The sequence below is a fragment of the Mytilus galloprovincialis genome, chromosome 7 (genome assembly GCF_965363235.1).
Source record: "Mytilus galloprovincialis chromosome 7, xbMytGall1.hap1.1, whole genome shotgun sequence".
Taxonomy (NCBI): Eukaryota; Metazoa; Mollusca; class Bivalvia; order Mytilida; family Mytilidae; genus Mytilus; species Mytilus galloprovincialis.
In genome coordinates this window covers 20,005,940-20,078,028 of record NC_134844.1, presented here as the reverse complement: position 1 = coordinate 20,078,028, position 72,089 = coordinate 20,005,940, and the positions used below count along the sequence as shown (strand labels likewise).

At 32.3% G+C, this 72,089-nt stretch overlaps 3 protein-coding genes and 2 long non-coding RNA genes across 6 annotated transcripts in view; 1 reads left to right on the top strand and 4 right to left on the bottom strand.

The window, feature by feature from the left end:
• LOC143082495 (uncharacterized) overlaps nt 1-10,152 on the bottom strand; it is a 12,015-nt gene extending 1,863 nt beyond the window's left edge. The window contains exons 1-10 of the mRNA XM_076258189.1: nt 9,997-10,152; nt 6,173-6,288; nt 5,276-5,408; nt 4,469-4,595; nt 3,917-4,132; nt 2,916-3,034; nt 2,243-2,375; nt 1,955-2,010; nt 1,130-1,323; nt 72-221 (exon numbers count right to left, since the gene is read on the bottom strand). Of these exons, the coding sequence (XP_076114304.1) occupies nt 72-221; nt 1,130-1,323; nt 1,955-2,010; nt 2,243-2,375; nt 2,916-3,034; nt 3,917-4,132; nt 4,469-4,595; nt 5,276-5,408; nt 6,173-6,288; nt 9,997-10,073 (1,321 nt within the window). The 5' untranslated portion in view covers nt 10,074-10,152. The remainder of the gene's footprint in view (nt 1-71; nt 222-1,129; nt 1,324-1,954; nt 2,011-2,242; nt 2,376-2,915; nt 3,035-3,916; nt 4,133-4,468; nt 4,596-5,275; nt 5,409-6,172; nt 6,289-9,996) is intronic.
• Nucleotides 10,153-15,311: 5,159 nt separating this feature from the next.
• Nucleotides 15,312-16,404, bottom strand: LOC143082494 (alpha-crystallin B chain-like). Its single transcript, XM_076258187.1, has one exon. The coding sequence runs from the start codon at nt 16,226-16,228 to the stop codon at nt 15,683-15,685; it is 546 nt and encodes a 181-aa protein (XP_076114302.1). The 5' UTR covers nt 16,229-16,404; the 3' UTR covers nt 15,312-15,682.
• A 6,761-nt stretch (nt 16,405-23,165) lies between these two features.
• LOC143082493 (uncharacterized) lies at nt 23,166-26,848 on the bottom strand. The gene is made up of 3 exons (XR_012980409.1): nt 26,729-26,848; nt 24,715-24,845; nt 23,166-23,537 (listed from the first exon to the last, which is right to left on the bottom strand). It is a non-coding gene; the product is annotated as an uncharacterized LOC143082493 (long non-coding RNA).
• Nucleotides 26,849-27,042: 194 nt separating this feature from the next.
• Nucleotides 27,043-34,729, top strand: LOC143082492 (uncharacterized). Its single transcript, XR_012980408.1, has 4 exons — nt 27,043-27,188; nt 32,262-32,396; nt 33,716-33,786; nt 34,649-34,729. It is a non-coding gene; the product is annotated as an uncharacterized LOC143082492 (long non-coding RNA).
• Nucleotides 34,730-61,881: 27,152 nt separating this feature from the next.
• Nucleotides 61,882-72,089, bottom strand: part of LOC143082491 (uncharacterized) — a 19,734-nt gene continuing 9,526 nt past the window's right edge. For both annotated transcript variants that reach the window (XM_076258185.1, XM_076258186.1), the window contains 5 exons: nt 71,850-71,931; nt 71,323-71,447; nt 65,108-65,168; nt 63,216-63,494; nt 61,882-62,682 (listed from right to left, as the gene is read on the bottom strand). In XM_076258185.1, the coding sequence (XP_076114300.1) occupies nt 62,534-62,682; nt 63,216-63,494; nt 65,108-65,168; nt 71,323-71,447; nt 71,850-71,931 (696 nt within the window). In that variant the 3' untranslated portion in view covers nt 61,882-62,533. The remainder of the gene's footprint in view (nt 62,683-63,215; nt 63,495-65,107; nt 65,169-71,322; nt 71,448-71,849; nt 71,932-72,089) is intronic.

Genomic DNA, 72,089 nt, shown 5'->3' with positions numbered 1-72,089 from the left:
ACTTTTCGTCTTGATCATTTATTATAAGTACCTTGTAGTCATAACTACAAAATGTGTATTAACTTATTTACCGGCTTCATGTTGTTCCTCCATACAAGCGCTTGCCTCGTCACCAGAGCTTACACAGAACTCTTTTGTCGGAAATGGAGGTGGCATCTTACAATCACTATCAGGTTCATTTGGGATAACAATTGTCTCTATCTTTGATTCGAGCGACGAATCTGCAAGAATCAAGTTCAATAACCTTATTACTCAACCTTTGTACTCAAATCTGGTAAGGAAAAACTCTTACAGAAATATAAAGAACAGAATAGGTATGACAACTTTCTCCTTCTATCTGTCGGTCAATACTTTGTGTGATTTGAATACCCATATGAGCCTTAATCATACTTTAAACATTATTTAAGATTAAGTACAAATGTATTCAAAATCAAAATTTTGTTCAGCCATCAAAATTATTTATGATTATAAGATATTTGGATCGAAGGACATTACATACCAAAACATATTAAAACGGAAAGCAATTACATTGCTTAACTTTCTTCTACTTTTGTTAAGTATACTAAAATCGTCTTTTTCATTTTTTAGATCAAAATATTCAAAGTTGTAAAAATTTAATTGCAATTTAGAAACAGTCATCCACAAAGAATTTATATTTGGATTTAATGTTCGAAAATATGATATGGTCGTGGTGATAGAATGTGAGGACACTCCTTGCGAATATAATACAAAGTTATTACAAATGACACAAGTAAAACTAAATCCCTATAAACTTTTGGTGAAAGAGAAATATATCTAGACCATTTTGAGTCAATATTAACTTGTCTTTGATTTTGCATTAAAAATTGAGGATTTATTGCGCTCCATAGAATACTAATTTAAGATTTCCAGAAAACCAGGGGTTATTTTTGGAGTACCTCTGTTCGAAGGTCAGTTATTTTGTTAAAATGCTTTAAAGGTATGGTGAAAATTGGCATGTAAAAAGCAGTTACATGTAAAATTCAGGATATACCTGGTTTCTATGAAGTTAAACTTAAGGTAAAATATTTATTAGAAAGCTGTGAAAATTGCAAAATTTGTTTGAACAGATAAGGATTTTTAATTGGTGGTCTGACACCTAAAAGTTTACCGGAGTTTTCGGATCGTTGGCATCTAACCGGATTCATTCCTTTGGTTTTAATCGATTCTGAAGAAGAGGCACAGAAAGTTCCCACCAACAAATTATCACTTTCACTGCCCTCTAGAATCGTCTGCGTTTTCCCCATCATCGACTGTACTGCTTGTGAGTTGTTGATTTGTTCTTTCCTTGGAAGTGCACATGCGCTAAAAAAACATACTGAAAATTTCTTTTTGCATGCGCAATAAATAATTTAGATTTTTTTTATTAAAATTTGTTACAGAAAACGGTATAATGGTGATTCGTTTGTTTGAGTGTTATTCGTTTAATTTATTATGTAGCACAACTATTAGTAGTATCTTTCATTTTCAATCATCAACGGATCCAAAGATTAGACGGGACTACCGTTATCTGCATGGATAGAATAGAGAATGGAAACGGAAAATGTGTCAAAGAGACAACAACTCGACCATTGAAGAGCAGAACACAGCCCAAGGCCACCAATTTGTGTTCTACGCAGAGAGAAAATACCGCATCCGGAGTCGGGCTACAGCACAACACAAGACAAGATTAATTAAGGCTAGATTTTCCTGTTCGGAAAGTCTGTTTTTTTTATATCTCAATCCCCCCTATACCATATATGGGTATGCTTATGAAAAATGTATTCTACAGTTAGAAAAAAAATACCAAATTACAAACGTCTAGTGTCATCAAACTAGTTTTAAATGCTATTTCCTCATAGAAATGTCTATAATAAGTAAGGATTATGCAATAATTCTACCCTCGTTTCCATGGAATTTCACAGTATATAATTCACTTTCCACTACGGTACCTTACCTGAAAGTGGCGTCTTTTCTTGGCTCGATGTTGTGTTTCATGGGTGTAAACATTTCCTACAGAAAAAACCTTGGAGTTTAAAACAACGACGAAAAGATATATATGTAATATTGTTATAATTATATGCAGCATTGGTGTTTCTTTTGAATGATTTATGTATGACGAGGGTTGTTTGAAAAGGTAATATTAAATCTATTTTGAAATTTCTAAATTTTACATTTTTTTTAAAAATGACGTAGATAACAAAAGTTAAAAAGAATTTGGTTTTAATGAGCGATTTTAAAATACCTGCAACTCAAATATGTGACCTTTCTTTCTTGTGTTCGCTCTAGCCTCTATATCTTGTTTTGAACGTTCTATTATTTCCTCAATGCAGATGGACTCAAAGGAACCTATCATTTCACCGATCTCGGTCTTCCTCCTGCAAGGAAACAATAATCAATACTGAAGATCATTTTAACGATTTTGATTGCATCAACACCATTAGTGAATACCAAGGACAACGGTTGGTTTTACATTATAACTCCCCTAGCCACCACCTTACACATTTCAGACATTTTTGAGGTAAAATAACGTAAAGGTTATAACACTGTCATTGCTAAGCCCTTTGTGTGGGACGATTTCGCGATTCTCTTTACCTTTAACCCTTTTCATAAACTGACATTACTCATGCACGCATATATACAGACAAGACCATGTTTCTTTTGATGTATTGTGTTGTTGGGTTTCTGTCGCATTGAGATGTATTCAACGTCTTCGTTCTTCCAACAATCACAGACTCTAACAGATAGAACAATAATTTGCCTATCATTTCACAACTTCTTTCTGAAGTTTTATAACAGTTATGCATCAACTAGAGACATTGAATTTTTGGCTCAACAGATTATGATTTAGAAGCAAATAAGTTACGTTGAATGAGCTGATCTGAAGTGGAATACGTATTGTTTGTGTCAACACTTACTTTTTGTAACCATGATTAAACTCTTTGAACGCACAACCAAACTTTTTTAATTGAGAATAAATCAACTGCATTCTTTTTGTCTGGAGTTCTGTGAGTTCTATATATAACTTTTTCATATCCTGTAATAGAAGATAGGCGAAAAATACCAAAAGGACATACAAACTCATACGTCGAAAATAAACTGATAACGGCATTGCAAAAATATATGTAATCAAGAATGCGTCCCAAGTACACGGATTCACCATCCGCACTAACATTTTTCATGTTCAGTGGACCGTGAAAGTGGGATAAAATCTATAATTTGGCATTAAAATTAGAAATATCATATCATAGGGAACATGTTTACTAAGTTCCAAGTTGATTAGGGATCAACTTCACCAAAAACTACCTCGGCCAAAAACTTTAACCTGAAGCGGGAAAGATGGGCGAACGAACGGAAGCACATACCAGAACACATAATGCCCATAAATGGCGCATAAAAAAACAAACAACAGTATACACACACAACATAGAAAAACTAAAGACTGATCAACACAACGCAAACAAGTTTGTTGATAAATATTGCGCTATGATCTTTGGTTGTACTTTCAAACACGGGGGTTTATAAATCCATTCACTTGAAAAACCATAATTTATGACAAAGTCCCATGGGCCTCAAATAAAAAAAAAACTGTATACAGTATAAGCTTTGCAAGAGGTTCAAGAAAGAGTGTATAGTTTATAGAGAATAACATGTAAAAAATCTTTAAAGACTAGAGAAAAGTGGTCCAAAAAGTAAAGAAAAGACAATAATCATATGCTAATATATAAAGTGGAAAAAAGAATACGGTAGTTGAGACACCTGCACCCTTTAGATCTTTCTAGAAGATACCACATGTGATTGTGTCAACGTATTTCGACTCTTTATTTATTGGTAAGAGAACACTGTTTTCAAAAAGCCAAAACATAATGCTTTAAATATTTTCTCTTATCTTAAAGTTGTTCACTAGACGAGAAATTACCTTGTTTATGCTGGACATAAATTCGCTCAAAGCGTCTTGTTTTTTCTCCACTATAGATTTTTCACTTTCAATTTGTTTTCTGAGCATTGATAGTCTGTTAGTGAGATTATCCACCTTCCTGTGAGAGCGTGTAGACCGACGTACATGCGCAATTCGGCTTCGTTTGGATAACTGTTCTTCCAGCTCAATTATAGTTGATTTCATTTTTTCAGCACTCTGCAAATAAGCATACTTTTAACGATTTCTTGCAGTACAACTGTTATTACTGATTTCCCCTCAGCACATATATGAATCTTAAAAAGTTTGGAAAAGTTGTCGTATTTAATTCGTCTAATTGTCAAACCTTGTATTTCTATCAAATTCAAGTAAATCAATCATATGATCAAGTGATTTGAATACAAAAAAAAACAATAAATAAATGAATACATACACTTCCATAAATGACACCACTTCTTGTGCCAAAAACAAAACAACAAAAATAAGTAACTAAAACAATTGACCCCCCCCCCCCCCTCTTCAAAAAAAAAAAAACTAAAAGAAGAATTTCTTTACCACTTTCTTTTTCTGAATATCAGAGTCGTACTGTACTCTCTTTCTATTAAACATATAAAACTCCTTTTCTATATCAGACAGGAGCCTTTCTTCTGAACTTTTAGTTATCTTGTTTAGTCCAATTCCTCTGAAATAAAGATAAATATATGCAAAAATATTGAACAAAAATCCGTAAAGGTAAATAAAAATACAACTTCAGCTTCATAAATTGAATATAGTGATATAATAACTTCAGACCACGGTTTTTTGGTAGAGATTTGTGTTGCTCGGTCTTTAAAATTTAATTTTGTGTTTTGTGTATTTTCGTTTTGTTTATTTTGGTCGTTTCTCTGTGTTTATTTCTTTTGCCATCACATTGTCAGATGATCTCAGATTGTTTTTCGACATACTAGTTTGAATATCGCTTTGGCATCTTTCACAACTCTATCAAAAATATGAGACATACTCTTTTGTTACTAGAGTTAGGTAATCGATGTATAGCTCTTCGCACGCTTCTTTTTCTTTAACTGTACTTTTATCCTTGGAAATTGTCTAACATTTTATTTCGAACTAAAATCGATGGATATTGTCCTTTGAGGAATTTGAATACTAGCATGTATTTTTTCGCAACTTTATACTTAATAGAGTAGGGAAAATTATAATTTGCAAAAGTTGTGTATGGTCCACCAATGCATACTAGTGGAAATTATGCCTTTATAAAATTTTGTGTGGTCCATCAGTCTGAGACCTATACAACATAGGGTAAAGTTGAAACAATATCTTTGTATAGTTTTTCATTAGATCTATACATAATAGGGGACACTATACCTTTGTAAAGTGGAGTATGGTCCACCAGAACACATCAAAGCATTATGGACATTTTGATGGACCTCTGTCGTGCATAATGCTTCTTTCACTAAGTTTTTCAATACTATTTCATCAGTAAAATCTTTTGCCTTTTCTATAACAACAATAGTGTCAAGTATTTTAAGGCAGAAATTTGTTGATATTTAGAAAAAAATATATTAAAAAAAAGAACGCCAGATTTTACAATACATCCTATATATTGGATTGTCTGATAAAGTTTAATCATTCCGTTAATAGCAATGAACATTGATAAATACAACTTAATAAGTGCGTAAACAAACGCCGGTATTGCAAATGCCAACCCGTATTTTCTTGCCTATAATTTATCAGTTTATCATATCAGTCTTTAGTTTTCTATGTTGCGTCTTGTGTACTATTGTTTGTCTGTTTGTCTTTTTATTTTTTAGCCATGGCGTTGTCAGTTTATTTTCAATCTATGAATTTGACTGTCTCTCTGGTATCTTTCGCCCCTCTCTTATTTTAGAATGTAATTTCCTATAGTTTGACAAGTTTTTCACCAATATTTTTTGCGATCCATGTTTAGTCCTCCCTCTTTATTCCAATCCGTTATTTTTTTGTTTTCTGTTTTTCTGTATACCCGCATGAAAATCGGTATAAATCCGGTCGCGAGAATCTGGTTGTGTTGAAGACCATTGGTAGCCCTTGGCTGTTGTCTGCTCTTTAATCGGGTTGATGTCTCTTTAACAAAGTCCCAATTTCCATTCTCAATTTATTTAGAATACATTACCTGATAGTCAGGATAGGAATCTACATGTATGAAAAATCTATCAAAAATGTAGTAACAATATTTTAAAATATATCATCTCCAATTATATATTGTATAACATATAATAATACCTAAAATTGGGGTTAACTTGCTTCCTGTAGATACCATCCATTCTTTAAGATGTCTGATGTACACCAATTCTATTCTCGCTCTTTCCCATATACTCAAACTCAATTCTTCTTGGAACCTATCACGTTGTACAATATTAAAACTAGCATTACACGATATCAATATATGATTTGCGAATCTTTATATACTATTCGTATGGCAAGCCGTTTTACTATTTATTCTAACTTCAAGATATCTAATAAACTTTATAAGATATCTCATATTGTTTATAAGATATCTCATATAGTTTATAAGATATCTCATATAGTTTATAAGATATCTTATAAAGTTTATATCTCATATAATTTTCTTTATAAGATATCTTTTATACTTTATGAGATATCTTATATAATTTATAAGATATCTTATATAATCCGGTTTTTATAAGATATCTTATAAACTTTATAAGATATCTTATATACTTTATAAGATATCTTATATCCTTTATAAGATATCTTATATACTTTATAAGATATCTTCTATACTTTATAAGATATCTTAGATGTATATACTTTATAAGATATCTTATATAGTTTATAAGATATCTCATATAATTTTCTTTATAAGATATCTTATAAATAATATACAAATATAGCCTTTGTATGAGGTCGATACAAGGATATATTGACTGAGGACGAAGTCCGAGGTCGATATACTTCTTTGGGTCGATATATCCTGTATTGACCTCATAGAAAGGCTATATTTGTTATATTATTAATTTCAGACCATTATGCATATTTGTATCAAAATCGTCATTTGATTTTGTTTGAATTTTATAGATATCATATTGTCTCCTTGACAATAACAACATATAAGTTGTTATTTTATATACTTTTTTTGTTTGTTTGCCTTGACATCTTATGTATTTGAAGATTTTTTTTCGTCAAATAATCGATCACAAATATCATATTAACAATATCCTGAAATTCATTACATGACGTCACAAAGTAAATCGGGTTTTCGATATTCTAAAAATAACCGTGCGATATGCTCTGTGCAATATGCTTTTTGCTATCGGCCATTTTTCTCTACCTTCGAAAATATAGTTTAACATGTGACTATCCCTAAACGAATCAAATTTGTTAAAATATACGAATTAATAATATTATATGAGATATCTTGAAGTTAGAATAAATAGTAAAACGGCTTGCCATATATTCGATTTCGAAATAATGATGCAGTATTATGTCATTAATATCAATCAGTCATACATTCCACCCGGATGAGACAAAAAGTCGTAAATCATTTTTCTATGATTATATGGATATAATTTAATTTTGGATGTAACGCGTCTTCTGATTGGCTGACGTTATTTTGTTATGAGCCCATAGACATAATTTAGTCATGTGACCGTGATTATATGGATATATAAGATAAAGTTCTTGAACCAATTTCTCACAGTTTTTCCTTTTTTATTACATGTATATTCATTTTACAGTTTTAAATTAGGAAATTGTTAATAAGCTTCAATAAAGAATTAACAATTTATTAAAATGTTTTTTTTTTTAAATACGCTTGAACTTTTTAGCATAATACGGAGAAAGAAGGTAAAAATGCATGTGATTTGTATATGGCATCTTGATAGATAAATGTCAATTGTTTCAGAAAAGGTATCTCTCAATTTTAAGGGCATACGATACAGTTACAGGGGAGGTAATGACGTACATTATTATTTCCGCGACTTCAAACTGTGACTTACCGGGAAAAGATGCATTTTTCGACTGATTTTTATCATTCTAACTGAATTAATTTGAAAACGAGTGCATGAACGACTTTTGTTTCATTTTGCAGGGAGATTATGTGAAACAAATTTTATAAAACTGTAAAATAGTGCATTTTTTTAATGTTGATATTAAATATACAGCAAAAAATACGTTTTTTTTTTCTCAATTCATGACTATTTGATAAATATGAGTTATTTCTGAATAAAAAATGCATAAGTTTTTAGGATACTTATGAAATACAGAAATTACAAATTATTTAACAAAAAAACACTTTGTGTTTATCTTTTTAAAACAAAAAAGTTATGGCTTTCTTTCGAAAGAGAAAATAAGCCACAAATCCGAATTTTGAGCAAATATACAAAATTTCGACTTCATTTAACTCAAAAAGTAGCACATGAAGGTATATTTTTTATTACATACATGTATTTGATTTAATCAGGCAAAATATAGCCGGGATGGAAATTTTCATTAAACTGTAAATACGGGATCAAAACTGTATCGTATGCTACTTCCACCCACCCAGCCTTTTTTCCAATATCGTGTATTAAGTAAATGCAGTATTGTTGCAATGGTAACACCAACGATATTGTTTTCATACACATGCACATATATGACACAAACAGTAAGATAAAAATAAAAGAAAAACAAGGGGAAATTATAAAAAAGAAGAGGTGGTATGATTCCCAATGAGACAACTCTCCACTAGACCAAAATGACTCAGAAATAAACAATTATAGGTCACCATACGGCCTTCAACAATGAGCAAAGCCCGTACCATTGGCCAAGTTCGGATGGATATCTAGAGTAGATTGAATTGACATGGTCATATATAACACCTGTTATGATTGGATAAAGCTTTTCCGCCATTAACACTCGAGGAACCCTGGTTGTGGCAGGGTTCCTAGAGATCGACTCGATATCCCGGATGTTATGACGTCAATCCAATCAAATTTGAATGTAAACATATTCAGAGTAGGGGCCTTGTACTTCCGGTAATCTAGAGACCTTACTCTTCAAAATTATTTACCGTTCATATGGAACTCTAGTCAGAACTCTAGTTCCATCCGAACTTGGCCACATAGTCAGATAAAAAGGCCCCGAAAGGACAATGTAAAACAATTCAAACGAGAAAACTAACGGCAAACGACAACCACTGAATTACAGGCTCCTGACTTGGGACAGGCGCATACATACAGAATGTGGCGGGCTTAAACATGTTTGCGGTATGCCAACCCTCCCCTAACCTGGGACAGTGGTATGACAGTACAAACTTTAAAAATCAGTTGAAAAAAGGCTTAACTCATCAGATTGACAAAAATACTAGTGGACGTGACCGGAAAAGGTGGTTGAGAATTACGAGTGTCAATTTTATTTTTTTTCGTAACTGCGTATTGCTACCGGAGATATTTTTCCGATCAAAACTTTTGTTCTCTTTCCACAGCTAAACCCGGTATGTATTTATTATTAAAAGAACAATACCTCAGTTGATTGTTGCTCTTCATCTTCGTGATTAATCAATGAATGGTCGTTTATGGGCTGAACCCGCAAAAATGTGTTTTTTTGGGTTTTTTTTTTTTTAATCAAGCAAGTCAATAATGTAAAAACAGTCTTGACAATTTCTTGTAAAGCTTTGTTTTTTTTTCAAACAACTCTTGAATTCAATTTTGTTTCTAAAACAACTTAATCAAGATTTTTATTATATTTTTGTAAAAAAAAATTTTCAGTTCGATGCTGCGACAAATTATCTATTTTTATTCCCTTTAGAATCGAAAAATTCTTTCCTTCAAACAACCGCAAACCTTGATAGATTAAAATTATTTCATTAAAGAAAAACAATGTTAAAATTTTTAGCATAAACTTTACAATCTTCATGATTGTATTAAAATTACCGCCCTTAACCAATTCAAATAGGCACAAGCATAGCAAAGAAAGAAAAAAATATGCGTGTGAAAGTAAAAATGAGATACGTTGTATTACCCCTGTAAAAAAACTTTATAATGTAGAATCTATGTAGTACTATTTTTTTTTTCTTCAAAAAACATTAAAACGATATATTCAAATACCTTAATGTTTGTTTACTTCTTCTAATAGCCTCTTCTACTGTAAGGAACGGCAACGCCTCTGCTTTTTGCATTGCCATCACTGTACGTACGAGTCCATTTATCTAAACAATAATCGTAACGTAGACGGTTGATTTGGTGATGTCATGACGTCACAATAGTGGAAAATCGCTGATCAGTTTTTGTCGTGTTCTTTTTTTTAATGTCTTTGCATTTCAGAAATGTAGTTGTATAGATATAGATGGTATAATGCACGAAAACTGACAATTACTCGAAATTTTATGATTTTTTTTGGGGGGGGGGGGATTAGCGCCGATAAGAAACTGCTTTTTTTTATTTTAACGATCGTATACATGTATTACTGGTAAATCATAAAGCCCTGCACGATAACACGAATTACTTAAAAACTAACATAGATATAAAGATTTGGTTTTGAAGTTTGGTTGAATCTATGGAATAATTATAACGGGATAGCACATCTTCATTTTAAGATGTTGTTTACCGTGCCCAGAAATTTAGAAACGATCCTGGTAAACCTATCGAGCCTTCCAATAAACTTATTCTAAAAGTTTACCAATTCAACACTGTAATTATATCATTGAATACTGTTTTTCTATTGGTATTAATATTGATTTTCTTATCAGCAAATTAAAACCAAACTAAGAATTATTGTTATATACATTTACACATTAATGAATCTACAATCTGTCGATACCGGTATCTTGGCATTGCACAAGGTCATGTTTTTCTCTGACTGTTTATGACATCTTTATACACTAAATCCACTGGATGACGGATGTGTACTGATTGATAATTTATTCTCAGATGCATGCTTTTTTTTTATTAGTTGCGGCTTTGAACTAGCTGCCAGTACTCTCAGACCTGTACTAAATGTCTTTTTTTTAACGTTTGGATACACAAATACCCTGCCACGTTCACTCTGTGTTTTTGTTATTTTTGCGATATATTATTGTATTTGTATCTATCTGATGAATTAAGCCTTATCATCAACTAATTTTTGAAGTTCGTTCCTATGTTGAACTGTTACACCACTGTCCCAGGTTAGGGGAGGGCTTGGATCCAGCTAAAATGTTTAACCCATCACACTCTGTATGCATGTGCCTATCTCCAAGTCATGAGCCTGTATTTCAGTTGTTGTCGCTTGTTGACGTGTTACATATTTATTTTTCGTTCATTTGTTTTGTACATAAATTAGGCCTTTTGTTTTCTTGTTTGAATAAATAACATTTGTCATTCAGTTCGGGGTCTTTATAGCTGACTATGGGGTATGAGCTTTGCATTGTTGAAGGTCGTTCGGTGACCCATAGTTAGTGTTTTTCCGATGATCGGATTAAGTCGGAAATCAGTTGGTTGGGCCTGGCGATGTCGATAATCGATTGGGATTTTGTTTAATCGATTGTCGTTATAGTTTCCGGACTTTTAGCTGATCAACTTCCGGTCCGTTTGCGGTTTGCATTTTACAAGCGCCGCCAAACAAATAATAACAAAAAATATCAGGATCGACGACAATAACAATGTCAAACATTCTATAATTAAAGACATAACCAATTTCCTTCTTTATAAACGTGACAAAAGCATTGACTATTAATATATTCAGATTGATGGAATGTTATTTAAAATAAATAACTTTGTATGAAATAATTTCTTTCAATACCCGTACTTGTTACTTGAGCATGTTGAGAGCGTACATAAAATCATTCCGATTTTAGACAAAATAATTTTTTTGCTTCATTATAACGTGTTGCAAATTGCCTTTTATTAATGTTTTATCCATTTGTAGCATCAAAAACGTCATATTCCTTTCCAAATTGCTTGTCAAACATCCTTTATTTTTGTAAATTTTCCGAAATTTGTCCGCCATTTTAAAATATAAGAATCACGAATCGGATACGGTTCAACTATGTAATAATTCCGCATTCTTGCAATTATAAGTTCAGACGTACGAATGACACAATTGACAGAAAAATAATGATCACAAAAGTGAAAAAAAGCATTCTACACGGATTAACAGACATTGGCTTAATCCCCTTTGTTTACTGTATATAATTCAATGCAAACGCATTGTTTTATTTTTTTCTGTTAATTTTGAATTTCTTAAAGTTAAAAAGTTTATATAGATCTTTTCTTAACTAATGTTTAAACAGCTATGTTATTGAAATTTTAATGTGATTTTCACCATTGAAATTTAGAAATGTTATTGTGACTGTTGGTAATTAATGTTGTAATTATGAGATAAAATATGTGTAATCTGAATCTTGATTCTTATTAATTCATTGTTTTAACTGCTAAATAAATAGTTATCAAAGGTACCAGGATTATAATTTAGTTTGCCAGAATATGAAAAGGAAACAAAAGATCAAATATGAATATACAAACTCTGCAATGATATGGAATATACACATTAGACATGTACAAATTACAATGAGACTAAATGCATGATTTCATTAAAAAAGGGCAAGGTATTATGATGCGATTATAACCGATAGTCAGTTGGTTGCTGTCAACCGATTGTAATAGATAATCGGTTGGTAATTTCAACCGATTATCCAACACTACCCATAGTTGTTAATTTCAGTGTCATTTTGGTCCTTTTTGGAGAGTTGTCTTATTGACAATCATGTACCATATCTTTTTTACATGCATGTTAATTCTGACAGAATCGAATAACAGCAAACAGCAATACTTGATCTGTTGCTGATTATCATCTCAAGTTCAAAGTTTGGTGACTCTGTTGAAAGCATCGGTGAAAATATTTTGTTCGTCGTTTTTTTTTTTGTCATAATTTTGTCAGTCTCTCTTCATTTTGTCCATACAGATACAAGTACTATATATAATACATGACGACCGGTTGTAACTAGCTATATATTTATTTTTCTTTAGTAAGTATTACTAAATAATTACGCAACGCTGCATTTTCGGATCTCCTCCCAAGATCAACTTCTATATACAATGTGATGAGACATTGATGTATATAATCTATGTAAGAAAGATCAATTACTGTCGTTTTGCAGAGAATGAGGAAGTTCAGGAGCAGTACAGTACGCTCGTGTTTGTGTATCCTTTTGTCAGAACAATTATAATCAACATAACTAGTGCATTTGGCACAATAACAAATCTGTTTTATCTAACGTTGAGCTATTTCATGATATTTTGGCTTTGAGGTGGGTGATATTTTGTTCTGTTCTGTTTCGAAAGTGGTTGACTTTATCTTACAACAATAAGAAGTACCAAGATATGTAAATTCTTGTCTATTTTCTTTACGTTTGATGCACCGTAGACTATCTAAAATAAATACGAATTCCACGTGCATCAAAAGTTTGTAATTATCTTCCAATATATCTCCCTGCTGAAATTTAATTATTGTATTTGCGTTGTTGAAACCACAAACATTTTGTTTTGCATTCTTCCTGGAATTGTTTTCGAGAAGAAATTTATTGAGTTGATGTACAGCGATTAATGCACCATAAAGTGCACATACTTTACTGCTTATTTTATCATTGATGTAATGCAAACATATTTTAGTATCATCGTTAGATAATTTAATTTTGGATGTAACGCGTCTTCTGATTTACTGACGTTATTTTGTTATCAGCCCATAGACATAATTTAGTCATGTGAACGTTTTTTTCTTTATGGTTTTCTACAGTTTAAAATGGAATTTAGAATTAAATTATAAGAAATAACTAATATTTTTTCTGTTTATTCGAAATAACATAAAAATGTGTGTGCGCCACATTTTTTATGTTATTTCGGCATAGACAGAAAAAATATTACAATCATTCCTTGAATAACTTTCAACATGACATTTTAATTCAACCAATAATTTATGAAATGTTCAATATATTTGAAAACGAAAACGTTAGCCCTATACTGCACTAAATGGGATTATTATAGAGAAACATTCGTTTGTACTATCTATAAAAAATAAATTGCTGGTGCAGATCCAGGATTTTCAAAAGGGAGACAACGGAAAGACAGCATTAGATGTGGCACTAATATTTAGCTCTTTTAGGGGCCGGGTATCCTGCTCCACTCTAAATCTGCTTATGTATTCAACATGTAATGGTTTTCTATATAGAAACCTAAATATATGCCAAACCTATCTGACGAAAACCTGTAACTTCGGGCTTAATGATTAATTGTTTTGTAGCAGCCTGGACTAAATTCTTAATTTTTTAACCATGAATTTAAAAAATGTTTTAGTATATATTTGTATTTTAGCACTGTCTTCAAATATGATTGGTTTCGTATCAATTACAAAAGTCTTAAATAGTCGTGAAAATTTGAGCATTTGCTAATTTCTTTTCGTATATTTATATGTGTATAATACGATACTAGCAACGAAGGGCTATGAGATGTTGCTTTTGACTTTGATGTAAGGTTGCACCTCCATGTTCATGCAGATTTTCGTAAAAAAAATCATTATGGGATCGAAACTGTATCGTAAGCCCTTTATATACTTAACCCATGAAAGTAAATATCCCGCTTACACTGGACAGTGAGTCATTAAGTACTGTTTACTACATTGTACTGTTTACTACATTGTACTGTTGCTAGTTTGTAGATCTGCTAAATGTTGCGAAAATCTCAATATATTTGGTTTTTGGTTAGAATTTTCATCCCATATAAAAATGAGGAGATATGGTATGATTGCCAATGAGACAATTATCCCCCAATGTTCAAATGAAGTGGACCATTTCACCATCATATATAATAATGAGGAAATGGAATAAACTGTTTTCAAGATTGGTAAAAGTTATAACGAATTAATTTTTTTTTTTTTTTGGGGGGGGGGGGGAGGTACTAACAAGCTACTCCACTTAGAGATTGTAAAATCGTTTACTACTGTTATATTGTCAACCGACACGGCGACGCAATATAGATAATACTTTGATGTATACATAAATAAGGCCGTTAGTTTTCTCGTTTGAATTATTTTTTACATTGTCATTTCGGGGCCTTTTATAGCTGACTATGCGATATGGGCTTTGCTCATTGTTGAAGGCCATACAGTGACCTAGGGTTGATAATTTCTGTGTCATTTTGGTCTCTTGTGGAGAGTTGTTTCATTGGCAATCATACCACATCTTCTTTTTTTTTATATTTATATGTGTATGTGTTTTAAATTGTATTGAATAGGCAATACTGGTATTACATCTTTCAAATATGGAAAATTTTGGCAAACATTAACGCTTCAAATTATTTTAATAAATTTCACTGAACAACACATTTAGTGGTCACCGTGGTGGTGTCACATTGTATTTTTCTTTTTCATTTAAAAGATTACTTACGAATAATTGCTTATACCTTTTTATTTTCATATACAACTGAATTCAAATAATTGTCTTGTCACGGAAACCGATCCAGGAATGCTAGTCCAAAACATGCACAACAACATATGCAAAGCTAGTACGAAACCATATATGTAAAATTGTTAAAATAGTTAAAAACTGCAAAAAATACTGAATTAATTGTCAAATTTTGCGCACTATCCAAAGTCTCTGAAAGTGTACATAGATGTCAATTCATCATAGAATCGGTCAAAAGAAATTCTCTGATATTGTACAAAATAGTAATGCCTGATGTCAAAATAATTTCTCACTGATGGTTTCCAACACAGCATGTTATATATAATTGGCATTTTGCTGGCTTATTTAGTTCGAATTATTTACTTAAGCATTTTCTCAATTGGAATAAATATTTCCTTCCTTGCGACACATGTTTTAGGTGCAGGAGCTTCAACTTGTAAAAATCCGTCGTTGGTCAAGCTGGACTTCAATGACAAAGGGTCAACATCCTGTGGTAAAGTGTAGGACTTGGTGAATTCTCTGTACACTTTCCTTCCCGGTGATACTTCTTCATGTTTGGCATGTACAGTTAATTGTTTGTCCATTGTTTTTACTTGAATTTCCTCAGGATTAAACTGACTGCAATCAAACCGTAGAGCCATTTTCTTATCTCCAGTAAAATCCTGAACAAAAGGTTGATCAACTTTCAAACTTGACTCTGGTGTTGTCAGGCTGAACATCTCCCGTTTCATCCTTGCTATTTCTTCATCCATACTTGAATGCTTGGCATCCTTGAAAAAATCTTTGTCGAAATCATTTTTGAAAGATGGAAACATGTCCATTTGCTTGTCGAAAAAATTCCAATCATAACGCTTAACTGGAACAATACGGCTGGACATTTCGAAACTATCGTCTGCTTTCTGCATCCAGTTTGTTGAACGTGATTTCTGCAAGTGTTTCACAAACACGCACGTTTGCTTTTTGTTTAATTAGTGGTAGAAGATGAGAGAATTATTATCAGAAAGTCAGATCCAAATGTAGTAGGGAGATACTAAATATAACAGAATGATCAACTGTTTACCTTGCGTTCTCAAACGATGTGCAATTAAGATGTCATAATTTTGGAATGTTTAGAAGGAGAATGTATTTTTCTTTAGTATGTTAAGTAAACAAACGTTTATATTTCAAGGCTTGTTTTAAACTTTTTGCTATATTGATTTTTTTGATTAAATCAAATTTCATGATATTTATTATTCCTCTTTCAAAATAAGATATTAAAAAATATAGCCATCTTTATATATGTATCTTTAAAGGGACGTCTTATTAATGTTTCGGGTTTAGTTTAAACATATTTTATTTGCTCAAAGCGAAAAAGGATCAGACACAAGTAAAACATACTTATAAAGTCTTCTCCACAATACAATATATATAACAATACAAATTGAACGTGAGCATACACCATATAATATAAACAACATAAATATAACTTATCTATACTGAAAAAAGTAGAGGGTGTGAGGGTTGTAAGATTGTGCATGCTTTAACCATTACACAAGCCAAGACGAATTTATCGAAAACCTTCTTGGTGTAAACTCAATTTTGTTTTTCAAGGATTTATAGTTATTCCGCTGTGGATAGTAAACTAGAAATTGATAGTTAACAAATTGTACTGTCCCCACACGGAGAGTCCTAGAAATACCTGGCGTTCGCCCGGCCTTGTACAATTATTGCCAGAGTTTTCAGCATTGGTTATTTTTAAGAGTAATGTTCCTTGGAAATGTAAATTCTATTCAAAATTTTATTTCATGCGCTCTTAAGTATACAATGTTTCCACAGGCACTTGTCTCAGAATTGTTTCCCCTATATACCTTAATATAACACGTGTTATATTAAGGTATATAGGATTAATTTTTTTTCTGAAACAAGTGCCTGTGAATGTTAAAAAATATTTATGAAATCTATATCAAAGGTTAGTATGAGCAATGTCTTGAATAGTTCCAAAACTAGTGCCGATCATTTTTTCCAAAAGAGTTCTGCATCATGGAAATATTAATTATATAGAAAATTGCATTGTAAAGCTGTCACACCTACATTTCTGGTAGGATTTTTATCAAATTTATATCATAGGCTTAATTTATATCTGCAACATCTTTGGTGAGTTCAAAAATCAACGCCGTCATGTCTCTTTGAATTAACTTTATATTGAACATTACATTGTAAGCACCCTCGTACCTACATTTATTGTCAATTTTTTTTATGTTTATAACAAAGGCTCATATAAGTAAGAGCTTGGAAGAGTGCATACAAACTACTAGGTTTTTTTAACAGGCCGCCAAGACTACACCGCTTGTAAAAAGAAATATTTGAGGAAAAACAATGTCAGCAATCTCATGCCTACATTTATTAAAAGATATTTATTAAAAAAAAAAAAAAAGGATTTCATATTAGTTATTGCTTTTGGTCAATACAGTTGCAACTAATTTTTTTCTAGTATATGCATGCAAGTGGCCTTCGGCTGTTTGATCGGGTTTTTGTCTCTGACATATTCCCTATTTCCATTCTCAATTTTAAGTATGTATATTATCAGTGCTCCCTTTGGACAGTTTTAACACTAGCAATTGATATAGTTAATATAGTAAACACATATCCATAGTGATTTCTAGTATATTATCTATGTAAGACTAACAAAGAAAACTTGAAAATATTTAAAATTAAAAGGTAAAAAGGGGTAGGGCAAATCAAAATAGTCCTGTCCTCAAGTACCTGTTGCCAATAAGAGAATTTGGTGCTCATATCAGATCTTTAATATAGTCTCGGATAAATTCTCAATATTTTAGATTCGATTTTTGGTGTTTGACATGTTGTCTTGTCTATTTTTCTATTCAGTTGAGTTTTATATATATTTTTTGTACCGTTAGGTTGCTGTCGCAATGATATTAATTGCATATATCTCTTTTATTTGTAATAATAATAATTAAAAAAAAACAAGTGTTTTATCGCATTTTATTATGGGACGGAATTATTGGAAATAACAGTTTTTTTTTAAATTCGAATACATCTCTTTGTTTTTTTACAGCTATTTCTATTGACAGAAACAATAGTATGTAATATAATTCGACATCAGAAGAATGTACAATACGTCGGAAGATATGATTTGATGTGTACGTAGGTAGTGTATTATCTTACGCGTGAGTCTGGGGATTTTATAAGGGACCTATCATTTTTTTATGATCTGGGAGGGAGGCTGGTCAAAATGCCGAGGGGGGGACGTCAAAAAGTACTTTGGACGAGTTTGTCCCCGTACGATTTATATAAAAGTGATTATTCAATTCTAGCAAAAAAAATCTATGTATTACTGAAAAATATTTACACCAGGGGTTTCGATATCACAAACTAGTCAAACATTAACTAAATTGAATCATTGATACAAGGACATCATTCGTATATAAAAATCAACATGCATGCAGACATCTTATTTATACGTTCAGGTATTTCACATCCAATCTTTTATGGCCATATTCTTTACAAACCACAAAAATGTCGGCATTAACCTCAAAAGATAACAAATTTTGGCTCTAATATTGATTCACTTATAGGATCTTTGCATCGGAAACAAACACATTTATTCTAAAAACTAGTTGTTGGCATGATACGGGTTATGTTTTTCTCATATATTTTATGATGGTATGATACTAAACCCTTAGCGGGAGGGATTATGCTTGATATTTAAATTATGAAGACATAATCTTTCAATCAGTTTAATTGAGGTCTGGTGCTGGCATGTCAGTTACTGCAATAGTATAAGTATAGTCCTTTGTTAACTTATGTATCATTGTCATTTTGTTTAGTTTCTTAATTTTGTATACCTATTCTGACATCGGACTCGGACTCCTTGAAACTAAGTTTAACTGTGCGTAATGCAGTGTGTTTATTTTTTCAACATTGGCTAGAGTTATAGGGAGAGGGTTGAGATCTAAAAAAAACCGTCGCATTTTTGTGCCTGTCCCAAGTCAGGAGCCTCTAGCCTTTGTTAGTCTTGTATGGTTTTAGCCTTTAAGTTGTTTTTTTTATATATTTCGGAGTTAAGTATGACGTCCATTATCAATGAACTAGTACACATTTTTGTTTAGGGGACAGCTGAAACACGACTCCGTGTGCGTGGATTTTCTCGCTGTATTGAAGACCCATTGTTGGCCTTCGGCTGTTTTCCGCTCTTTGGTCGGGTTGTTGTCTGTTTCACTTTGACACATTTCCCATTTCCATTCTCAGTTTTATAAGATAACTTATAAAACCAAGATCACAGTTATATGATCTTATATAGATATCTTATCTATTATATGAGTTAAATCTTGAAGTGAAAATAAAAGTACTAGTAAAACAGCTTGCCATATATTTTCCACAACAAACAGCTGATGAGTTTTAATCAATACGTGTACAAATAAATATTTGAATAATCTCCCTTGAGTTATTTTGTAAAAGCGAAAGTAAAGTACTTCGGTAATGGCGATTGTGCAAGCAGTGCTCAGACATGTCTAGGAAAACAGCTACAATATTTGATTGTTCAATATGTTTAGAAGAGTTTAAGAAACCAAGGTATTTGCCATGTTCGCACACATATTGTGAAGCGTGTTTGCAAACTTATATTGAAACTACGGCAAAAAAAATTAACAATAAAACTGCTTTTGTATGTCCAGTATGCAGAGTGTCTGTCACTGTTCCAGATTCTAAGTCAGTCGGAAATTTTGCAAGTCAATTACCTTTCAATTATCGTATCTATTCTTCGATGATGGATTCGAATACGGATGAAGAAATCACCTACAACTGTGATCCTTGTACACGTATTGGAGATGATGTGAAAGCAACGAATTGGTGTCAGCACTGTCAAGAGTTGCTATGTAGTGCATGTCTGAAAAGTTTCCACAACCGTCTGAAAGATTCTGGAACACACAAAGTCATGATAATTTCCGAAGGGCAAAAACTTCCCGAACTACCCGACTATAAAATAAATGAACCTTGTGATGAACATACGGATAAGTTTTACGAAGTGTTTTGTTTAGACCATTCTGAAATGTGTTGCATAATATGTTTGGCAGAGAATCACCGCCATTGTGTAAATATCAAAACTGTAGAGAAAGTTGTTGAGATGTTTGTAGAAGATAAAATCGATGAGGCAGTGATCAAAGATCTTAATTGTTTAAATAGAGTAATGACAAAATTGATAAAAAAGAAAGAGAAACAGATAGAAAAAATAAGTGCTGAAAAAGAAAGAATAATTTCAGAATCTGATCGCTACATCAAAGAAGCTATTGACAAGCTAGAGAAAATGAAGTCTGAAATAAAAGCCGACGTTTCTAGAACATTTTTGTCTAAAGTTAAACCAATACAAGAACAAATAGACATATTTTCTGGATTAAATGAAAGTATTGTGCAAAACGAAAGCTTCCTTATCAACGTGAAAGACCAAGGAAATGCTAAAAAAGTATTTCTCACTCTGCAAAAAATCAAGAAAACGCTACACACTCAGCAAAAAATGTTCGAGAAGACGGCTACTGATGAAACAGATAACAACATGTTTGAACTCGTGCAAGACCAGTCACTGATGAACTTTGTTAAGAACAAACAAATTCCGTTTGAAATTCTGAATCGAAAGCAATCTAAAGGGTGGAAAGATCTTTCAAAGACAGAAATCATGAAAAAACTGGATATACTTGCCGAGCGGTTCGATACAAAGGGGTCTTTGCAAAACAGATCTGAAAATAGAGACACGGAATATAATTTAAAGGTAGGCATAAATCCGAGCTGTATTGATTATGAATCAACTGAAGCAATTGAAGCAGATGCTTTCATAATGGAATCAGCAATTGCAGACGTGGATAGCAAAACTGATACTTTAGAAGACGACATAACAAATTTAACCGAACATTCAGTCAAACCGAATTCAAGACCAGACAAAAAACCAGAACGGAAAAGTGGAAAGAGAGAAAAGAGACGGTTCAATAATCAAAATGTGCATTAAAACATGCAAAGAAACTATACTGAAAGTGCCACATAATCTAGTTTTGTGTAGTTTTTGCTTTTTTCATTGAAATAAATAGATAGTTTAGTTTTCCACTCTTTCTGTTTTGTTTATAAGATAGGCAGATATAACACTCATAAGATACGCATATTCGAAGTTCCATTTGTTAAAAAAAGAGCCAGGCACATTAATTATTGAACTGGCATGATTCCATGAAATTCTCGCTGGTTTCTTGCACCCTTTTAATATTTTTTGAATAACAAAAATTTTGTTACGATGGTATTTCATAGAGATGAACATATTTGAGAAATATCTGATGCATTAATAACTGTGGAGAACTCGACACCTGATTAGTTCAGTCAGATACTTGTGATTTATCAACAACGTTGTCGTATATTTCTTAATCACTCGTCCAATATATCATGAAACTTGAAAAAGTAACATATGTAAGCGACTCATCCTTTCACTCAGTAAGCGCCCTTCTCGAAAACTAGACATTGTAATCATGTAAACACAGTTTAACCTTGTTATTCGCAATGTAAAACCGTTAATAGATCTGGGGTAGTTCGACCGGCGTGGGAGGGAACTGCTTTCAGGAGTTTCCGTGAAATAAATTAAGAACCGTCCAGCCGGAAATTGCTAGTTACTGACATTCTGACAAAGTGGAAGACAAGTTCGATTTTGACAGTTTTTACTTCTATGGTTATGACCGTTGATTGAGTGGACATTCTGAGTGTTAACTTTGACACGCTTGATCCTATTCTATGAGTATTTTGATATGTTGTTTTTCGGACATGAAGACATGTTTTCACTACTGACAGGTGATATATTGCCTTTTAATATTGACAGCCTCTTGTTTTATGTCATATCAAAATATTACTAATATTTATTTTTTCTAAAAAAATATATGTAGAACTTAGTAGAATATTTCGTTTGACTTTGACCTCTTCTGCTGCTTAGCTTCCATGTTGCCAATATTATCTCGTTAAACTTTTTGTCTTTAACTCTTTACGGCTTTTGAACAATTAGTTTATGCATATACAAACATTAATATAGTTAATCAAAACTTGTTTTGCTGTTTGCTGTGTTTCTATGATGATTATTGATGACTACTCTTGTAATAAACATCAGTATAGTTACTTGAAAATTATATGAAGCTGCATTCAAGCACATACATGTGATGCAATAACTGTCAAATATTACTTAAGAGATGCAAGAAAAAATATTACAAGAATCAACAATAATTACTGGACATTCGCTATATCAACTCATCGTTTAAAATACTGCACCAAAACATTAAGAAAGTTTTAGATGGAAAGTTTATTATTCTCTTTTCTAAAAACTATTCTTAAATTGGTTAAAAGCAAAGTTGTCTTGATGGTTCAATGTAAGGTTATACACAGCAAAAAGTGCCACGCATGTTCCACGCATGGTAAAGAAAACGTGTGTAAAACGTATGTTTTTTGTGCGTTTAATGCATGTTTTTTACAACATGCGTATAACAGGCGTGCAAAAACATATATTAAATATGCGTTACAAAACGCATGAAATATTTCACATGTGTAAAACATGTGTAAATACAAACTCATGTAAAATACATGTTTTACATGCGTTTTACATGAATTTCAAAATTATATTTTTTTTATGACTGATTTTTTATCTTTGGCTTATTTTTTTTAGTTTTGAAGTGGAAATTAACAATTTATAAATGAAAGACATGATTGGAACCCCTCCTTTATCCTTGGTTAGGAAACCCCTTTGAAAAATGGGCTTTTGGCTGGATCCGCCACTGAAGAATGTAATAACTTGAAAAGTTTGAAAAAATAAATGAAAATTACAAAAACATGTCTGCCTAAAATATTTAATATTTTAATTTCAAAGCATTTTGTTAAGCTTGAATAGACAAAATTTACACATGGTTAAAATGAAATGCTGTAATGTATGTAGATGAATTAATGTGTTAACTGACTAAATATACATTGTGATATTTGATATGCTGTCATTTATTGTCTTTTCCTTTACTTCTCATCATTGATGTCCTCCAATAGAAGCATGAGAGTATTATCTGACACAAGTTTGATAAATTCTATATTTTGATTCAGTTTATATTAAAGTTCTATTCGTCACAGTCCTGTTGCTACAAATGACTGGAACTGCTTCCTAGAAGAGTTACTTCTCCTTTTTAATTTGCCCATTACATTTCCGTGTGACAATTTCTTCTGTAAACATAAAAAAGGTGATTAAGTAAAAAGACATTTGTGATGTTTATATAAGAGATGTTGAATTTCACAAGAACTGAATGTAACTGAAAGTTAAAAGTTCACGAAAGGCAAATATATACTGAACATACTTATGAAAAAAATGCGCAAAATCAACAAGTTATTATACTTGAAATAAGTAACAAATACAGTTTTCTAAAGCAGCTTAACTCCTGCAAAAAAAGCTAATCTGCAACATTTATTGAACTCATCCATGACTTTGGCTTGCCAAACTAACCTTTGAATTTGATAAAAAAATTATAAAAACAAACATGAAGTTGAACAATAGGATTGAGATTGACAATGCAATTTTCATTATACTTTCCATTTTAAAGGGGAACTATTAATTCCTGTAAAAATAGTTTCTTAGCACTTAATTTTTAAACTAGAAAAAGTCAAACACCTTCCTTTTTAACAGAATTTCAATGCATAATTGACCAAAGCTGATTATTTAACTGGTCTTAGCAAAGGTGGATTTAAAGTGGGGCCAGGTAAAAATTTGGTTGATTATATAGGGAATCACTGAAGCATGACCGGAGCGGGCGCCCTCTTAGGCAGTCAGTGGCCTCCTACTTATGAACAAATGATGAAAATTTCTAAAATCCTACAACTCACATAGGCTTGAGAGAGCTCACAATGCTATTTTCCATATCATTTATATTTCCAAGTGGCAACATGTGTACAAACTACTATTATTTAACTTCACCAAAACATTGTATGGGAAAGAGAATGTGCAAACATGAAAAAAAACTGGATAAAATGAAAACTTGTTGCATTTACTTCATCCCTGCAATGTGTTGTTTTGCAAGACAAAATTTTAAAAAGATGAAAAAGTACTAACCTAACTAGATATGCAAATGCAGTGAAAAATTTGCGGCTAGCATATAGACATAATAAAGGACAGATTTTTTCTGTAAAATTCCTGTTGCATATATTCATACCTTCTTCAGATGAAGGATAATTTATAGCATGGCACATTTGGTATTAACTTTCAGTAAGCAAAATATTTACCACTTGATATCTCTTCAGATTTATTGTTTGTTGGGATGCTGTCCCACTAAAATATACTTTACACATTCTTTTATTCAAAAACAGATTAACAATTAAACAAAAGTTATTGCAGAATAAAACTTCTTACCTGAAGAGTCCATTTTTTCTCCAGTGTCGATAACAAGTACATTTCCTTTTCTTTTCTTTGGTCACGTTTTTTAAACAGTGTCTTCTGTCCCAAAAGTTTTTTGTTATTTCATGTATTGACTTGCTTGGAAACTTTAATAAAAAATATATCAGTTATAGATAATTAAACATGTTAAACAAAAATTGTAAAACGAATTTCTCTGATAATTACATCTATACATATATATATATGTGTACGGGAAAACATGGTTTATATATAATGTTTGAGTTTTTATTAGCTTTTAATGAGCTTTCAATAACTGAAAGTACTATTAAGTTTTGATTGTTTGTCTTCATGTTAGAATTTTTTAGCTTTGTACCAATTCAATGAATCAAAACAATTTCTAACCGATTTCACCACTTTGTTCCTCTTTTGTGCTGTTACACAACAGTCACAACATTCTATTTATGTCTGTTCCAAGTCCGGATGAAATTTAGTTGTTGTTTGATGCAGTCTGCCATATTTGATTTATTTTGGCAAATCATTTTACATTTTAATTGTCATGTCAAGCCTTGATGACCTGTTATACATTTTTTGTAGCTGACAGTATGAGCTTTGTTCATTGTTAAAGGTATTAAGGTGTCCTATATAGATGCTTAAATTCAGTTCATATAAACATTAGTAGATAGTAATCTCATAGGCAATCATACTACATTGATCTCCTTATTTTCAATATTATTAAACAAAATTGTATTATTTTTAACACATGTATAATTAGTCACAAGGAATATAACTCAAGTTACAATCTAATGTAGCTTAGTTAATAAAGCTGCCAGTGTAGTGTGCATTCCAGCACAAAAATGTATATATCTTAATTTGTTTAACACTGTGTCTGAATTCTAGTCATTTTGCCATGTTTGGAAACCTGGTCAAATGGGCACCTAAGCCACCTTTGATAGTTAATATGGCATAACAAGTCAAATCCGCCCCTTGTTAATTCAGGTAACCCGCAGTAGTTAAGTCCATACCCAAAATTAATATTATGTTTTGCAAGTGAACTGTTGAAGACTCCCATAACAGTGGCGGATCCAGAACTTTTCCTAAGGGGGGGCCTGCTGACTGACCTAAGGGGGCCTGCTTCAGTCATGCTTCAATGATTCCCTATATAATCAACCAAAAAAAAGGGGGGGCCCGGTCCCACCTGGATCCACCGATGCATAATAATTAATTGTTTTATAAACTATCTTAGTATCTAATATAATTGAACTGATCCTTAAACCTCCTTTGAAAAAGGAACCATATTTTCACAGGTAGAATCTAGGTGCTCTATTTATATACAGTGCTGTTTTTCCATCTACCATTGGACATTTAACCAAATTTACATGATCTTGTGTGCTCTCTGTATAAACAATCAATGGAGCCACAATAGATCTGCATGTTCCTACTGGAACCTATATTTATTATTATAATGAACTTTTATTTCATGAGAACTGCACAATACTAGCAAACAATAGTATTTATTGTTTTCAAGTATACAGGTAAAAGCATAGGCGGATCCAGGGGGGGGGGGGGGGGGGCAGGTGCTGCCCCCCCCCTTTTTGTGGGAAAAATTTGGTTGATTATATAGGGAATCATTGGAGCATGACTGAGCAGGCCCCCCGTTAGGTCAGTCAGCACCCCCCCTAGAAAAAGTTATGGATCCACCACTGAAAAGATCAGGAAAATCAGGAAAGGCAGATTATCAAAAAAAAAATCAATGATAAAATTTAATTGTTTTCTCTTCTTTTTATCCTCATCTATTATACTGCAGCAGAGAAGAGAACCAATAATTACTTTCAAATTAAAGATGAAAACCGTTTTTAATATCAGGCGACAGTTAAAAAATCAATTGCAGAAATGTCGTGAAAAAAGGTGCCGATTTGACTTTAATAAGGTGACGAATTACCAGGTGCCCGTGTGTTTTGTGTCCAGTAAAATTATTTAGAAATTACAGAGTTTTTTCATGTTAATTAATTCACCGTATCGATATACTTACACTGAGTGAGTCTTTGCAAAATTGTTCATTCTGTTAGGTACATAGTGGCAAGTGATAGTCATACCGTATTTTATTTATAAGTTGTACAAAAATAACCGCGGGAAATACCATTACACTGGCATGGAGACTCGATGGAAGTTACGGAATCCACATTCATATATTTTTTTAAGGTCCAATCGGTTACATACAATTATTAATCATGTTTACTTGTTTTTATTACTTATAAATCTACGCATGGATTTCAATCATTTAATGCCGTTTAAATGGAATTTTTAATGCTTCGCATTTGGTTTAATATTAGCCCGTACGGTTCACCCGGAAACGAGCGTTCAGACAGACGACACTGATATTGACATCATGATTCGTGAAGCTAGCAAAACGCAAATTTTATGGAAGATATATGAGATGCAGCTAGGACAATGTAGGATATCTTCAATCTAGGACACTAAAGACAAGATCGGTAAGAATTCAACTTTAATGTTTTATTCGATTAACATTTCACGAAGGATTTTTAAATGCCATTTCCAAAACTGATTTATTTATCCACAGGCATGACACTTTGACAGGACTCAGGAGCACAGGTATTTGGGGCAGGGACCCCCCTTTTTTGGACCTCTCTAAAATAATAATTGTTTGGTGTTTTTTATGCCCCACCTACGATAGTAGAGGGGCATTATGTTTTCTGGTCTGCCTACGACCATTTTAAAATTAATTGTTTTGTTAAAAATTATGGACAAAATTGATCTTTCAAAATTATTTTTTGGAGCCTTCATGGGGGAAATCCCCCACAAATAGTGACAGTTGCTAACAATACATAACACCAGACTATAGGACTGTGAAAACAAGTGACCTGGCATAAAATGAATATCCTGGTCTGGTTTCTCAATCTGGGGTGACTGGTAAGAACACATTCATAAATCATGGGCTTTAAGGAATCTTATTTAAGAATGTCATATCAAATTAAAATTTTCAGAAAATTGGATTATAAAATTACAGAACCAGGTGCTCTGCAGGGAGCAGCTTTCTACGACCCGCTGAGAGTGAACCATGAATAGTTGGGGCTAGTATCATGAGTATTGACACAACATTCAAGCTTGATACAGCTCTGAATTTGGATTCTGATCAAATTTTTGACATGTAATATGAGTTTCTGACACTAAGCAAATGTCAAGATCTTACATATCTATTGCGCAATATTGTGCAGTTAAAAATTTCTTCTTTAAACTTTTTAAAAATTTGGAATTCAAGAAATTCAATGACATTTTGTCATTTTTTTATTAAATCGCTATTGGTAGTAAAAGCTTGTCTGGCCTACTAAACAAGCCCCTGTGAACCACTAAAAAACATTAAATTAAGCAGCTTTGACTCCATAATAAATGAGATGCTCAAGCGCAGCCAATCATATCTGCTTAAATGTTTTGTAAAGACAATGTCAATGAATGTATTAACAACAGGAAAATTTCCTGAAATATGGGCTAAAGGATTTATTGTCCCATTACATAAAATCAGATCTTAAGATTACCCATCAAATTTTAAGAAGCATCACGATAGGAAGTTGTGTAGGAAAACTCTTTTTAAAAATACTCAATAATAGATAAGAATAGTTTTATTATATAAACTATAAGAAATATAGTTGGTCCAGAGTGGACAATGCTCATTGTTGAACGCTGTATGGTGGCTATGGTTGTTAATTTCTGTGTCATTGGCAATCATATCACATCTCCTATTTTTATAGGACGACTGCAAGTTCTGGTGGATGGTCTTAGAAAAATATCATAACATGAACATGTATATACCGGTATGATAGAAAAAAAAAATTTCTCCGATTAGCATTATGATTAGTAACTGTGTGGATGATAAATAAATGACAGGGATTTTAACCTCACTGCAATAATATATAATATTGTAGCACTTGGTACAATCACTTTTTAAACGACCACAAAAATTAAAAAAATTTTGGTCGTATATTGGTATTACGTTGGTGTCGTCGTCTGCGTCGTCATCCGAATACTTTTAGTTTTCGCACTCTAACTTTAGTAATTTTAAGTGAATGGAAATCTATGAAATTTTAACACAAGGTTTATGACCACAAAAGGAAGGTTGGGATTGATTTTGGGAGTTTTGGTCCGAACATTTTAGGAATTAGGGGCCAAAAAGGGCCCAAATAAGCATTTTCTTGGTTTACGCACTATAACTTTAGTTTAAGTAAATAGAAATCTATGAAATTTTGACACAAGGTTTATGACCACAAAAGGAAGGTTGGGATTGATTTTGGGAGTTTTGGTTCCAACAGTTTAGGAATTAGGGGCCAAAAAAGGGCCCAAATAAGCATTATTCTTGGTTTTCGCACAATAACTTTAGTATAAGTAAAAAGAAATCAATGAAATTTAAACACAAGGTTTATAAACACAACAGGAAAGTTGGGATTGATTTTGGGAGTTGAGATCCCAGCAGTTTAGGAATTAGGGGCCAAAAAGGGGCCCAAATAAGCATTTTTCTTGGTTTTTGCACCATAACTTTAGTATACATGTAAGTATTAAAATAGAAATCTATGAAATTTAAACACAAGGTTTATGACCATAAAAGGAAGGTTGGGATTGATTTTGGGAGTTTTGGTCCCAACAGTTTAGGAATAAGGGGCCCAAAGGGTCCAAAATTAAACTTTGTTTGATTTCATCAAAAATTGAATAAATGGGGTTCTTTGATATGCCAAATCTAACTGTGTATGTAGATTCTTAATTTTTGGTCCCGTTTTCAAATTGGTCTGTACATTAAAGTCCAAAGGGTCCAAAATTAAACTAAGTCTGATTTTAACAAAAATTAAATTCTTTGGCTTCTTTGATATATGCTGATTCTAAACATGTACTTAGATTTTTGATTATGGGCCCAGTTTTCAAGTTGTTCCAAATCAGGATCCAAAATTATTATATTAAGTAATGTGCAATAGCAAGAAATTTTCAATTGCACAGTATTGCGCAATAGCAAGAAATCTTCAATTGCACAGTATTGCGCAATAGCAAGAAATATCTAATTGCACAATATTGCACAATAGCAAGAAATTTTCAATTAGAGTTATCTTTCTTTGTCCAGAAAAGTAGTTGAATCAACTTAAATCATTGTTTTATACAATATACAATGTATATTCACTTTTACTACCAACTGATAAATTAAAACAATCTTTACCATTAAGTGATAACAAGCACTTTTTTTTACATTTTAATATTTTATGATGTATTTAAATGAGTAGTTATTGTTGCAAACTCCATTAGAAATTTGAATTGAGATCAGTTTTAGAATAAGGGAAAGGGCGATGTGGAAAAAAAAATTGGGGGGGGGGGGGGGGGTCAATTTTTCTCATTTCAGATTTCATAAATAAAAAGAAAATTTCTTCAAACATTTTTTTGAGAGGATTGATATTCAACAGCATAGTGAATTGCTCAAAAGCAAAACAAAAATTTTAAGTTCATTAGACCACATTCATTCTGTGTCAGAAACCTATGATGTGTCAACTATTTAATCACAATCCAAATTTAGAGCTGAATCCAGCTTGAATGTTGTGTCCATACTTGCCCCAACCGTTCAGGGTTCAACCTCTGCTGTCTTATAAAGCTGTGCCCTGCGGAGCATCTGGTTATCATTATACTATGGTTTGTTTTAATACAAAAATGTATATAAAATATTAATACAACAGTTCAAAATATATAGCATATTCCCTCAACCAATATAGTGAGTTCAGTATAATATATAATACACTTCTTAGTTTTATTATTTGATTGACATGAATTGTTTATACTGATATCTGAAATATTTGCCACTGAGACATTATGCAGACTGCCTTATGTAGTCATTAAAAATTTAAGGGACTGTTGGTCCATCTTTCAGTATTACATTGGATGATGATCCAATTTTTGTTTCCTTGTGTTAACTTTAGTTTGCAATTGCCTCATGCAAAGGATTAGGTCCAGTAAGACCCCTTTTTGGCCCCAAAATATTACAAAAATGGTTAGATGTAAACTTCTAGTTATTCATCGGAAAGTAGAATGCTACTGCTACATAAATGTGGGCTGTTTTCAACAATACAACGCACATATATCGGGTACTAGCATCATTAAGTCATGCTAAATTACTGAAATCTTCACAATTTTAGAATTTTAGTTAAATTTTAGACGTTTTTTTGTCTTGAATGAAAGTGGCCGCATTGGTGTTCATTCTTAAAAATATTGAAAAGTAAGTTGTATTTGATGATAACGCATAACATATATAAAGGTTGAGGATGAACACGAATCAGCCATTTCAATTAATATTTTATAGTGTGTCTTTCTATGTTGTGATGTTACACTATTGTTTCAGATAAGGGTAAAGGTTTGGTACCATTTAAAAGTTTAAACCCCCTGCAATTGTGTGTCACCTGTCCTTAGTCAGGAATCTGATGTTTAGTAGTTTTCGTTTGTTGATGTAGTAACTAAGTTCATAAGTTTTTCTCGTTTCTTCTTTTTATACGCCCATTTATGTGAGTACATATGTATTATGGTATACCGTTGTCTGTCTGTCCATGGTCAACATGTTGGACATTAACTCATAAATGCTTTCATAAAACTTCGGTGAATTGTTTATATCTATTGACATGAGCTGCCTTTCATTTTTTATAAAGTTTAGATTTTAAGTTTCTGAGTAACAGGGTTGTTCATAAAAAAAAAGGTGATTTTCCAGTTTTTAGTCAATAACTGGAGAATGTTTTCTCCTACTTGCAAGAAATTTTGGTGTATTTTTTATATCTATTGACATGAACTCCCTTTCAATTTTTATAAATTTTAAATTTCTGAGTTACCAGGTTTTATATTCATAAAAAAAGGGTGATTTTCCAGTTTTCAGTCAATATCTCCAGAATGTTTTCTTTTTCTTGCAAGAAATTTTGGTTAATTGTTTATATCTGTTGACATGAGATCCCTTTATACAATTTTCATAATTTTAGATATTGGGTTTTTGATTTACCGGATTTTATTCATAAAAAGTTAAAAGATGGGGAATTTTTCCAGTTTTCGGACAATAACTCAAAAATACTTTCAGCAGCTGTTCTCGTGAAACTTTTGTGAATTGTTTATAGCTTTGATGGAAGCTCCCTTTAGAATTATAAAATTTTACATTTTACATTTCAGAGTTATGGCATGGGGTTTATTCATTAAATAAAGGGGATGTTCCAGTTTTGGACAATAACTCTAAAATGCTTGCAGCAATTCTCATTGGATGGTTTTACTCTAGTAATAATTTTGTGGGCCATTTATAGCTTGCTGTGCATTGTGAGCCAAAGCTCTATGTTGAAGACTGTACTTTGACCTTTAATGGTTTTACTTTTACATGTTTTATAAATTGTGACTTGGATGAAGAGTTGTCTCATTGGCACTCATACCACATCTTCTTATATCTATCCTCTTCATTTTGGCTTTCACATGAACACATGTGTCTGTAATTGTAAAGTAATATGAAAATAGTTTCTGTAAAATTTTTATGAAATGGATTTCTTTTTATCCTATAGGCTAGTTATCAAATTTGACCTCCCCTAGTATGTCAGGAAGGTTCATGTACATGGATGTTTAAAAAATTCCACAAATGGTGAAGAAAATGGCAAGGGAAGACGCCTAGTAAATGTTTCAAGTACAATTCAGCAATGGTAAGTATATTTTTTGTATGGTGCAAGATTTTTTTGCTGTGTTCAAAACAATTCGTGGCCTTCCGTTGTTTTTTGCTCTTTGTCAGACTTACTGTATTGAATATATATGTACTTTGTAAGACAACTTGCTTTCAATACATTATTTATGCTGAAACTTTATTACTATATACTAAGGTAACTTTGCTGTTACAGTCTTTGCCAAACTGAAATTTGAACTTTTCTACTATACATTCAACTAAAACATCTTGAAAGTTCTTTCTGTCTGAATTGCTTTTTGTCTGAGACTTGTTGGTGAGACAGAGTTTGGGATTCACTGCTGTTACAAATAGTAAGGAGAATTTATTAAAAAAGATATAATGCAATAGAGAAACAACTGATAACTTATAAGGGGTATACTATACATGGTATATATCAATGAATCAACATTAGTAAATACACAGCGAAAAAAAAAGAAACACATACAATTGCAAGATGGCCCCTGGTTTTTTTAACCTCATGGAAAATTTACCATCAGGTCAAAATACAGCTATGGCAATTTAACCCCCTTGTATGGAAAATTGAACATTGGGGTAAACTATAGATTTTGGCTTACAAAAAATGTACATCTCTGAAAACAAAGCATTTAGAGCAAATCTGACATGGGGTAAAATTATTTAACCAAATATTATGAAACTTACACACCCTGATAATATCAACTAAATGCAGATCAAGTACAAATTTGGGTAGGTCACTTTTACTGTTCTGGAGTTATTTCCCTTATTATAACATTATACCTATGCAAGAGGGGGCATCATCTGTGTCCCATGGAGATAAAAAAAAAATGAAATTATGAAAATGGACAAATCTGACATTTTAATAAACCAAATATTTATAGTGAATCTAGTGTTTTATTTAGAGATGTCTAAAAGGATGGAACATCATGATCCGGCATTTATTACAGCTGATTTCCTTATGCTTGCAAAGTAAAACTTTGGTTGGCTTGCTTGCTTTATTTGTATAATTGTTTATACAAGCTTTGTGAATAAGATTGACATCTTTAAACAATATATATATAGGCATAGTTAAACCTGTATATATTATATTTGAATTCAATTGGGTGTTATCCTAATATGATTGTACAATATACAAACAAAGCAAGCAAGCTAACCAAAGTTTTGCTCTACATGCATTAGAAAATTAGCTGTAACCCTGTATGGAAAAACACTGTCATTGAGAGTGAATTGAAACTATTTGTACCTTTACCATGTTCATAATTAGTACAAAATGACATCTAATAAAGAATTAATTCAAAACTTAATTTTATTTCATTTATGTTACAGGAGTTTCTGGAAAGCCAAGCAAAACCAAAGGATATTTTCATAGAAAGGACTTCTGTAGGCAAAAAAAGTAGGTATGTGTATAAATATATTTATATTTATGTAATATTTGGAGAGAGATTTAAAAAAAAAAAAATGTTTTAATCCTTGCTCTTCCAAACACATTGCAGTTGTTAAAGTTTCATGGGTTACCTATAAATAAATGAATGAAAAGTTTCAACTTAATTCTTATGGTTATAACACTTTAAAAACTGCTCGATTTTGTAAGTAAAAAGATCAGTTGTGGTTACATTTTGTATTGCAAGATTGTTTTTATTACAAATATTAATTGCTTCCAATTTTTAGCTACATATATTAAAGTTTAATATAAAAATAAGAAGATGTGGTATGATTGCCAATGAGTCATTACTCTCCACCAGAGACCATTGAAGAAGAATTTAAAAATTAGCAAAACTCATGCCAAATGTAAAACCAAAAATCATGTGTCTAAGACTAAAATATCAATCAGTAAACATCTAATTGATTTAGAGTCTAGAGAATAGGCTGCCATTAATCATAGGATAAGGACATGATCTTGTACAATGCCAAAATATAAGTATTGACAACAGTTTGTAAACTGGTCAACATACATATGTGTATAACAATAATGTTTAATTTGGTTTTAATTTACTGATAGCAAAATCAATATTTATATTTATAAAATACTTTCCAGTTTTATTCAAATATGTTGTTATATCAAAACGAGACAAATATAAAAAAGTAGATGTGGTATTATTGCCAATGAGACAACTCTCCACAAGAGACCAAAATGAGACAGAAAAGCATGTTTAAAAGTCACCGAGGATATGTCATTATTTTTAAAACTAACAACTTACAGTATATGGGAATAAATCAAATTAAGTTTTTAAATGTATGAATGTAATTTATTTTTTTCAGATGAAGACAACTTCAAGAAGAGTGACATTTAGAAGATAGAACATTCTATTGATATTGTTATTATGACAACAACAAAGAAACATAAAAAGTTGTGTAACGTTTTGAGATTGCTGTATAAAATAAAAGTAGAGTGAAATCAAATTTTTGGAAGTTTTTTGAAAAAATTATATTCTGCAACAACTAGACAACAGAGAAAAAAAATATGAATGAAATTCTTTAAAGTGGATTTATTGAATTTTTCATTTAACATGTTTAAAAAAATAATACAATCTCAGATTTCTCAAGACATTGGTTATTATCAAACCGGCAAGGGACACAACTTCAAAATTGTATTTAAATTGATGCTAGAGGAAACATCTTATACACTTTTGGGGTTTTCCTTTTCATATTACATGCATAAGTCAACAAATGTGTTTGTCAAAGTTTAACCATAAGTAACATTTTAACAAAAATTGTCAAATACATGTACAACATTCCACAAAATCCATTTAAGACAATTTTGACCTCTTTTTAAAAGAGTTGTGGTATTACTGCCAATGAAACTACAGAGACAAAAGATTGTTGGTTTATATTCCATGAAATATTTCATATCATGGTCTTTTCAATCATCTTAGTGTCAAATGTACCTGATCAAGGTTTTAGAAACATGAAAATCATGTTACAGATATTTCTTTTGTTTATTGGTGTATTCAAACAGGAAAATTTTAAAGACTGATGAAAAGTGAAGTCTGGTCTGCAATATATGATTCTGATGTTGCTTGTCAAACATGTCAAAAGGAGATTTGTGGTCAAAATAACATGCAGAGATGTTGTATGATTGCCAATTAGACAACTATCCAACAGAGTCCAAATTAAACTGATTAAAGCAATTATATGTCCAGGGAACAGCCTTCAAAAGTAAACATAAGTCGTCTTGATTGTGTGGAACATATGGAATGTGAACTAGTAAACTTGACAAAGGTTTTATGGATGATTTGGAATAATATCTTATAATTTGTTTGAAATATGCATTATATGCAGGTTTGTTACACACATGCTATACGCATCATTTAAAACGCATATTATACACATGTTTCTTACAACACATGTTTAACGCATGATTTTGAAACATGCGTTTTACATCCTATATATTTTTCATGTGTAAAACACATGAATGACGCATGTTTTAAACATGCGTTTTACATAACATGTATTTTTCATGCGTAAAACGCATAAATAACACATGTTTAAAACATGCGTTTTACATAACATGTATTTTTCATGCGTAAAACGCATGAATAACGGATGTTTAAAACATGCGTTTTACATGCGTGGTAGGAAAAAGACGTTTCCCATGCGTTACCAAACATATGTTTTACATATGTAAAACATGTGTAAAACATGTGTGGCACTTTTCCCTGTGTAACCACTTCGTTTGTTTCCCTATTTTTCATTATTGAAGCCAGATGTGCTAAGTTGCAAATGCTTTAACCATTATGCTGCATGAAAGTAGCTTTTGCCATAAAAAAAATTCTACCCCTTGTATTAGCATGGAAAAGTGAAAATCTCATACAAATTCAATTTAATGGACTTTTGAAGGTCTTCTGTGTTTTGTTCACAATTTATCTGAACTCGGGGTGTTTCATATGTGATTATTTTTTTGTAAGCCTTGTTCATTGTTGGTGACCTCTAGATACACGAATTTACAACCTATAGTTGAGTTGCTATTTGAAATAATCACAACTCTCTTTTCAATAATAATTCATTGTAATTCCCTGATTAAATTGTAAAAAGTTTGCTAAATCTATGAATATTAAAGGATTTGGATTTTTTCATTTGAGTTTATTTGTATTGAATTCGAGACGCTCTTGAAAAAATGCACATAGAAACACATTTTATAAAAACTTTGGAGTGAGTTAACCGAGAAGATCACCCCAAATGAAAGTACAGCGAACAATGAAGAAAGAAATTTCACCCTGTTACATTTTGGATCGCAAAAACATTTGGAATTCTTACATTATGATCTTTCAAAAGGCAACTAGTTGCCAAATTCTAAGGTAATGAAAAGCAGTCATCATTGAAAGTTGATATAAAAAACCTTCCCAAATACAGGAGTCGAGGAAAGAAGAAAGTTTAAGATATAAGAAACACACAAAGTTGTCGCAACCTGCAATTAACACAATGGATTTTGTACATGCTGAAAACAACGAACGAGACCTAAAACTATTGTGCATTCGCATCTTTGAAAATGACTGTAGGAAGTAAAATGATGTTTAGTATTACTTCGATAAAAGCAATTTACAATTTGTTAAGTTCGTCTGGAATAAGTAAGCCATTGAATTACCTTCATAAGAGACACCGAACCAACAAAACATTGAAAATTGATCATAATTTATTGAATATGTGAGGAACTACCTTGAATGAATGAATCTATAATAAGAAAAAAAAAATACCGTCCAATTATTTGGTGTTCACATGACTTAATAAATGACAAAAGTCTAATCCAAAAATAATGATAACAATCATGATTCAATGTACTTTTCAATATTTCGTTCATTTTTGTCGAACTTTCGACTTTAGTCGAAAAAGCGAGACTAAGCGATCCTACATTCCGTCGTTGTCGGCGGCGGCGTCCACAAATATTCACTCTGTGGTTAAAGTTTTTGAAATTTTAATAACTTTCTTAAACTTCCTGGATTTCTACCAAACTTGGACAGAAGCTTGTTTGTGATCATAAGATAGTATCCAGAAGTAAATTTTGTAATTTCCGTATTTTACTTATAAATGGACTTAGATTTTCTGCCAGGAAACAACACATTCACTCTGTGGTTAAACTTTTTAATAAAATTTTAATAACTTTCTTATAATATTTTGGATTTGTATCCAACTTAGACAGAAGCTTGTTTATGACCAAAAGCTAGTATCTAGAAGGAAATTTTGTTTTCTTCCAGTTAACATTACATTCAGTCTGCAATTAAAGTTTTTATACATTTATTATATTTTATTGAATTATTTCCTGGTTTTTATTGAGCTTGCGTTTAACAGAAAGAGTAGGCGAGACACTGGGTTCGCGGAACCCTTACGAATTTTTAACGATATTTTGTATCAAAAATAATTGGTATTTTTTTATACTAAGTTACATGTTCTATCATCCGGCCACAAGTTGACCAAATCAGACTTTAAAAGGTGTCACACCACCAATTACAACCTCCAAACAGATTTTAAAAGTTTCATACCACCATTACTCCCTTTAATTTAATAGCCCTACTCTGACACAAAATAGTGTTTTTTACTTAAACTAACTAATAAATTTGCAGAAATGAAACTTTTGTCGAAAGAGAAATATATTTAGACCTTTTTGAGCCACAATTTACTTGTCTTATGAGTTTTCATTTAAGAATGAGGATTAATGCGCTCCACAGTATAATAATTTAAAATTTCCAGAAAACTAGGGGTTATTTTTGGAGTACATCTGTTCGAAGGTCAGTTTTTTCCACTCGCTTAGAAGACTTTAAAGGTATATATAGGGATTTTTAATTGGTGGTCTGACACCTAAAAGTACATGGGATTTCTCGTTTCTCTGGTAAATCAACAAGATGTATTTACTAATGTACTCAGAAGGATAAGTGATGTAATTGTTTGAAATCATGTAAGATAGATAAAACATTCAAAATCCGAAATTTGAGCGTCTGCTAAGCAAAAGATCTAGCAAATTCAGTCATGAAATAACTTGTTTTATAATCATGAATATGAAATACTGTCACTGATCGTTAACCATACCTCCATTATTTGTAAGTAGTGATCAACATATTGCTGCTGTTTTTAGCAGAAACCTAAACCTAAAAAAAATAAAAAATAAGTTGTTGCCTAGATTTTCTTTCCCATCAATGTCTTGCCGTCGGAATCTAATAATCCTAGGTTGAAAAAATTATTTAAAAAATACAAATATGATGTTTTTTTTTGTGTTTTTTTTTTTTTTTTTCTAATTCCATGTAATATTAATTATGCAGATACAACATAGTCGGTTTACAAAAAAACATTTGTCTTAATTTACAAACAATAAAAAAAGAGATGGCTTTACACTACGGATGGTTTTTTTAAATGTCAATGCAGAGTGCCATCGGAATCTTAAATGACTTCCAGTGGGAAATTCTAATCATAACCAACAGTTGACAACGATTTTTAATCAATCTTGTACACGTGTATTTTAAATAATCTCCCTTATTCAAAACGAAAGTACTTCGATAATGGCGAATGCAGTGTAACTGTTCAGGAAAACAGCTACAAAACTTGATTGTTCAATATATTTGGACGAGTATAAAAATCCAAGGTACAAGCCATTGTGAGGCGTGTTTGTAAACGTTTATTGAAACTTAAGCAAAAAAGGTCAACCATAATACATATTTTTGTTGCCTGGTATGCAGAGTGTCTGCCACTATTCCAGATTCTAACAAGGCAGTCTGAAAATCCCCAAGTCAGCTACCTTTCAATCATCTTATGTTCTCTTCGATGATGGATTCAAAATCGAAGGATAACGTCATCTACAACTGTGATCCTTGTTCACGTGTTGGAGCTCGTGTAAAAGCAATCAAGTGTTGTCAGCAATGTAACGAGTTGTTGTGCAATGGATGCCTGAAAAGTTTTCACAGCCGTCTGAAAGATTCCGGAACACACAAAGTCGTGATAATTTCAGAGGGTCAGAAACTTTCAAAAATATCCGACCACCAGGTGAACGAACCTTGTGATGAACATTCAGGGAAGTTTTACGAAGTGTTTTGTTTAGACCATTCTGAGATGTGTTGCATTATCTGTTTGGCAGAGAATCACCGTCAATGTCTCAATATTTAATCTGTAGATGAACACGGCCGACACTCGGCTAACCGAGAGATTGGTCGGTTAATCTATATTGAGTATGCGGCTATATGGGCGATTGGTCTGTTAATCGGGTTGGTTATACGTCTGTTAAGAGTAAAACGCTTAATTTAATGTTAAACTCTATTAAATATACAGATTTTTGGCATGTTATAAGCACCAAATCAAAAAAAGAAAAGTGTCTGACAAAATGATATCTATCATAGAACATTTTGCACTTGTAAAAATATTTCTTAGTTTGCGCAGTTTTCAGTAAAACTAAAAGGCGTCGCGCAAGTATGTAGTATTTCTGCTTATACGCATAGCATTTTTTTAATAAAAGGCGAAACAAACAAATTTAGATATCATTTAAAGGACAAAAAATAGTACTGTGGTTCTATAAAATAAATTGACATAGTAAATATTTCATAATTGTAAAATAACGTGAATAATATCACGTTTTAGTTAAAATTATGGGAATAAAGTCTGTTAATGGGTTGGACAATTGAAATTGTGTCAGTTAAGAGTTATTTAGCCACGACAATAATTTTGCTACCTTTATATTTTCCCCTTGAAAAATTTAAGAATGAGATGTTCCTGAGTAAACAAAAATGACAATACGGTGCCATAGTATTCTAGAAAGAGCATTTTTATTTTGACTTTCTTTGCATTTGATTGAAGGGTGTGTCACTTCAATGTAGCGTGATATGGATTGGCCTCTGGAATATGCATGAATTTTTTATTGACGATTTCAATCAGCCTTAATTTTTGAGTCTGTTCGAAGTAGCACGTTCTCAATTCCGACTGAAAATGTCTTTCTAATACAACACAGGGTAAATATAACGTGTTCTCGTTCACATATGAACATGATATTTGTCACTGGACGTTAAACCCTAATTCGTCAGCATCATCCAAATGGTTCTTTTCTTCTATTACTTAATTATATGCTGTTTACAAATCACTCTAAAGAAGTAAACGATAAGGAACGAATGCAGCTACATTTGGTTATTTTAAGTTTCAATTCATTTTATTCCGTTTAGTTCCTTTTTACATAAGTGCAGATGAGAACTACAGTTGTCTATGGTGACCGGTGAAATCCATTTCGCGTTTTCGCGATTTCGCCTTTCATATTCTATAGGGCGAAAACACGAAATCGAAGTCGAAATCGAGAAATCGGTTTCGCGTTTTCGCGTTTTCGACATCGCAATTTCGCGTTTTCGTCATATAATAATAATAATAATAATAATATCTTTATTTAGAGAGAGTAACTCATTTGGATTACACCAATTTTCAATAAGGCTCTCTTAATACAATAACAATTACATAACAAATAAACAATGCATCAATAATAATGGTAAATAAAGATTATGTACAATTTAAAATGCAATAAACATTTATGATATGGCATTACAGTAAAAATATGATGGTAATGTTAAAAGTACATAGATTTGTATTTATGTTTAAATTCGGATATTGTATTTGATTTTTTATTGAATTAGGAAGAGCATTCCACACTTTTGGTCCATTGTACGAGAAACTAGACTTATACAACTCTGTATTTGGTTTTGGAATAATAAAATTATCTGAGGATGAAAATCTCGTATTATATTTTTGGTTTGCAGAAGCTGATACAATGAGACTGGACATATATTCTGGAGCTAAGCCATGTTTTGCCTTATACATTAGTAATGATTTGTGATAAAGTATTCTTTGTGTGATTGGCACAATGTTACATTCGTGAAATAATTCTCTTGAAGGTTTGGTGTAATCATGTTCGTCTAAAATTATTCTTGCTGCCCTTTTTTGCAGTTTTAGTGAGGTAAAACGTAAGCGTTATAGTACATTTGTCTAGCTTTATGATTTAAATATTTCTTTATCCTTTTTAGTAAAGCTAAAGAAGAGTTAACTTTTTTGATTATATAATCGATATGAGAAGACCAAGATAGAGATGCATCAATAAAAACACCTAGAACTTTTTCACATGTACTTTCTATAATTTGTTGTCCATTTAAAGCAAGATTAATGTTTTCATTTGATGTAACGGAAAGCTTTTGTTTAGATCCAATGCATATAGCTTTCGTTTTAGATACATTTACAGCCATTTTATTGTCATCACACCAGCGAGAAATATCTTGTAAAACCGTATTAAGTTTTTGACTGATGCAACTTTTGTTTTGTCCAATGACTGATATGGTGCTATCATCAGCGAATAAATCTGTGTTATGATTAGGATTAGACAAAGGAAGATCATTAATAAAAATTAAAAACAACACCGGTCCTAATACGGATCCTTGAGGTACACCCGTTTTTTGTTTTTGTACGTCTGATAATGTATTTGAAATAGATACTTTCTGATATCTGTCAGCCAAATATGATGTAAACCAACGTAATGAAGTATAAGCTAATTTGTATTTGTTTAATTTTTGAATAAGCAGTTCATGATTGAGAAGATCAAAGGCTTTTGCTAGATCTAGAAATACTGCTCCAACAAGATCGCCATCATCAATGGCTTTAAGCCATTTATCTATTAAAGCTGTTAAAGCAGTTTGACAAGAATGGTTTGCACGAAAGCCTGACTGCATTCTATACAATAACTTGTATTTATTAAGATATTTTACTAAGTGTGTTTTCACATGTTTTTCAAGGATTTTAGACCAGACTCAAGCTATCGACCAATCCTAGCGACCAATCAAGCTAGCGACCAATTGTAGCGACCTCTAAAGAACACAATGAGAATCAACTTGTCAAAGAATCATAATGTGGTATATGAGAAAACCACAAAACGACATAATGAAACAACGTTCTGTTAAAATAAAATATGGCTACCAATACGGTTTAATATTGTTTTTTAACTTTAAATAACTAGAGATATCAATCATATCAAGTCAGAAGGGACACTACAACATCAATGCCGTCTGTAGCCTAATGTACTGACTAGTTTGCTTGCTAAATGTCTGCATTAATATAAATCAGTAAAGGGAGAACGTCCGAGAAAATCGTAAAAAGTCAAAATATCGTAATACAATAGAAAAACAAAGGAGATAGGGTATCTTTAATCAGCAAATGCACAGCGAAAAATACACAAAAAGCAAAGGAACAATCTTTTTAGCGACGATTTTAATTCCCCTACATAATAAACACATACTAATTCTGTTATTATATATGTATTTATAGAATGGAAAGTGCGCTCCTCTACGTATTTTACTCTATAGAGAAGGGCATATACTATATTTTGAGGTCTTCTTAACGTTTTCTCGGTTTTCCAAACTCTTAATCGAGATGGTAAACAAAAATCAAGGATTGCAAATAAACTATTAAAAACGGATCGTATATCCCGCAATCACATAATAGTTATATAGAGTAATTTACGGATACGAAATGAGAATAAAAAGTAAACGAATTAAATTAGAAAAAAAACCAACAATGTTTGTCTATGATGAATTGCTCGCACAATTATTTTCCATATTCAGAGAACCGTAAATAATCTTAAAAACAACATATTTTAATAAACATGTGAACCTAGTTTCAACTTGATCTGACTACAATGTCGTCTTTCAATCTAATACAGTATAAATGGATGGATACACGGACAAACGAACGAACGAACAAACCTACAGATCAGATAACATTACGGTCTTTACTGTTGTAGGCGTAGCATAGAATAACTATTTAATGTGAGTTGACTTAAACTCGTTCCTGTGTAAATTGTATAAGATTTCAAATAAACCAAATAAGAAATATCTTATGTTCGAAAGAATTACTATATATATACTGGCTTTCTATACATTCGGCATCCTCAAATGGTCCGAGTACACAGTTATCGTCCTTTGATTTTTCGTTGTCCACGAATATAGTCCTTAGTGTGGACAGTGTGTCATTTGCCATTTTTTTATACCCCTTCCAAATGTATTTCTTCATGTTTTATGCCTCAAATAGCAAATAAGGGGAATTAAAACTGTAAAAAAATTGGGTCATGAATAGAGTAAGTAGTGATTTGGTCCAGTTAATTAGAAAAGGTTAAAAAATAGCACATCGGAAGCTTTCAAAAGATTTCAGGACCCCCTTTACATAAAATTGTCCATTTGGAATTTTCCTTTAATATTTGGATGTTATTGAGAAAGTGTAGGTGGGATTCAATTCCCAGAAGGTTTTAACCACGAAAAAATCATTTCAGTGGGCCCTGCTCTGATTTATTACCTTTTATTTGAGCCATGTCCGGTGGCGTACTTTACCGTATGGAGCTTCCAAGGCTTGCCGAAAGAATGTACGTTGGAGACGAAAAAAACAACATCGCCACGTGTGGGGAAAAACTTTGCCGTAGGGAACTGTACAGAAAGACTGAAAAATGAGCCCATACCCATAACTGTATAGGTACCTCAGACTTTGGATGGCCAGTGAAGTCTTCAGGTGCACTTTCCCACCCAGGGATTGATACGAGTTGAAGATATGGATAATAGCTTTCAATCTAACCACCTGCGGTCAAGAACTTTGCCGTAGGGGGATGGGAGTAAAGCGACTGCTGCCACCACCCATAATGGACCAAAATGAGAAATTGAGTATGTTGTTATCAGCTTTCGGTGCAATTTTCCACCTGGGCATTTTCATGAATAAAAGGGTCTGGGACAAGCTTTCGATCCCACTAGGTGTGGGGAAAAACTTTGCCGTAGGGAACTGTACAGAAAGACTCAAATTAAACCATACCCATGACTGTATAGGTACCTCAGACTTTGGATGGCCAGTGAAGTCTTCAGGTGCACTTTCCCACCCAGGGATTGATACGAGTTGAAGATATGGATAATACCTTTCAATCTAACCACCTGCGGTCAAGAACTTTGCCGTAGGGGGATGGGAGTAAAGCGACTGCTGCCACCACCCGTAATGGACCAAAATGAGAAATTGAGTATGTTGTTATGAGCTTCCGGTGCACTTTCCCACCTGGGCATTTTCATGAATAAAAGGGTCTGGGACAAGCTTTCGATCCCACTAGCTGTGGGAAAAAACTTTGCCGTAGGGAACTGTACAGAAAGACTCAAAATTTAACCATACCCATGACTGTATAGGTACCTCAGACTTTGGATGGCCAGTGAAGTCTTCAGGTGCACTTTCCCACCCAGGGATTGATACGAGTTGAAGATATGGATAATAGCTTTCAATCTTACCACCTGCGGTCAAGAACTTTGCCGTAGGGGGATGGGAGTAAAGAGACTGCTGCCACCACCCATAATGGACCAAAATGAGAAATTGAGTATGTTGTTGTCAGGGTGGGAAAGTGCACCTGAAGACTTCACTGTCCATCCAAAGTCTGAGGTACCTATACAGTAATGGGTATGGGCTCATGTTTTCACTTTTTCTGTACAGTTCCCTACGGCAAAGTTTTTACCCACACCTAGTGGGATTGAAAGCTTGTCCCAGACCCTTTTATTCATGAAAATGCCCAGGTGGGAAAGTGCACCAGAAGCTGACAACCCCATACCCAATTTCTCATTTTTGTCCATTACGGGTGGTGGCAGCAGTGGCTTTACTGCCGCCCCCCTACGGCAAAGTTCTTGACCGAAGGTGGTTAGATTGATAGATTTTATCCATATCTTCAACTCGTATTAATTGCAGGGTGGGAAAGTGCACCTGAAGACTTCACTGTCCATCCAAAGTCTGAGGTACCTATACAGTAATGGGTATGGGCTCATCTTTTCACTTTTTCTGTACAGTTCCCTACGGCAAAGTTTTTACCCACACCTAGTGGGATTGAAAGCTTGTCCCAGACCCTTTTATTCATGAAAATGCCCAGGTGGGAAAGTGCACCAGAAATATTACATTAATTTCTGGACCTATGGCTGATATAGCTATGAAAATACGGAAAGTCAAACAGAAAATAGCCTATTAAACATGTAAAAACAACATTGATGTTTTTATAAACAATCTTTGAAGGCTAAATTAGTAGTCAGCTGTCTGAAAATGAATTTTATTGCACAACAAGTTTCATATATAAAAAATCCACAGGGGCCAAAATGCGAACCAAACTCCTAACTGTGTATTGATGTCTTCTGGTTCCCCAGACATTCCAGAATAAAAACAGGTACTAAGCCAACTCTACAACGGGGGAAATATGCCCTGTATTTTATTATTTTTTTTCTGATTGTTATTCAACACGGGTCTTAATTAGTGATCCTAAGTGAATACGCTTTCATTTGATACCAAAATGAACTAAATATTATACTAATTGACAAAGATTTATAAATATGCATAGTAACTATTTTGTTTGATATACTACTTTGATCGGGCCGATATCGTAATTTATTATAAAAATTAATGTAATAGGACTAGATTGTTTCCCTTTTCAGTTATCAATTTAAATTTTCGACTGTTTTTTATTTGCTTATATCGTGTTATATTTTCATTTTATTCATTCTAATTGATATCCAATAATTGAACAAGACTGACATTCCAGATCCTTTTTTATTTGACGTTTGTTATAATTTTGTAATGTTATTTACTTTTGCTTACCATTTTTTTCAATACTTGAAATAATAATATTACAAATGTATCTTCATGTATAATATATACCGACCGTGCAAGGGCTGTATAGCCAGTCAATGTCGTTAAAAACTTCCATTTGTTGTTATAAATAATAATTTAATTATAAATGTATATGTTGAATGATTGAATAAAGGTAAAATAAAAACAAATTAATACACAAAATCAACGAGCTATATTTGAAACTTAATCTGATTACATTTGAGAAGATAAGAAAGAATATTCACACAACATTAGTTTTTGTCATTAAATCAGAATTTTTTCTTGACATTGCATTGTGTAATTGATAAAAAAAATACGAATAATTTATCTAAAAAGTATGTATTGAATAAGGAATAATGTATAAAATGTTATCTGTTAGACAACTTATTACTCTTTTGTCTTTATCGGACACTTTATTAATAACATGCTACATAATGTCTGAATAAAGATTGAAACTAGCAAAAAAAAATAAAAGTTGTATCTTCACAGAAGGAATTTACTTAAGAGGTTAAACAGTACAGTTGACCTTATACAGTATAAAACATTATATAACTATTCTGTATGAATACTTGTGTGATGCAAGATGTATGAGAAATATTTTTGAGCAACACTTTTTAAAGAACAACATTGTTGTACTAGAAACCGAAGGATTCATAACATTTATTTTCTAATTTTCGTGTTGATTATATATGTCATTATACTTAAAACATTCTTGTGATATTTTTGAGTAATATGTAATATATCTGTTGTATATAAATATTAAAGATTAAAAAAAATGCATCTGGCTGAACGTAGTTTAAATGTTTTGACTTGATGAATGTTGCATTGAATAAATTTTCTTTTTTCTTTCTTATTATATTTTTATTTGTTTTACTGCTTTCAGTATTATCTGAAGTGCCTTGGACTATACCCATTATACTGTTTCGAGAACCACTCCCCATAAACCTAAATGGTTTTCAGGAAATACTCGATATTTTTCTAGTTCCTTGTTCACTTAAACATTTTATTTATCTCACCGTAAGTTGACATTTGAACGGCTGTACTTAGATTTTTGTATTCTGTTTTACAATACTTACGAATATGTTCCGAACCATATCAATATTTGGACCATATGCGTGCGGTCATGACCATATGCGTATACTCATATGGTCTGACCGTACGCGTATGATTGGACCATATTAGTATTATACTCGTTATATTATCAACGGGCTGGACCATATGAGGTATTTGGACCATAAAGGTTTTTCTTTTTAAATATCTAATCTGGAAACAGTATTTTTAGTTAAAACAAAAATCTCGATTTGAAATAAATGTATAAAACCATGTAATATAAAGTCTTCAAAAACTGAATAACTGATTTAGAATATTAGCCTCCAGCAAGCAAGCACGCTACTCATGTTTTTTTGTTGGAATCCAAAATAAAATTGAAACAAAATTAATAGGTGTAAATTCCTTTGCAATGTTTCCTTTTCAAAGTATATTTAGTATGTATTTTTTCTATCAATAGCGATACCTCATGTATTAAATATTAGTAGAACGTTGTAGTATAATGTCATTTTGTGATTTTCAGACATATCTCGAAATGGTTCTGTTATGTGTTTATGCTCAGTGTTAACTTAAGTGGTCGATAGAATTGGTCGCTAGCTTGATTGGTCGCTAGAATTGGTCGCTAGCTTGAGTCTGGTGGATTTTAGAAATGAGTGGTAAAATTGCAATTGGTCTATAATTAAAAACATCCTGTTTTGAGCCTTTGTTCTTATAAACTGGTATGACTTTTGCCAGTTTAAATGAGGATGGAAAAATACATTTTTTGATACTCAAATTAAAAATATGACAAAGTGGTAGTGAAACAGCATGAGAAGACATCTTTAAAAATTTTGCACTTATGGTATCAAGGCCTGTTGCTTTTGATTCATCTAGTGCTTTTAGTTGTAAACACACAAAATCATAACTCATAAGTGGTATAGAAAAATACACGTCATCTGGTACATGACCCGATACAAAATCACCAAGTTTGTTAAAACAACTACTAGAATTGTTGATGTTTTGATCTATATTAAGATTATCTGTGATATTTGTGAAATAAGCATTAAAAACATCAGCAATGCCTTTTGGTTCTAAAATTTCCTTTTTGTTACAATCACTTATGATTTTTATACTGGTATGATTGTCGGTACCGCTGACAGTATGTAGGTGCTTCCATAATTTACTGCTGTTGCTCTTTTTTTGTTCTATGATATTGGTATAATAATTTTGTTTAGAGTTTTCGATGAGATATTTGACTTTATTTCTCCAAAGTCTATAACTATACATATTTTATTTCTTATGATAAAAATCACGTTTTCTCATGCTATCTAGAATTTCATCATTCATCCACTCATTTTGATACAAACGTTTTACTCTCTTTTTAATGAGTGGAGCATGATGATTTAATACTTTAGTAAAAATATTCAAAAAAGACAACAGTGCTTCTTCGGGGTCATCAATTTCTAATACACAATTAAATGAACACTGTGATATGTGATTGACAAAATCATTTTCATTAAAATGTTTAGTAGATCTGAACGCAATATATTCATGAATTTTCTTTTTCGATTTTAACCCTCTTTTGTGAGAAATGCATACTGGATAATGGTCACTGATAGAATACTTCGGAACAGATATAAAATGAATATTATGTGGTTCATTGCTATAAATATGGTCTACCAAAGAGGAAGATGTTTGTGTGACTCGAGTAGGAACTGAGACTATTTGAGACAAGTTAAAAATTTTTTTTAAATGTGACCATTTAGCTGGAATCTTTCTCGACGACAAATTAATATTAAAGTCACCCAAAATAATCATTTCCTTATCTTCAATATCGACATTTGTTAACATTAATTCAAATTTTGTAACCCACTCTGCATTACTTTTTGGTGGTCTATAAATGTTACCAATTAATATAGGTTTTTGATGAACAAAAATAATTTCGATCCACATTGATTCTATATCATCATTTTCCAAATCATATCGTCTTATTGTGGTTAACATGTTAGAAATATAAATTAAAAACCCACCGCCAGATTTTCCAATTCTGTCTTTTCTGTTTGTATCATAACCCTTAATATCTATTTCTTTGTTTTGGACAGAATCTGACAAAAATGTTTCACTTAAACACAGCACATCTGTGTTAGATTTTGATAGCAAATATTTAATTTCAGAAAACTTTGGCAATATATGATTTATGTTTAAGTGACATATAGTAAGTGACTTGTGTGGAAATATAAAAGGGTTTGTAAATGGAGATGATTTGGAATTAGATGATATAATATGTGTTGCAGTACATAAATACAAAATAACAATACTGACAATATTTCCTAAAATAGAATTACATGTTCTGGTAGTAGAAAAGTTATTGGTTAAATTTACCTCCAGTACGTTTGACTGGACACACTTTGTTCTTGAGTTGTTGTGTTGTTGAATGGTATAAATCTCCTCCCTGTTGACCTCACCGATTGAAAATTTGATTCAGTTTCTGATGTACAATTTGAGAATTGAAACAAATTGTTGACGCAGGAGATAATGTTGTGGCTTAAAACTTTGGCACCAGCAACATTTGTGTGAACATAGTCTGCAAATAAAGTAAGATTGGGCTGGTCTCCATATAGAAAGTCTAAAGTATTGTCCAAAATTTCCACATGTTGTTCCTCTAGAGAGAACAGATGATTATTGACATTGTAAATTGTACGATTAGCTTGAGAATTGGTTGGCCTTGGTAGAATTGAGGAAATTACCAGCTTAGTTCTTGGTAAGCTTTGCCTGACTGTACAAATCAAATTTTTGAAGTCGTCCATAATAGCATGAACAGAGTCTCGATCTGATACATTGTTAGTGCCCACATGAATAACAATAACATCATCACAATCAAGTCTGCCTTCTGATATGTACTGAATTAGGCAATCTTCAATGTCTCTGATCCGTCCTCCCCGGATAGTCTTTACTTTGGTATTGATTTGTTGAGTTGACATTTTCCTAGGAGACATCTTTTTAAGAGTTGAACTCCCAATAAGAAATAAGTTTTTCTTGTCAAAAGACCGATGAAAATGCGGATAAGTAGAGTTGACTTCACGGTCCGTGTATTTTGTATTTATTGGTGACCTTTGTTTTTCCACATAAGTAGGACTTTGAGCATTATGCTTGTTACCTAGATTTGTTCTATTTAAAGAAACTGGCTTATTAGAGCTGCTTGGTAAACCACTTCTTACAGCGTTGCTGTATGTTCCAGGTGTTGGTTTATTTGAAGCTGAAATTCTTTCCTCTCTTTTGCGATTTGGTGTTTCTGTCACAGTTTTTGTTAAATCGTTGACGTGAGATGATTTTAAATTTACAGATTTAATCTCATTTGAAACGGCATTTAATTTGTCCCACAAACTGTTGGATTTATTTATAAATGCCTTATTGTTTACATCGATATCCGATTTAATGAGCTGTGTTTGTGTAAAAACTTCTTGGACGGAGGTTAAAGCTGAATTGGTTTAACTTTAACCGTATTTGTTAATGATGTAAATTTGTCTTTCATCTCTTGAAATTGATTGTTTGACTAGTCAATATGACAGTTAAGGGCATCATTTAAATTTAAAACTTCCTCAGAAGTTGACAATAAAAGACTTTCAATTCTCCTGAGTGTTGACATGGTACAGAAAGTCGGAGAGTTTGCCTTATTATTATTTTTGCGAAATTTATTGGTGTAGATACTTCGACGCGGGGTTGTAACCTTCATCGGTATAGTTTCCTCTTCATCGTCGGTCCATTCAATGTTGTTACACACATTCACGATACTATGATTATTTGCTTGAACGGTGTTTCCAGACGTTTTTATATTTAAAGCAAGTTTTGCGAGTTTATCGGCTTCAATCTGACCTATTTCAGAATCACGAGCAACGTGCGCCCACGTTACTTTTATATTTGATAACAAATGATCTATCTCTGACCAGAGTTCTTTGTTTTCACATCATTTCCGGAAGATTTAAGTTTCCAGTTGTTGCTTTTCCAATAAACAATGTCATTTGTTATACCTCTAACTAAATATTCACTGTCGGTTTTAATGATAATGTTTGATAATTGATTTTCGTGTATTTGTTGAAGGCATTTTACGGCAGCATACAGTTCCCCCGTATTGTTTGTTTGCTTGTAAGATTCAGGAACTGGACCATTTATATTTTTGATGTTATTTGGTTCCCAAAATATACCATAACTGGCCTTTGCCAATGGCTTGCCGTTATTCTTGCATGCTCCATCAATGTATACATCCATTATTTAAAAATGTCCGAACAGTTCAGGAAAACGTTAACGTTGTTTTCGCGGGCTTTCTGATATGACGTGATGAACATGGTTTTGATTTATAAATTTTGCTTCTTTTGTCTTTTGTTACGATAAAAATGTTAATATTGATAACAAATAGTAAAATTTACCATACCGTTATACATTTTGAAGTCTATCAAACAGTAAAATCCATCGTAAATCACGAATCGAGTTTTCCTAAAAAACAACATCCACAACGGACCACTGCAACTCGTCTCAAATGTAGAATACACTATAGGAGTGTCCAGTAATAACAAATCACTTCGAACAATGTTAAACGATGCTTTAGAAAATAAATTCAACACTTTAAAAGTCCTGTGATCAACGGAAATAGATAATAATCCTGCATTGAATGATCGTGAATTTTTTAGGCAGCCATTAGACCTTCGTGACGTCACAACTCATTTGATCCGATAACACCCCATATAGCAATAAAATTATAATTTTATTGCCATTCATAACTCTTAACAGACCAATTAACAGACCGGGTTTTATACATCCGACCCATTAACAGACCAGGTTTTAAATAAAGATTGATTTATGTCACCAAAATACAGATTTTCGTGTAGATTTTTCACACAATGATATCAATATGGTTAACAAACATAATGCTTTTCTTTTTTCGATGTTCAAAATATTGAATGCAAGTAAATTTAACCAATGTGTCATTTTGTGTACATTTTATGTGTGTAAAATGTGATGAGTAACCCGCCTTTTCATTTTATAGATCGTACATCGAAGCTAGAAAAATAATAATTACACCACTGAATTCAGTACATTGAATTGTTTTGTTAGACATGAATACTTTTTATGATGAAAATATATTTAGAAAGTTATACAATGAAACATGCTGAACTTTTAATGATTTTCTCGATAACACCTGATTAACAGACTTTAGCCAACCCGATTAACAGACCAACCGCCGATATAGCCGCATACTCAATATAGATTAACCGACCAATCTCTCGGTTAGCCGAGTGTCGGCCGTGATGAAGTTGTAGAGATGTTAGCAGATGATAATATCGATGTAGTAGTGGAGAAAGATCTTAATTGTTTAGAAAGAGTTATGACAGAATTAGTAGAAAATAAAATAAAACAGGTAGAAAGAATAAATGCAGAAAAAGACAAAATTATTTCAGAAGCCGAATGCTGTATTAACAAAGCTATTGACAAGCTAGAGAAGATGAAGCCTAACATAAAAACCGATGTTTCTAAAACATTTGTGTCTAAAGTTAAACCATTACAAGAACAAATAGACACAGTGTCCGGATTCAAGCAGAATATTGTGCAGAATGAAAGATTTCTTACCACCGCAAAATACCATGGAAATGCTAAACAGGTCTTTTTGCACTCCAAAGAATAAAGAAAACGATTCACGCTCAGCGAAAAATGTTCGATGTGACGGAAAATGAGGAAACCGATAACATGATGTTTAATATCGTGTTGGACCAGTCACTGATGGATTTTATAAAGAACAAAAAAAATCCGTTTGAAAGTCTGATTAAAAATCAATCTAAAGGATTAGAGGGAAAGGTGTCCTTGAAAAACAAATCTGATGATAAAGACACAATACATATGGAAAATAATGTAGATGAAAAAACAAGTCCTAACTGTATTTCATATAAATCAAAAGATATAGGTCATATAGAAGCGGTTGGTTTCATGGCGAAAGGATCACCCGATGATAAGGATAGCTCTCCCAAGACTTTCAAACGAGACGAAACATCTGCATCCATCAAAGACGAACATGACGATTCTTTTTATTTATATGATCATTTTGTCAAAAACGCCATCAGAAACCACAATTGACGCATGGAAAAAAGGAAAGTAAATGGTTTCTGAATGAAAACGTACATTAAAAATATATTTGGTCACACTTATAAATGATCAGTCTACTTAGATTAATTGATTCATTCAACATCACAATCATATATACCGATGAAGGATATCTGTTATCCGAAATATTTATAAATAATTACATTTATAGTTCCTTTTTATGTTATTGGTGTTGTTATGTACACATTTTAGGCGTTTATATAATTTATTTTATTGTGTACATGTATCGTTACTTGTAACGATCCAGCGCCCACGTGGGAAAAATCGTTGACTATTATTCAGACGTTTTATATATATATATATATATAAGAAATCCGATGGACAAGGTATAATTTGCAGTTGTCACTACACATAGGCAGATATATATATATATATAATTTTGTCTGGAATTTCTTTCCATCGTCGAATTATGTAGTTTTTTCCGTTTTTGGTTTTGATTATTATAGTGAAGGCCTAGATATAATCAATGTAACATACAACGTTCCTTAATTCCAAGAAATATACTCTAAGTAAGAATGGCATATTGAGGCTTCTACAAAAAGATGCACTCATCTGACTCCTCTTCTATTAAGTTGCAGTTAAAGTCTTCCCATCTCACAAACATTTTAGACCAGTTAATTGAATTGTTCAGCTTGACTACTAGTATGTTCTAAATATTAGTGAAATATTTCCCACTGGAATTTAGCAACCAAAAAATAAAACTTGTTTTACTATCAAACTTAACGATTTGGTTCTTATTTAAATACAACAGCTGTAAACTTAGAAAAAGCTTACTAACAGACATGTTCGAAAAAAATAATAAATACGGACACAATGTACCTATGCAAACTTTAAGAAAAAGTGTAATCTCTATATTCACAATAATCACATGCATGCATTCAAATTGACCTTGGTAAACATCTTATCTCCTGATGGTATGAACTATTTAGTATAATGTATAATTTAATGTAGTATAACGTATATAACTTTTGAAAAGGTACGCGTACACAATGTCCAGTATCATATTTAAAACAACGGCTATTTGCTTTTTCCAAACACGACAACAGAAATATCTCTAAACAACAAGTTTTATTCGATGGACGAATTTATTAAATACTGACAGACAAATATTCCAAAATAGGAATATCTTTTTCCACTATTATTTTTTGGCCGGATGGAACGATACGTAACATTTTTTTTTAAAGAGGCGGAATAACAAGGGAAATTTAAGACTATTGAGTCAAAGCAAATCTGACACAACCAGGGCAAAAAAATGAATGACAATGAAATACAGAGTCCAAAAAAGGATTCATATGAGTAGCTAAAAACTGAGCAACACGAACCCAAACAAAAACTGGTGTTCCGGAAGGATAAGCAAATCCTGCTTCACCACTGACACCCGATATAGTAAATAATATAGCTGAATAGAAATTTTAGTTCATTGTGTCATCTGCAAAGATTTTACACAATACTCTAAGCTTCTTAGTTTACAAGTCACAAACAAGCATGCAAGACTGTTGTCTGTCTATTTTCGTTGTATATTCACCTTGGTTACACATTTCTCGTTTTTACAACATACGGAAGATGAACTAGCAAGTATTTTTTATTTAAACATAGGCGGATCCAGGGGGGGCCTTGGGGGCCTGCCCCCCCCTTTCGTGGGAAAAATTTGGATGATTATATAGGGAATCATTGAAGCATGACTGGAGCCCCCCTCCCCCCCCCCCCTCCTTAGGAAAAGTTCTGGATCCGCCACTGTTAAAGGTAGGGTGTCACCCGTAAAAAGTGAGTTAATATATACTCATATATAATCAAACATTTCACGATTTTCAAACTCATTTTTCTCCTACGCAATGAAATGCTGATATGTTTAGGGGGCTACCATTTGATTTTTATGGGGGGGCTAGAATGAAAAATTTTGTCCTGCATTTTATTTCAATTGTAATCCCTGTCCTGCCTTTTTATTTTTCACTCTATTCGGTCCTGCCTTTTTATTTTTCACTCTATTCGGTCCTGCCTTTTTTTTTATTAGTTTATCCTGACTTTTTTACCTAAATTGTCATCCTTATTTTTTTTTTGCAAGTGTCTCATCCTGCCTTTTTTTTTTACTCAAAATTCCTGTCCTGCCTATTTTTTTCAAATTTCATCCTAGCCCCCCCCCCCCGACACATTTCTCGTTTTTACAACATACGGAAGATGAACTAGCAAGTATTTTTTATTTAAACATAGGCGGATCCAGGGGGGGCCTTGGGGGCCTGCCCCCCCCCCTTTCGTGGGAAAAATTTGGATGATTATATAGGGAATCATTGAAGCATGACTGGAGCCCCCCTCCCCCCCCCTCCTTAGGAAAAGTTCTGGATCCGCCACTGTTAAAGGTAGGGTGTCACCCGTAAAAAGTGAGTTAATATATACTCATATATAATCAAACATTTCACGATTTTCAAACTCATTTTTCTCCTACGCAATGAAATGCTGATATGTTTAGGGGGCTACCATTTGATTTTTATGGGGGGGGCTAGAATGAAAAATTTTGTCCTGCATTTTTTTTCAATTGTAATCCCTGTCCTGCCTTTTTATTTTTCACTCTATTCGGTCCTGCCTTTTTATTTTTCACTCTATTCGGTCCTGCCTTTTTTTTTTATTAGTTTATCCTGACTTTTTTACCTAAATTGTCATCCTTATTTTTTTTTTGCAAGTGTCTCATCCTGCCTTTTTTTTTTACTCAAAATTCCTGTCCTGCCTATTTTTTTCAAATTTCATCCTAGCCCCCCCCCCCCCCCCCATAAAAATCAAATGGTAGCTCCCTTATCTAATCCACACATTGGTAATTATTTATTTTATACTTTTTTTGTGATTTGGATAGACGTTATAGTATGCTATAAATGTTTGAGAACTTATTCAACTGAAAATTCGTCAGTACCGTGTAGCCTATCACTTCGCAAAAAAATGAACGTTAAAAATCACTCTTAAATCGTGAACATTACGTAAAATTTACAATACATGTTTCTCATAGATTTTTTTCTGGAATCAAATGCATAAAGATGATAAAAAATATGTTTATCTTTGATGACCTATCAGGATATAAATCTTTTCCACTTTGAACAATTGGTTTATGCATACCCAAACATTAACATAGTAGTGATAAAACAAATTTTACTGCTTGCTTTCTTTCTAGATTGATTGTTGATGACAACTCTGGCAATAAATATCAGACTAAAAAATGCAAAATGTATGAAGCTGCATTCAAACACGTACATGTGATGCAACAAATGTCAAATATTATCTAATTGAAAAGATTCATAGACAAATCTGTAAAAGATACAACAATAATCGCTGGACATTCGATATATCAACTCATGCTTAAAAGTACAGATAACCAAAATATCCAAGTTTTAGGCATACTATTTCTTTCTAACACTTTCAGAAATATAATTCTAAAATTGATTGAAACCAAAAGTGGTTTTATTATGGGTTATATCCAAGTGGCATCACTTTGTTTCCATATCATAATAGCAGCTAGGGGTACTTTTCACACAACATGACAAAATCAAATCTGCGACAATATCAACCAACCGAACGAACGGAAAACAACTTCCATATTCTTGACTTTGTACAGTTCAGAAAATAATCAGTCTCAACTGCTTCAACTTACTGCTTACTACATGAAAGTTTTGTGTGTGTTTTTATGTCACTGAACAACTGTTTCAGCCTATCGTTTTCCCAACGAAAAGGGGAAGATCTTATTCAAATCCAATTGTACCATCTGTTGATACTAAGTGTCCCTGTCTCTTTAGTATGGCATTTCGATTTGATCGACCGATTTATCTTAGATAAACGTCCAGTGACAATTAGTTTATGAATAAATAAGGCGAGAACAAATTTACAATTAATGCAATATTTGGATGCTAAGCATGAAGGGGTGTGATTTGTCCGCCGGACACTAAAAGAGTAAGGGCATGCTTGAGGGACAGGTATCGGATTTTTGCCCAAGGGTTTGTAACGTACAGAGTGTTGCAATCAACCTGCGTGATTTCTGTACTATTTCATTAAAGTTTAAGAAAAGAATTCACTTTAATGATCTCATTGGATTTTACTAATCGAATAGCGTAAGAGATGTGAGGGAAGAGACGTCCATTGTTTTCTATTTTGGAGTATCAATATCTAGTGAGAGACAAAAGCAAGATTATGCTAGCCTCTGTGAAATATTTGGAATTTCAATATGGTTGACATGGTCAGATTTTAATTCCTTGTGAAGGCACTTTATTCATACTTACAAATAACTAACTTAATAAAATGCAACTAAACTGACAAAGACTACACATGCTGAAAAGTCTCGCCTTCTTTACTTGATCAAATAAAATTTCATAGCATACACTAAATGAAGTTTGAAATTGCATACACTAGTACTCAGATACTGTAAGCCAAATGGCCAGAGAAAGAGGCCTGCTTGTGAACAGACTAAATCAATAAACCATGAAAATGGGGTTAAGGTCTGATGAACATTACCAGACAGACATCTTATAATCATTCCTCACAACAAATATAGTTAACCAATGGCTTACAGTTATTTGCTATATGCATGGACAGACAGACATATAAAAAGAAGATGTACCATTGCCAATGAGACAACTCTCAACAAAATGACACAGACATTAACAACTATAAGTCACAGTACGGCCTTCAACAATGAGCAAAGCCCATACCGCATAGTCATCTATAAAAGGTCCCGAAATGACAATGTAAAACAATTTAAATGAGAAAATGTCTACCTAAAATCGTTCAATAATATATATCAAATATAATGGCTCTAAGGCTTATAGTATCAAAGACAAATCCAAAGCAGAAAAAAAACCTTACAACATTGTTCAATGAATAAATAAAAAGTCAAGGTCAGATGAAACCAGTTAAACGAACATGTACACCTTACTCATTCCACACACCAAATACAGATAATCTTTTGCTTATAGTATCCGGGGAAACTGACCAGACCACAAAAACTCTACATTGACAAATGAACCATGAAAATGGGGTAAAGGTCAGATGTAACCTGCCAGTCCAACATGTACACCTTTCTATAGTTGACCTATTGCTTATAGTATCGGAGATGGGGACTATAACTCATAATTAGGGAGTATTTTCAGCAACAAAACAACTGAAACAAGCATTCTCATAGTATTGCATGGCAATAAATATTCCCCTACCAGTTAAAAATTCATTGCACTGGAACAACTAACTTGATAAATAACTTGCACTGGTGTTAATATGGTTTACTCTTTTATGATCGAATATCAAATCAAAATCTTCAAGCATGCCAATTTAAACTTCTATCTATCTATTATATGTTTTATGATATAAGACAAACACGCTATTAATTGTACATATCTTCATCAAAGGGAACTACTCTAATAAGGTGTCGACTAACCATTTCGAGAATGCAGACTTATGAAGTTCAAAAAAGATTTTTGTAAATAAAGGCAACAATAGTATACCCCTGTTCAACAGACATAAAAAGATTGAGCAAAAACACATCCTTGTTACAAATAAACTGTTAGCACAGAGATATGTCTCGCTTTTTTGTAGTTTAGATAAAGCAAATGTTGAAATTAAAATAGCAACACTTTAACATGTAAGTTTTGCAAATATTCAAAGTCAATGAACGATGACTGAAGGTACATGACTTAACAATCTCCATGGAAATGAGATGTACCAATGCTAATACAACTGCTTACAAATACCATTCACTTATCATTAGTAGTTCCCTTTAAACAAACCTAAACACAAACTTATGTATGTAAACTAAGTAAAATTTCAAAGTCAATAAACCATAACTGAGGGGGTGGGGTCAAATAATCTCCATGATAATGAGATGTGCCAATTCATTGCTACTACAACTGCATACCAAAAATCATTTACCTACCACTTATCCTTGATATTATGTTGATAGTCCTAAATATAAAGCTTTATTACAACTGTCATATAAACTTTACATTATATATTTGAATTACCACTAGACCTAATCACAAACTAATACATTGTTGACGCTGCCATCGCTGAGTCCAATTCTAAGGAAATAAATTCAAAACACATAACAAAAGCCATGCATTTTTCAACAGCCTTTCAGGCTCTCTACAAATTTATCAATACATAAATACTACATGTTTCTGTATTGACCCTGTTAAAGATTGAAGGGGTATCAGGATGATTTGTATCATTAATTCACAATTAGTGGTTTGCCATATACTAACCCAATCACAACATGTAACAACTTTAGTATGCCGCTTCTCTTGGAAACAGCCTTCTTAAGTTTGGCTTTTTGAGTCCTTCAAGTTGAGACAAAAATTTCCAATATTTTTTCAACTCAAGGTAATTGGGGATGGTGCAGTTTTTTTTCCCATTGATACAGGGTAAAATATTTTGCCTCATAAACCCATTTTTCTTTTCATAAAAGTCATTTTCCAAAATTTAGGCAGATTCTTTTCATTTCTTTCTATTTGAGACCCAAATAATACCAATGCAAATGTGAGGTTAAAATCAAAGTCAGCCTTAGTATCAATTTTAAGTTCTTGATTTTTTCAAATTTCACCTTAGTACATCCTTAATCCATTATTGGGTTTGATAATATCTTGTGCACTTATATAATCATAACAAAACATAATAGTATCAAGAATTTATTAAAAATTTATTAAAAAAATCTTAAAAAGAATAAGAAATGAAATATTGCTATCAAAAGGTGCTTTTGTGCACATAACTATTTACAAACTACTGTGTATAGAAGTTTTACAAAGAACACACTTACAGATGAACACGTACACAAATGTGACAAATAAACAACTACAGTGTATAGAAATTTTACAAAGAACACACATTTATGTTCACAGATGAACACATGCAAAATGTGACATAAACATTTACTAAATATTACACAATGTTATGACTAGCATATGAGTTAAAGAGGTGATAGAAAAGAATATATTTCGAAATAAAGAAATATTAGTAAAAGTAATATAAAAAAATGTCTTGCTCCTTTGACTAGCTTATACAAATTAAATATAAATACAACATGTATCTGTCTGTCTATAAACTGAATACAACTAAAGTATAATTTGCATCTGGAAATATCTTATATTTCACCAGAAGTTACTATATCATTGTTTAAATTTGATTTTTTATTTGAAGACTTGATTGAATTGAACAAATCTATTTCAGCCAATTGCATTGAGTGTGTAGGTGAAGGTAAAATCTTTGGTTAACTTGCTTGCTAGCTGAACCATGAAGTCATTATTAGGTTAGGTAAATTACCCTCCTTTTAGAGTAGACTAATCTGACAGATAACCAATCTATCTGTAAGACTAGGGTACTTTGAAAGAAGGGTAATATATCTTACCTGATAATGACTTCACGGTTCAGCTAGCAAGCTGGCTAACCAAAGATATTACCTTTACCTACACACTCAATGCAATCGGCTGTAAAATCATACTGGTACAATTTGTATATGAATGATTTGAATCTTTGTTGTCAGCTGATACTTTTATATAATAGTATTTTATACATTAAATGTTTTCCTTCCCATGGAAATAGAGGACTAATACAAACTAGTTTTCATCATTCTTTTGAAAACATTATAATCAAACATCAACCAAGGCCAATTAGCATATTTTTTACTGAATACATATATATTCACATAAAAAATGAAGACATATATTTGGGGTTATTTTTCATGCATTATTTAAATTGAATATAATGAATATTATTGAATATAAACTGCAACTCTATATTAGTTTTTCCTAGATACAACTTTACACTATTTGTCCACCATATCTGTACATCACAGAAATTCTTGTAAAATTTTGACATCACAGGAGAAAAGGAGAAAAATCTACATACTGAAACATCTAGTAAAAAATACCCAGAATATTAAAGATGCTGTCTATAATATGGTAAAATTAGTCGTATATGTTATATATTATATATGCTGTATTGTTTGAATAAATTATGGATGGTCTAGCTTTTCTATCTTATAAATCATAAAGCTTTATATAATTTCATTGGTGTGTCATAGCTAAAAGATTGACTGTCTAACCAAATTCATAACAAGCTATCAGCAAGGATGTAGGATGTGTCCATAGGGCACAAAGGACCTTTCACACCATTACAATTTCATGTTTAGTTAGCCATGAAAACTTGGTTAAAACCAAAATTTGAAATATTCTCTTTAAAGTAAATATAAAAATAAACATATGTAATAAGTTTCAAGGTCATGTGACCGCAACTTCATGGTAATCTCCTGTTACCAAACTGTATCCAGATACAATTACTATGTATGGTAGGAAAGGAATAAAAAATATAACATATAAAAAATATAACAAAGTATAAAATTGAGAATGGAAATGGGGAATGTGTCAAAGAGACAACAACCCGACCAAATAAAAAACAACAGCAGAGGGTCACCAACAGGTCTTCAATGTAGCGAGAAATTCCCGCACCCGGAGGCATGCATGCATCTAAGAAGTAGGTCATCTTGACCAAATTGTATAAAAAAAATGTTTAAACAATAATAATTTTAAAACAATAAGACAAATCATGGTCTAAAATTTGCCTAACCAAGATAAGTCATCTTGACAAAATTAAAAAAGGTTTACACACTAATAACTTTGAAACAATGAGACGAATCATGGTCTAAAATTGACTTCACCTATTAGTCATCTTTGCAAAATTTTAAAAATGTTAAACCCTAACAATTCTAAAATAATAAGAAACAAAGTGGTCAAAAATTTGTCTTTAACAATGTCTTTAAGTGAACTGTATTTTCATAATTGCAACAGTCAATTTTAAATTTGATGGCTGTAGAAACTCAAATTACAGCAGAGTTAGTATATGGTTGAATATAACATAGAAATTTAAAAAATAAAAGAATTTATGAGATCTTTCATTTGTTACAGTTGATTTTTTTGTTTAATTTCATATGTATGAATTTTCATGGCTTATATAAAGTTGTCCTTTTTCAAGACATACTCATATTTTGTTTCTATCAAAGCATCAAAAGATATTTATTTTTTTCAGGATATTAATATATAGTTGCTCAAAGCAATTCACTAAAGCAAAAAAGTCATCAAGGATTAACAATGTTAGCTCAGAACTACAACATTTTCACGGATTAACAAGCATAATGCTATGTCTTTAAACATCTCGTTTTCATACAATGACCTGTAAATCAAATTATTATCATGGCTACTTTGTTTAGTGCCTAGCCTTTTATCAGCTAATGAATAATTATTTAACATCATGTCAGTGCATGAGAGCAGTACATTTGTATCTTAGATAAATACAAGCTATTATAATCTACATTCTAATTTTAGCACCAATTTGAATTATCTTTCTTTTGTCAATTTACTTTCTACAAATACTGGTCTCTGGTGAAGAGTTGTTACTGTGATCTGATTGGTTCTGACTGTAGTCATGGTTACTGGTGATGAAGTGTAGACTTGGATAGATACTGGGATAGACTGTGTGGTATGGTGGTGGATCAGAATCTGGCTCTGTAAAAATAAATGAGAAAATCTTATTTAAAAGTGATGAAAACTTTTTATCATGACTTCATTAGATCAAATTTACAATTCTACTGCTGATGGTGATCCAGTAAAAAAGACAAGAATTTAACAAAATTATCAAAATAAAGAAAAAAGTCCTGCCATTTGTTACTCCTCTCAAAACTTGTATCATGACCTCTGTGAGCAGAATAATTTTGTAGCATATACTTGTTGTGTTTCATATTTGCGAATTTAGTAAAGACATTCAAGTTGAAGAAAAATGGACCTAAAAGTGTTTAAACACATTTACATGATTCCACCTACGAAATATCTGAATTGGTGATTAAATCAATTAAGTGAACTGTACACCAATTTGTACACCTTAGAAAATGTCCCCCTATTGCTTTGTAACTGTGCTATTTTTTTCATTACATCAGTTGACAATTAACATAGAGATATTTTTTTGTAGCAGAATCAAAAAAAGTAATTTTCAAATTTTATTTAGTCCCGACTCTGTGGTTTTTTTTTCTGTACAAACTTACCACACATGGAGGATTTACTTGGAGAGTCACTCATGGATGACTTGCTTGGTGAGTCACTTATTGATGATTTGCTCGGCGAGTCACTAATTGAGGATTTGTTTGGTGAGTCACAAGAGGAAGCTTTTTTGGGAGACTGTTCAGGGGTTTCATAAGGTGAGCATCTATCTCGACACAACTGGGACTGCTTAGGAAGACTTGATGATCTTCTTAGTGGTTTAACTTTACATGCTTGGACTTTCTCTTTAGCCCTTTGTACAAATGCTTGGGAATTGAGTGCACCTAAAAGGAATGATGCATATCAATATAGTCATGGAATCATATACCATACAGACTGTATTCATACAGTATTATAAAGTAGAGCTGACAATTTTTTCGCATTGTGTATGAATCATTGGGACAAAAAATAAAGAAAAACCTAGATTGTTATGCATATCAAAATGTTACACACTGTATAAAAGAACAGAATTTAAATGATTTACTTAAAAAAAATCATAATGGTTCTGCTGAACCCAGTGTCTGGCCTACTTTTGCTGTCAATCGCAGGCTCAACAAAAAATTTTAAAACTTTAACCTCAGAGTGAATGTACTGTTTCCTGGCAGAAAAACTAAGTTCATTTACAGATAAATTACAGATAAAATGGATTTTTTTTAACAAAATTTACTTCTGGTTACTATCTTATGATCATAAACTAGCTTCTGTCTAAGTTTGGTACAAATCCAGGATAGTTTAGAAAGTTTTTAAAATTTAAAAAACTTTAACCACAGAGTGAATGTAATATTTCCCTGCAGAAAAACTAAGTCCATTTATAAGTTAAATACGGAAAAAATGGAATTTTATTTTTACAAAATGTACTTCCGGATACTATCTTATGATCCTATACAAGCTTCTGTCCAAGTTTGGTAGAAATCCAGGATAGTTTGAGAAAGTTATTAATATTTCAAAAACTTTAACCACAGAGTGAATATTTGTGGACGCTGCCGACGCCGACGCCGGAATGTAGGATTGCTATGTCTCGCTTTTTCGACTAAAGTTGAAGGCTCAACAAAAACCACTCCTGAATGGTTAAGCAAATCTCTTAAATTTCTATACCAAAGGTTCAGCTAATATTGATGTAAATAAGATTTTAAACAAAGATAAAAAGATTCTTAAAACTTATTTCTATTGATGGTTAATATTCTGTGTGTGATAAAGGAGAAGGTTCACTAAGGGTTAAAATTGGCCCTGATTTTTTTATGTTTTTTAAATTGGGGCAAAAAATTACAAATGTCACATAGAAATACTTGTGTTAATACTACTAAAACAAAAATATTTTTTCTGGCACTTTCCTTTACTATTTATGGAGCGAAGACCCCTTAAATGAGCATAATTTGTATTAAAAGGTCAATTTTGGTACTTTTTGTCCATAATTTTAATTGTTTTTGGCATAATTAACCTTGGCCTCCATCTACGATCCAAAAAGTTTTTATATTGATGAAATCTATATCAAAATTGGAATCTTTTGGTTACAACACATTCTGGATCGTAGATGGCGGCCAAAGTGTTTCAAAAGCTTTTAGGTCTGAAAAATGCACAAAATCATTATATTTTGACAAAATGTCCAAAATGGGCTTACTTTGGCGAATATCTTGTAGTCTTATGAAAAGAACTGATATATTTGGCATTTATAATTTTGAAATAGACCCATTTACAAACCAAATTGAGACCTTTTTGGTGTTTTATGATGAAGTTGATATTTTAGGCCATTTTGTGCCATTAGTGAACCTTGTCCTTTGATGTCAACCATTTAGTTCAATCTAAGAGAAAGCAAACTGTGCAGCAAAAAAAAAGTTCTTAAATCTACATAAATACCAAGAACACTATACTATTCACATGTTATAATTTGTGTACAAACCTGTATATTTAATTTCTTCCAGATTTTGTCCATGTACATCAGGTATCAGGTTAGCAACATCCTGGAAATAGGTATAAATGTAAATAATAGTATCTAAACCCTACAATATTTCTAGTTGACGATTTAATGGGATATACATTATTCCACATGTATGTATTTCAATCTTATCTCCACATAAATGATAATTTTTAATGTCCTTTTAAATACTTCAGTGATTATTAACTGTAAAGAAGTGTGTAAAACATTTCCCCCTATAACAGATCCCAACAAAAATCTGTTGTTCTGAGAGTATTATATATTATTGTTAACTAAAAGAAGAAGTCTCAGAAACAACTTATTTCCTAATAAGATGACAATATGTTGATATTAAACCAACTTCATAACTTTTCCAAACCATCAATAATAGTTGCAAGGAAATTCAATTGTACAAAAATGTTATTCATTTAAAAAGAGACACGGATGCCCCACTGGCACTATCATTTTCCATGTTCAATGGACTGTAAAATTGGGTAAACAAGAATGTGTCCTAAGTACACGGATGACCCATCCACACTATCATTTTCTATGTTCAGTAGACCGTGAAAATGGGGTAAAATCTCTAATTTGGCATAAAATTAGAAAGATCATATGATAAGGAACATGTGTACTAAGTTTCAAGTTGATTGGACTTCAACTTCATCAAAAACTACCTCAACCAAAAACTTTAACCTGAAGCGGGACGAACAGATGAACGCACAGTCCAGAAAACATAATGCCCATAAATGGGCATAAAAATCTAATTTGGCATTAAAATTAGAAAGATCATACCATAGGCAACATATGTACTAAGTTTCAAGTTAATTGGACTTCAACTTCATCAAAAACTACCTCAACCAAAAACTTTAACTTGAAACTCGCCCTTTCATTTTCTATGTTCAGTGCAGTCTGCAACGTTAAGCGGTAGCTCGAAGCCCGTGTCTAGTTTAAATAAGCTTGGACTAGATAACGTACACTGTCGATAGTCCGACCGGTCTAGTGCATATCTGTGTGCACTTTTTTAATCGTTACGGTAAGTTAACGCAGAATGTCACTCAACGTCATCGATATTAATAAACTGATACTCTCTTCCTTGCAAAAATTCCGTTAACCAGTTTTGACGGTCTCCCTAATAACCGATTGTTCAAAATTAAAAAAAAAAGCGTGAAAACGGTCAGTACCACGTGTTTTGAAAATGTCAAATTTTGGTAATTATTGATTGATTTATGTTGCATAGACTGAATAGAATATAATCATAACAGAAAATTAAAAAAAAACTGAATATTTTTGCGTCGGAAGATATTAATTCGTAACTGCCCGCTTGATATTGTGTGTATTTTAGACGATTGGTTATTAGGACGACTTCAGTGACTGGTTACCGTTAATTTTATGAAGAAGTGGAACCAGTCTTGTTTTCATTTTGAAAGTGTACACATAATTTTGGTCACAAACATCGTTTAATATACATGGCTTCGCTGTCGGAAAGTGCGAGACCATGAAAGGCACCACAAAGGCCGTCTCGCAAGTCCGACCAAGTTACGGAGGCTAAAAAAAATACGAGGATAAACGGGTCCGAGAATTTAAAACTCATTGGACGGACGGTCGTCCCTGACCCTGGCTCCAGTACGAGAATCTTGTTATGTTTTGTAGCTACTGTAAGGAGCAGGGAAAAGGAGGCAAATTTGTATCTGTATTTGTATTTGAACAGGAGTTAATCAGCAAATTGAAAAATAATATGAAAAATTATGAAGAATAAAATTTAAAAACTTATTGATTTTCTTCTTTTCTTGGTCTGCATCAGAAAGGATGATCTCTTTAACTTCCAAAGTCAAATTTAGATGAGAAATTATTTAAACAAAATGTGATGACAAGGGGTTTATATCTACATGTATATATTTATTTTACGTGTATGTCTTAAATTCAAAGAAAAGAGTCTTAAACAGTCTTGTCAACAGTTTTGAGAAGGTTTTTTTTAAGGAAAGTAGAATTTTTTATATTACATGGAAACTTATATACACTTCCAGATACAACAAGAGGCTCTCAAGAGCCTGAATCGCTCACCTGGTAAACAATGCCTTATTGAACATATTGAACCATGCCAGGCAAACATGTACAGCTAACAATTCTTCAATATTACAAATATATATGACTTACTGTTTATAAATAAAGAAAATGAGACCAAAACACAAACACTTAAAACTTAGCAATGGACTGTGAAAATGAGGTCAAGTTCAAATAAAACCTGCGTAACCGACATATAGATCATAAAATATTTTCATACACCAAATATAGTTGACCTAATGCATAAAGTATTAAAAAAATAGACCAAAACTAAAAAAGTTAACTTTGACCACTGAATTATGAAAATGAGGTCAAGGTTAGATGACACCTGTCAGCTAGACATGTACACCTTACAATCATTCTATAAACCAATTTTAGTAGACCTATTGCATATAGTATAAGAAAAACAGACCAAAACACAAAAACTTAACTATAACCACTGAACCATGAAAATGAGGTCAAGGTGAGATGACACCTGCCAGTTGGACATGTACACTTTACAGTTCTTCTATACACCAAATCTACTAGACTTATTGCTTATAGTATCTGAGATATGGACTTGACCACGAAAATTTAACGTTGTTCACTTGGATTTCATTAAAAATGACAGCCACAATAAGAGCAATTTTTGTCTTGCCTGCAACTTCTGTCACAGAAAACAAGACTTAAGGGTAGTGATCTGGAGATGACAGCGACAGTGTTAGCTCTTGACTTAAAAGCTGTATATTTCAGAAGGTAGTAGACCTGGATGCTGCATACTTGGTTTATAAATGCCTTATGTAACAAACTTTATACAAAAAAAAGAAGATTTGGTGTAATTGCCAATGAGACCAACTCTAAACAAGAGACCAAATGACACAGAAATTAACAACTATAGGTCACCAAACAGCCTTCAACAATGAGCAAAGCCAATACCGCATAGTCAGCTATAAAAGGCCCCGAAATGACAAATGTAAAACAATTCAATTGACAAAACTAACAGCCGAATTAAGATACAAATAAATGAACGAAAAACAAATAAATAACACAGCAACAAACGACAACCACTGAATTACAGGCTCCTGACTTGTACATGCCCAACTGGTAGGTGTCATCTGACCTTGGAGGCCATACTTTGACCTACCATTTAACTTGTAGGGGGAGATGGTTTTTTTTCTGGTCAGAATATTTTCTATTTTTTGGAAGTAGCACAACAAATTATTTTTTTTGCAAATTGCAAATTGAAAATTTCAGGACAGGTAGACCTTGACCTAATAAATATTTTAACTTCTAGTCTTATTTGCTCTAAATGCTGGAGTTTTTTAGATATAAGCCAAAAACTGCATTTTACCCTGTGTTCTATTTTTAGCCTTGACGGCCATGTTTTTAGACAAAATAGAAAATAAAACACAAACTTTATTTTATACACCCTACTGATCATTCAGTTGAAGTTTGGTTGAATTTGGTTGAGTAGTTTTAGAGGAGAAGATTTTTTAAAGTTAGCAAATATGATGAACAAATTGTGAAAAAATTGTCATTAAAGGACAATAACCCCTTAAGGGGTCAATTGACAATTTTGGTCATATTTAACTTATTTGTCGATCTTACTTTGCTGATCATTTTTGCTGTTTACAGTTTATCTTTATCTATAATGATATTCAAGATAATGACCAAAAACTGCAAAATTTCCTTAAAATTACCAATTAAGTGGCAGCAACCCAACAATGGTTTGTTTGATTCGTCTGAAAATTTCAGGGCTGATAGATCTTGACCTAATGAACATTTTTACCCTTTGTCAGATTTGCTCTAAATGCTTTCGTTTTTGAGATATAAGCCAAAAACTGCATTTGACCCCTATGTTCTATTTAAAGTAAGGGCGGCCATGTTTTTTGACGGATCAAAAATCGAAGCACACACTTTGTGCAGGATAATCTAAGGAACTATCATGCTAAGTTTCATCCAAATCCATTCAGTAGTTTCAGAGGAGAAGATTTTTTAAAGTTAGCAAATATGATGAACAAATTGTGAAAAATTGTCATTAAAGGACATTTACCCCTTAAGGGGTCAATTGACAATTTTGGTCATATTAACCTATTTGTAGATCTTACTTTGCTGATCATTTTTGCTGTTAACAGTTTATCTTTATCTATAATGATATTCAAGATAATGACCAAAAACTGCAAAATTTCCTTAAAATTACCAATTAAGTGGCAGCAACCCAACAATGGTTTGTTTGATTCGTCTGAAAATTTCAGGGCTGATAGATCTTGACCTAATGAACATTTTTACCCTGTCAGATTTGCTCTAAATGCTTTCGTTTTTGAGATATAAGCCAAAAACTGCATTTGACCCCTATGTTCTATTTAAAGTAAGGGCGGCCATGTTTTTTGACGGATCAAAAATCGAAGCACACACTTTGTGCAGGATAATCTAAGGAACTATCATGCTAAGTTTCATCCAAATCCATTCAGTAGTTTCAGAGGAGAAGATTTTTTAAAGTTAGCAAATATGATGAACAAATTGTGAAAAATTGTCATTAAAGGACATTTACCCCTTAAGGGGTCAATTGACAATTTTGGTCATATTAACCTATTTGTAGATCTTACTTTGCTGATCATTTTTGCTGTTAACAGTTTATCTTTATCTATAATGATATTCAAGATAATGACCAAAAACTGCAAAATTTCCTTAAAATTACCAATTAAGTGGCAGCAACCCAACAATGGTTTGTTTGATTCGTCTGGAAATTTCAGGGCTGATAGATCTTGACCTAATGAACATTTTTACCCTGTCAGATTTGCTCTAAATGCTTTCGTTTTTGAGATATAAGCCAAAAACTGCATTTGACCCCTATGTTCTATTTAAAGTAAGGGCGGCCATGTTTTTTGACGGATCAAAAATCGAAGCACACACTTTGTGCAGGATAATCTAAGGAACTATCATGCTAAGTTTCATCCAAATCCATTCAGTAGTTTCAGAGGAGAAGATTTTTTAAAGTTAGCAAATATGATGAACAAATTGTGAAAAATTGTCATTAAAGGACATTTACCCCTTAAGGGGTCAATTGACAATTTTGGTCATATTAACCTATTTGTAGATCTTACTTTGCTGATCATTTTTGCTGTTTACAGTTTATCTTCATCTATAATAATATTCAAGATAATGACCAAAAACTGCAAAATTTCCTTAAAATTACCAATTAAGTGGCAGCAACCCAACAATGGTTTGTTTGATTCATCTGAAAATTTCTGGGCTGATAGATCTTGACCTAATGAACATTTTTACCCATGTCAGATTTGCTCTAAATGCTTCCGTTTTTGAGATATAAGCCAAAAACTGCATTTGACCCCTATGTTCTATTTTAAGTAACGGTGGCCATGTTTTTTGACGGATCAAAAATCGAAGCACACACTTTGTGCAGGATAATCTAAGGAACAATCATTTTAAGTTTCATTCAAATCCATTCAGTAGTTTCAGAGGAGAAGATGTTTGAAAAATTGTTAACGACGACAGACGACGACGACGACGACGACGACGACGACGGACGCCAAGTGATGAGAAAAGCTCACATGGCCTTTTAGGCCAGGTGAGCTAAAAATGTAATCTCAGAATGCAGGATTTTACATCTAATATTCCAAAATTTTCAGGGGGGGGGGCATGCCCCCAAACCCCCCTAGCTGGTTTCGGATCACTTCGTGATCATCACCGGTGACACAGATTTTTTTTGGTCCAGTACATATAAATTCGGGCTAGTAATTTTTTTTTTTTAACTAGCCCATAGGGCTAGTGCTTCAAATAGTTTTTGGCACAGACTGTCAGTGGAGCCTGAAATTGGGATCAAAAGTCCAATTTGGCTTTAAAATTAGAAAGATCATATCATAGGGAACATGTGTACTAAGTTTGAAGTTGATTGACTTCAACTTCATCAAAAACTACCTTGACCAAAAACTTTAACCTGAAACGGGACGAACGGACGGATGGACAGACGAACGAACGGACGCATGCACAGACCAGAAAACATAATGCCCCCTCTACTATTGTAGGTGGGGCATAAAAAAAACTGCTATTCATTCAAAAAAAAAAAAAGGAGAAAAAATCATAAAGAAGCCAATTTTTTTTTGAATGTATACATAGGGAATATAAATTTTATGTTCTTTTACCCTTTCAGCCTCAAACAGGATTGAACATTTTTTTCCCATCATCATATAGGCTTCAGAAATTTTTGTCAAACCTTCCTTCAAACGTATCATTTTAACTGCTTCATTTTCTCTCACTTTTTCACAAACTGTAAAGAAAGGACACAGAATTAAAACACATCTGGAGTTAAAATGCATTCAAACCCCTCATTTTTTGTAACTGTATCATGTATTGTTTATGAATAAATTGATTTTTAAACCTACATGTATGCTGATATTTTTATATTTATTTCAAACCAGATTGTATCAGATTTTCTTGTACTAGATGTTGAAATGACTTTATATTAACAGATCAATTTTGGCCATATTGGACACGTAAGTGTTACAAATTTTGATGATGGGATGATTCAAGTTGACTGAAGAACAGAAAAAGGGAACAACAATATAAAATTTAAATGACTATTATTTACAATGTTTTTAAACCATAAATTCACATTTATATATAAATAGCCTTTATAAAAATACAATATGGATAATTAACATAAACTAACCTTCTAACAAAGCCACATCTCTTGATTTTTGTGCCTGTGTAACTTTTGATTCAAAGGACATTCTCTCCTCCACAGAACCCTTCTACAAAATATATCATAATTGAACTCACATTTTTTTATAAGATGATATTTAACATGTTTAAATGTCTAGATTCATCAATCTCGTAATACCCTTTTCCTTTAAAGAACTTAGAAGAGAATTTTGTGGCTGATTCCTATCTATTAAAGTTGCATTGTAAG

What these genes read in the sequence shown, in the direction of transcription:
- LOC143082494 (XM_076258187.1), bottom strand. Translation starts at nt 16,228, where the DNA reads ATGCAGAAAGCAGACGATAGTTTCGAAATGTCCAGCCGTATTGTTCCA.